Source organism: Scyliorhinus canicula, chromosome 1 (assembly GCF_902713615.1).
Source record: "Scyliorhinus canicula chromosome 1, sScyCan1.1, whole genome shotgun sequence".
Lineage (NCBI taxonomy): Eukaryota > Metazoa > Chordata > Chondrichthyes > Carcharhiniformes > Scyliorhinidae > Scyliorhinus > Scyliorhinus canicula.
In genome coordinates, this window is record NC_052146.1 from 93,523,689 (window position 1) to 93,595,777 (window position 72,089).

Below are 72,089 nucleotides of genomic sequence, written 5' to 3' on the forward strand. Positions count from 1 at the left end.
ATGAAAAGTAATCTAAATTGAGATTGATTTTTGCTAAGTGCAGTGATACTCAGCGGTTCATTAGGGGACATATGGGCAGGGAATAAATATGTATTTAACAGCTTTCAGTTCAAACAGCTTGGCTCACAAACAAGAGTGTAACGATTATTGCAATGATCAATTATTTATCAAACCTACTATTCAGTCAACTGGACTGTAAGACTCAACATTTCCTAACCTTAAATAATATAATATTGCCCAGCGGCATTTTAATTGACAATGTATAATTTAGGTTGCAAATTCACAACATTATGGTTAGATAGGAAGAGGCTTGCAACAATAATTATAATCATGCAAAGCAATATGTAATTGTGTTTTACACTTCCATTAATCATAGAAATTTTAATAATTGTATGACTTCTTAATCTCCTCCAATAAAACTGGAAACTCTAGTTTGGGAATAGAGCACATCATAACCTACGTGTGACTGAGAACATATCCATTTGCCTCTGTAGATCTTGGATAAAAATGATTTGGTCAAGGTTCCAGGAGCCTCTCTGTTGTTAGGGCAGCATGGTGGTGCAGTGGTTAGCACTGTTGCCTCATGGCAGAGAGGACTCGGATCCGATCCTGGCCCCGGGTCACTGTCCGTGTGGAGTTTGCACATTCTCCCCATGTATGCATGGGTCCCACCTCCACAACCCAAAGATGTGCAGGGTAGGTGGATTGGCCACGCTAAATTGCCCCTCAATTGGGAAAAAAAAGAATTGGGTACTCTAAATGTATTTTAAAAAAAGACTAGACCAGCTTGCAAGAAAACCGGAGGGCGCGATTCAGTGAAGCATTGCGCCCGGCGAAGATTGGGAAGCGCTGGGTGAATAGCGGGAATGGGGAAAATCGAGATTCACGGCAGGCACGAACCATTTTGAGATTCACCTGGCCCACTCCCAATGACATATTCTGGATCTTGCCCAGAATTGGCAGAATAACATTAACGTATATTTGCATTCATTTCAATCTCATTTATACTCAGTGTGCTAAGAATTACAATGACACAGTGTGGTGCATTTGTGTGGTCTGGAAGCTACATATAATAATACACAGGGCCCTGTTCTTTGCAGACAGAAAGAACATATACACACATTGCCCGTGTTTCAGCTAAACAAAATAAGTGACAGCCATTTGCTTTTAAATTCCTCAAGCCAATACATTGCCCAGAGTTAAGAGGCCTGGTTTAAATTTCAAACCATACTTATCAATCACCATCAACTGGTGCATTCTCCATGGCAATGCACTAAATAGAATTTAATTCTATTCAGCTAGTGGACATTAACTAGGGACACATTTATGTTCCTATGTATCAGAGTAGACCTTCCCCAACCTGTAGGAACCGCTGGGGTGGGGGTGCATTATCGCCCCTGGAAATAATATTTTAGTTTATTTAGTTAAGTTTCCTTTGATGTTTTGTTGTAATCACAGTGCCCACAACCCCCCGGACTGTTAATTTTGTTTAATTTATTGATCTTTCTGTTTTATTACAAGAGTTCAAAGGAGCAGACACATGAGAGAATATATTGGAGTAGATTGCAACTGTGGTTCAAAAGCAAAATATTGTGGATGCTGAAAATCAGAGATTTTAAAGAAGTGCGAGATAAACTCAGCAGTTCACACGGAAAGAAACAAAGTTAAATGGTCTGTGATAGAGTGGAGGGCAGTGGAGATTAAATGACAAAATACTTAATGATGTAACAACCAAACAGAGAGGCAATAGGTATGCGAAAGAAACTAAGGTTTTGTCCAAATGAGGAATGAATGTCTATATAAAAGCCACCTGAATGCAATATGAAGGGATAAAGAAAGAAACAAGGCAAAACAAATCCAGCATAACAACAAAAAAGCAAAAGAAAAGAATTGAACAAGATGGAGACAGGTTAGCATCTAAAGTTGTGGAGCACGGGTGGTCATAGGGTGCTGAGTTGAAAGATAATGCTGCTCCTCGCGCTTGCGTTAAGCTTCACTTCAAAACTGTACATGAAAAGGTCAACAAGGGAACAAGGAGGAGAATTAAAATGACAAGCAACCAGAAGCCCGGGATCATACTTGCTAACTGATTAGAGGTTTTCCACGAAGCAGTCATCCGCCCTGTGCTTGACTGAAACTGCAGTTGTTGGGTTTGGAGGTTGGTACCTCTGTGTGTCTCTGCAAATAAAAGTTTATAAGTGTGTAAACTTAGGCTCCAGTTCTATCTGGAATAAAACATGGGGCGGAATTCTCTGTTAATGGGGCTATGTCCCCCACACCCGCGTGAAAACGGACACCGATCACTCTGGACTTTCCTGGAGAAAGTCCAGAGTGATTCTCCATTTTGTAGGGGACTTGCAGGGCCCCAGAGTACTCCACGCTGCTCCAGCTGCTGATACTGGGCCCTGCACTTCCGTCCGCAGGTCCGCACATGCGCGCGGTGGCCGCCTGTGGCAGCGACCCCGAGCAACATGGCAGACCAACACAACGGGCCGCCCCCAACAAATAGAGCCACCCCCCCCCAGATTCGCTGCAGGGGCCTCTTTCAATGGCCCCTAACTGGCACTGTGTCGACCGCGTGCGTGCGATTGGTGGCGATTCTCCGGTCCGCGGAGGGGAAAATCAGCTGGTGATCCATGTCCTGCTGGTCTTCCATGGACCCCTGCTGGAAAGGCTGCTCATGTGAATGGCAGGTGATAAGAAGATCAGGCTCTCCTCAGTTAAGTAGCCACTGGCTGAGCTCACGCAGAAAGAATGTTCTTCACTGGAGCCATTTTCATTCATCTTTTCTGCACCCACCCTAAGGCCTTCACATCCTTTCTAAAGTGTGGCACCCAGAACTGGACTCAATACACCAGCTGAGGCCGAGCCAGTCCATCACACAACTTTAATGTAAATTGTTGAGTCATTTTTTTCAAAAGTTTTCTGTGTGATTAATATACCTGCATTTGAAAGGATAAAGGCCTATGGGGAGAGAGGGGGGCAGTGGAATTAATTTTGCATTGCATCAACAAAGAACCAGCGCTGGCCTAACTGATCAAATGGCCCCTGTCTCTGTTGTAAATGTACCTGGTATTAAAACTGAACAAATATTTCCAAGTTCAACAGCTGAATAAACATTTAATTTCACAATGTTGTGCAGTTTGTCGAAGTGAGGAAAAATAAGTTGTGTAAGGCACATTTGGGTTTTCTGAGTTCTCTTTTGGGGGTTATGTTGATGCCACGCCAGTGGAAACAGCACATTGAATGTTTAAGAGTCTCACCATCTTTATCATTGTCTTATCTCATGGTCGGTGATCTGCTTTCTAAATCTGTCCTTCAGGTTTCCTGTTGTGCTGTTTATTTCTGTGAAAGATGCCAGACGTTACAGGGAATGGTGTCACAGCAGAATAAACAACAGCATAAATAACATTAGGACAAGGAAAGGTTGGTGGAGTGTCTTGTTAACTGGGAGATTTTGCCATCTGCACATCTTCTGAAATTTAATACATTGAAAAAGTTAGAAGTGATAGCAATCCCTCCAATTTCCAGCCTCTAATTTGAGTAAATGTTTTTGATTAAGCTGAAAATTTTGATGGCCCACTGAAGCAAACTGGGTGCCACCTTGTCCAAGTGCAAGAGCCAACTGAATTAATATCTGGAGGTATAACCAGAGTCACCTGCCATTTCAGTTGTGTTCAACTTTGGTATCCTGTTGAACTACGTACCTCCTTCCCACCACACGCTAAGGTGTGAATGTTTTGTTCTCTTTGAAACAAATGATGACTCTCGCTGCAGCAAGTGCCAAGGGCAGAGGCAGCCCATCAGTCTCGTCTATCTAATCTAATCTTATCTAAGTGACTATTCTTCATGTGTGAGTGAACAGTGAGTGTTAGCAGAGTGAATGCTTGGAGTTCTATGTATAGTAGCACTATGCACACACACACATGTGTCTAGACATTTGACTCCTCAGTACTCCGTTCCTGGTTGAGAAATAGGCATTGAAAGAAACGAAAGGGAAAATGCTGGAAAATCTCAGCAAGTCTGGCAGCATCTGTAGGGAGAGAAAAGAGCTAACGTTTCGAGTCCAATGACTCTTTGTCAAAGCCAACAGACAGAGAGAGTGGGAAATATTTATACTGTGGAGTGAGAATGAAAGATGAGTCACAGCCACAGAAACCCAGGGAAACTTGGTGCTAATGGCCACAGAAACCAAGGGGAAAGAGTGTTAATGGCAGTCCCCAGAGAGGACAAAAGATGTGAAAGGTCAAACAGGCATTGAAAGATCCTGGGCTGGATTCTCTGATTTTGGGGCTATGTTCCAACGCCGGCGTGGGAACTGTGACATTTTATGCCAGAAACAATTAGCTCCCCGTTTTGCTGGGGGCTATCAGCAAGGTAGTGTATAGCACCCGGCTCTAGCTGACAATACGCCTCGGAGAATTGCCGGGTCCGTGGCCACGCATGCGCACGGCGGCGGCCTGCATCAACCATGCCATGCTACATGGCGGAGGCTGCTCGCGGACCCCGCCCGCAAAATAGTGTCCCCCTTTGCCCGGCTCGCCCACCCCGGAGCACCCCCCACACTGCCCCCAACCCCTAATAAAATCCCCCCCTGCCCGTGGATTGGCCCTACCCCGACTGCGGCGGCACTGGACTGAGTCGGCAGCCGCCACGCCGCGTTCCCAATGGATGAGACCATGAGAAACCCACGCTGTCGGGAACTCAGCCGGTTGTGGGAGGAGCATCGGGGGCAGGCCTCCAGCAATGTCCTGAGGCCACCGATATGGCATCCCCTGGAGGGGGCGGAGCATGGTGAAAGCAGCGCCGCCCCCGATTTGGTCGTGAACTCGAATTCTCCGGCCGGTCACCGAACATCATTTCGGCATTGCCGTCCGGAGAATCCAGCTCCCTGTATAATGTGCCCAACTTAACATTGGATCCTGCACAAGCACATACTGGTTTATACACCAGCATAGTCCTTGGGGGAATTGCTAGAAGAAATGCAAAAGTCATTTTTTAAATACAATTTCAATGTGAAGCTGGCATGAACTGGAGTAGGTCATTGCTGGTTTGTGGTCTTAATGATTGATGGACCTTCTCTTGGGGCAGAACACATGCCCATTGAGTAATGGTTATGTCTTGGTGACACAAGAGGGCCAACATCATGTGGTCCTCTAGCTCAGTGTTTTTCAAACTATTTCCTGGAACCAACTTTTGCCAAGTGGCCGAAGTTTGCGACTCACGCCGGGCGACTTTTGCGACCTACGCCAGCCAAACTTTAAGGCACACACCACATTTGTTTACCTTTCATGTGTACAGGCAGCCTGCTTTGTCCTCACAATCTCACTGCAATCAGGTGAACAGGAAGAGAGAACAATGCACATATCAGGTGCAGATTTCAGTCAGTTCCTTTTTGTTGTATTCATCTTTGTGAAAACAGAAAATCCAACCTCGCACTGTACGTCGTCGTGAAGGGCAATAGCAACAAAATGCTTGATTTACTTAGCACTAGGGCCTCACTAGGGGCTGGTTTAGCTCACTGGGCTAAATTGCTGGCTTTTAAAGCAGACCAAGCAGGCCAGCAGCACGGGTCGATTCCCGTACCAGCCTCCCCGGACAGGCGCCGGAATGTGGTGACTAGGGGCTTTTCACAGTAACTTCATTGAAGCCTACTCATAACAATAAGCGATTTTCATTTCAAGACCCACCCATCCAGACATAGGAACAGCTTCGTCCCCACAGATGCAAGAGTGCTCAACTATTCTCCCTCGGACTGATGTGTTCCCTGTATGAACACTATTCACGATGCTCTATGCTGCTCTTGCTCATATATTTGCTTTGTTTGGCCCTTGTTGTGCACTGTAACCAATCACTGTTTGTCGATGTACCATTTGTCAATGTACCCTGCCGATTATTCTTTTTGTGTCTACTATGTACGTACAGTGTATGTTCTCTTGGCCGCAGAAAAATACTTTTCATGGAACATGTGACAATAAAAAAAATCAATATCAAAAACAATAATCACTGGATACTCTTGGGAGATGTTACTCCAGTCTCACGGGCATATGGTATGTTTCTAATGTGCTATTACAAGTCAACAGGAGTCAGCTGTAATTTAATAACTGATTCTGGGGTCTCAACCTCAAAAGCAATTTTTCAACCACCACTTCTCTTTTAAAGTCTGAAGCTTCTCTCATTTTCTAGTACTTTCCTGCATATAACACACATGGGATTTGCATCCTTATTGGCATTGGCACAATTGACAAAACCATACCTCAAGAAATCATCCTTATATTGCTTTTTTTCCCCCGAATTAAGTTTCTTCTTTGGAGGCTGTTAACCAGAGGCCCTGGAGCTCTGTACAGAGCTAACACTTGCACTGCTCTGTCCTACCCTGGACTCTCCCAATCAACTCTCTCCAGGAGATTCAAATGTGAGATGCTCACCAGTAGGTACACTGTGTATTTGTGCCTCTGACCATCTTTTACATGTAAGAGATTCATTCATCTTCGCAGTCATCTTGTCTTGTGTGCTAGCAGTTTAAAAATGGGATGGCACAGTGGTTAGCACTGCTGCCTCACAGCTCTAGGGTCCCACGTTCAATTCGGGCCTCAGGTGGCTGTCTGTGTGGAGTTTGCACTTTTTTCTCCGTGTTTGCGTGGAATTCTTCCAGGTGCACCGGTTTCTTCCCACAGTCCAAAGATGTGCAGGTTAGGTGGATTGGCCATGCTAAATTGCCCCTTAGTGTCCATAAGGGTAGGTCAGGTTACGGGGATAGAGTGGAGACATGGGCCTAATTACAGTGTTCTTTTCAAGGGCTGGTACAGACATGATGGGCCAAATGACCTCCTTCTGCACTGTAAATACTGAGATTCTATGAATCTCCACTCTGTGATATGGCGCCAAAAACCCCAGACGTTTGATATTAAGTGTATGTGCATGGTGCATAACCTGCTCACTGCTGCCGCTTCTGGCTGGATGATTCCACACAGCCTCATTTCCTTCTCATTTAAAAAGCGGCCACCATTAAAAATCAAAAAAATAGGGCGGCACGGTGGCACAGTGGTTAGCATTGCTGCCTACGGTGCTGAGGACCCGGGTTCGAATCCCGGCTCTGGGTTACTGGCCATGAGGAGTTTGCACATTCTCCCCGTGTCTGCATGGGTTTCACCCCCACAACCCAAAAGATGTGCAGGATAGGTTGATTGGCCACGCTAAATTGCCCCTTAATTGGAAAAAATAATTGGGTACTCTAATTTTATTTTTAAAATAAAAATAAATTTTAAAATAGGCGCCATGACTGATGAGGGAGAGAAAAGAGGTAGGCCTCAGAGAGGGGCAAATATGGGCTGCCGATCCTGCCGCTGGCTGGGGTGGGAGATGGGGTGGGATAGGGGATAGGTGTCAGGCCAGGGTGACCCCCCCCCCCCCCATGGGACTGGAATGGTGTCCAGGCACAGACCGCCATTGCTGCAGCCTGCAAGGCAGCCGTCTTGTTGCGCACCACTGACCACCCATCTTGGCCCCTGGTGCTGCAGAGTGCCACTGGCCATTTGGGTGCTCCCACCCCTGCATCCCAGTCTCCACTCTCCCACCCCACCACTCCCACAGCCCAGCCCCCACCCTCCACCCACACGCTACACTTTACCATAATCGACCCCCAACTGTTCGCCACAACCCAGCAGGGCATCACGTGGCCCGACCATGGGCAACGCCTACAGTAGCCCCTGCAGGTCGGCCCCAGAGGGGAGGGCGCGGAGCATACCACTGGCATGGGCAGTGCCAGCTAGCGCTACCCCTGACAGCAGGTATGGGTGCAATGGGTGCGGGGATGGGGATATTCCGGGAGCAGAATCCGCAGTGCCAACTGAGGGCACCATGTAGCTAGGCACAGGGTTACGCACCATGCTAACATGTCGGCCTTTCACCACCTGCAGACAATGGATATTGGAATACAGCCAGCAATGGTGGCCTTTCTACTAGTCAACCCAGCCCTGGGGATACCCTGCGGCTGTACGAGCTGGAGCTGCTCGAGGAGGACCTTGCAGCAGTGGAGCTTGCCCCAGAGGAACAGGAGGCAGCCGCTGAGGATGGAGAGTTGGCCGACAACAGACCAAGGAGGAAGAGGTGCAAAGGCGGCTCCACTTGAGGCCTAGTGTGTACCAGCAGCGCCTGTGAGTTGAGGACCTGTTGGACTGGGCATGCCACGGAAGACTCCAGCTGAGCAGGGACACAGTACGGCATGTCAACCAGATCATGGCGCTCATGGTACCGCTGGGGAATGGAAGAGAATACCTGTTCCCGTCAAGTGCCCAGTGGGGACCTGGATGGGATCTTATCGACCTTGATGTACAAGTGTATCCGCGCTGTTCGAAGGCCCCATAGCCCCAATCAACACAATACATCTCTTTCAATCCTAGTGGGATTCGCCACCATTGCTGACATGCCCTGGGTCCAGGGGGTGATTGACAGGATGCATGTCACCCTACAAGCACTTACAGATGATAGGCCGCTTGAATTAATCTGAAAGGGGCTCCACTCGATGAACGTGCGGCTGGTGCATGACCAGCAGATACACATCATGCACGTATGCACCCGATACCAGAGCAATGTGCACACCGCCTTTATCTTGGCACACTCGATGATTCCCGGCCTCTTCGAGGGCACACCCCCGCCTCGCCTGCAACCCGTTCCGTGATACATATCTGCCACACAACGAGTTGCGGGCCCTGGGTTAGCAGTAACAGCAGGTCTGGCCCATGGATTGGAGGATGATGACAATCTGCTCTGCGATGAGCTCTGGTGCTGCATGTTATTTGACACCGTCTGACTCCTGCGCATGGTAGCACATTCCAGTGTCCACCTTGATGACCCCTGCATGCGAGCTGACCATTCCATCACATTGATTCCCCGGGGTGTCCGAGGTGGGGATGGTGGGGCATGGGGGTCGGCAGAGTGGACACCGGAGTGGTGAGTGCTGGCTGATCTCTGAGCCAAGCCCACCAACAACGTCTGCACAATCCCACCCGCCCCAACTCTGCACAGGTGTTTAAAGTGAAAACATACCTATGGATATGTACCCTAGTCCCTTTAACAAAACTGTGCCCTTCACCCGTGCCAACTTAACTGGTATCTACTTTTCTGGCATTACAGGCATTAATGCTACATCTAGGTGAATCCCCAGGGTCTACATTTTCGCGGCCATGGTGCACAGGGAATGGACCACCTCCGTTTGGGACTGCGCCACATCATGCTGTGGCAGTGCCACCATCTTCTGTGTCTGTGCCACATCAGCCAGTGACTGCGCTATCTCCCTCTGGGACTGAGCCAGCTCCCTCTGCGCCTGTGCCACATTGGCCAAAATCTGGGCAATGCCGCCGACGCTCTCAGGCATGGCCCACTGTGACTGGGCCATGCTCAGGAGCACTGCTGCAACGTCCAGGTGGCTCTGGCACATGGTTGCCTGTGAGAGGGCAACCCAATGCTGGGCCCCGGCCATCGTCTACACAGAGTGCCCCCAGGCCTTGGACATGCTGATCCATAGCCGCAACCCTCACCCCCAAGGCTTCCACTGCGGACGCCGCCCATGCGGTTTTGGCCTGGGTGGCATGCATGGGCAGCACCACCTCCCGCTGCTGCACGTGGTTGGACTCCTCCACCTGATGTACCAGAGCGTTTGTCTGGTAAGCACCAGATGGTGTCCAAGAGCCTCTTCATGAAAGTGCCCAATCAAGGTGAGTGTCGCTGGGATGGTGGAGGATGTTTGAGACAGCTGTGGCGGGAAGTCAGTGTCATCATCAGACTTGAGCTCCGGAGTGATCTCGGTCTCGGGTTGATGACTGTCCTCTGTATCGGTATCATCCTCTTAGCTGGTCGGCTCCCAGGCACTAGCCGACCACACCCAGGGACTTCTGCTCTACTGCAGTGAGGGGCGGTAGGTCCGACGGTCCCCCTCCAATCTTCTGCCGCTCCTGGTAGGAAGCTGAAAATGCAGTGTTAGACAGTCCGAAACGTGCAGCCTAGCGGGTGGGTAGCTGGTGCCTTCAGTGGCCAGGGCAGCAGGCCAAAGTGGCTGGTATGGGTGCCGGCATGTGGTGCAGGTTGAGGGTTCGGTTGCCCTCAGGGTGGGGGGTTATAGTTATGGATGTGTGGGATGGAGGTTGGTGCTGGGGCACAGTGCTGCCTCCTCACCCTGGCAGTCCTGAGGAGTTTGTGCAGTTATTTACGGCACTGCTGGCAGCTTTGGATGGTGTTGCTTGTGGTGCTGATGACCTCTGCCACCTGCGTCCAGGCACAGCGAACGGCAATGGCTGGCAGCCTTCTTCTCAGGCCAGGGTACAAGATCATCCGCCTCCCCTCCACAGCGTCCAAGAGGGTCTCAAGCTTGGCGTCCCTAAAATGGGGTGCCATTCTCCTTGTTGCCATCTTGTTGGCTGGGATGGTGTGTGTGGGGAGTGAAGTGTGTATATGCGGTTTCAGCTTGTCAGCCTCCTGAGAGTCAGTTGCGAATCTGGTGAATCCGGCACCGTTTCTCATGGGAATTCATTGTGTTCCACATGGCGCCCATGCTAGCCCCTCAACGGTCGCTGAATCGGTCCAGGTGTGGTGCCAGTTTTGCCTTCGTAGAAGTCCATGAATCCTGCCCAAGCGTCAACACTGAAGGCAGGATTCTCTAGAAAGATTTCAAAATGTGGTAACGAGCGGGAACTGTAGCGAGCTTCCCGCCGCTCGGCCCAGCGAGGTCAGCAACACAATTCAACATTAATCCGTCCACTTAACAAGGCCCCACGGTCTTAACGCTGCAAATGAAGGCTCACCAGCTAATTCGCCAGCACCATGCTCGCCAGCCCCCCACAAACAAGGTCAAGCTGCACTTGCTCAGCTAATCCCAGCCAGCTTGCAACAATGGCACCCAGGAGACCAGCCCCAAGGTTCAGGGATGCAGATCTGGCCAGGCTCCTAGATGCAGTGGAGGCCAGGAGGGATGTCCTGTTCACCCGAGGGTCCCGGATGGTCACGCATAGGGCAGCCACAACTGCCTGGGATGAGGTGGCGGCAGCTGTGAGCACCGAGAGTGTGACCAGGAGGACTGGCTTCCAGGGCTGGAAAAAGGTCAACAACCTACACCGGGCGGCACGAGTGAGTCAACATCAACGCACCCGCACCCCCCCAAGACCGTTCCTGACTGTTCCTCCCCCATACGAGCATCCATCCCCTAATTCTCCATGTGACCCCCAACCATCCCTCCACCCTCCGTCCTTTAAAACCCTCCTTCACACCTCCCTCCCCCACCACTGTGAACCACGCATATGGCTAACAATGTGGTTAACTATGTCCTCTCTGTCTCTCCTCAGGAAAAGCTCTCCCAAAACCGTCGGGAGAGGGCCCAGACTGGAGGTGTAGTGACAGGCATAAGAACCCTCATTCCTTCGAGGAGTATGCACTGGATGTGAGACTGGGGTGCCGAGGACATGGCGGTCACCAATACGGAGGCTGGTGGACATCGCAGAGCTGAGGAACTACCTGGCTCCACCCGGAGGATCTGTCAAACGTGAATAGTGATTGCCTTACTGGCTGAGCCATTGTTCCCACTGACCACACGTCCATCCTCCCGCAGGTCCTCCAGCCGATGGTGCCAGCCCATCCAGGGTGGCCCGGTCTCCAGCCTCCCTGTAACCACCTCGGAACGGAGCTCCGAGGAAAACATGATCGAGGCATTATTGTTGTCATCTCCACCCTCCACCAGCGCAGGTACACACATCTCCGTGGGACATGTTAGTGGACAGACTTCTGGGGCAAAATCTGGTGAACACCACAGAGCTGCTGATGTACAAGCAGTTTGTCGCCTGGCGCGGTTCTCATTTTTGGCCTCTCCCGCTATTCACCGGCCTCGTTTCGCTCGAGCGGGAGCGCAACACGCCGAAAGAATTGCTCCCTTAGTCTCTGGAATGGAGAATTCCACTGATGAACTTCAAGTGAGGCCGGGAATAGGCTCAACTGTGACTTCTTCCATAATAAAATAGTCATTATTAATTTATCCCAGGTGGGTTAGGGGGGTTCAACGCATTGAGAATTGTCACTCCAATAAGGTGCTGCTCGTGCACAATGGAAGCCAGTATAAGTCACCTCTATCAGGAAAGTAAATAAATTTGGTGGCAACCAGATCCCAAGCCTTAGCGCTGCACTAAATCGTCACCTGCTGTTCTCACATTTTCCCCTCGAACAACACTTTGGGTGCATCTGCATAACATGGACTTCAGCAGTTCAAGTAGGCAGCCCATCACCACCTTCTCAAGGGAAATTAGGGATGCTCAGCAAGTGCTGCCTGTGGTAGCGTGGCCCTCGCGATTCATACGACTAGCTGGGGGCGTATCATGTGGGAGCATGCAAATACCAATAAATGGGGGAAAAGCGCAGGGCCCTGGGAGCGGAGTCCTGGACAGAGTGAACCCTGAAGCCAGAGAGTGAATACCTGTTTAGTGACTGTGCCTGCGTGTAGTTTAAGTTTACTTGTTACCAATAAACCCTTGTTCGGCTATACTGGAAGTCTGCCTAGAATCGCCTTGAGCCACCTGTCATGGGAGTGTTGCTTTAAGAAATGTTTGTTTATCAAATGGCTTCAGTGATGTCACTGTGTGGGTGGAGCTGGGCTGTGGCTCTGGCTTTTACTTTCTTTTTGAGCTGGGAGTTGGCTGTGGCTCTGAGTTTTACTTTCAGGTTACACAATTGGAAGCTGGATTCAGACAAAAGACGGCTTTTCTTCTCTCTCTTTCTCTGCATGTTAAAAGATGTCCAGATCACTTGATAATTTAACAGTGATAACTGCTTTCTGGAAAGAATTCAAACCTACTGTTTTGGTAAAAGGGTTATTCTGGTTTTATTGGATGTTGTTGTCATGTTGAAACAGCAGAAAGGGAAGTTATTAAGGGTTATATATATAGAGAGAGAACTGTAGCTGTGTGGGGTATTTATGTTTGTAGTTGATAAAATGCTTACCATGTGTGTTTATAGAAATGTTAACTGAATTCATAGAATAAACTTTGTTTTTGATTAAAAGTGCTTGAGGCCTCTGTTGAATAACACCTGAAAGGTAGACCCTTATGCTCTTCATAACCAAAATCTATAAACAGTTGTAGGTCAGTGAACCCCATGATATACTTTGCAGTTTTCTAAACCCTTGGCCAATAACACACCACACTGCCCGACCCTGCGACGTCCAGATCCCTTGAAGGAATAAATGTGATTTTAAAAATTTGTTATGATCAGGCAATGGGGCAATTTGACTATTAACAATATCATCAATAAAAGTAAAATGGCAAAATCTTTAAAATGTTGAACATTTCACAGAGCTCTTGACAGTCATAGAGTCGGGAGTTTTACAACACATAAAGAGGCCCTTCGGCCCATCCTGTGTGCGGCAATCTTCAAGCGTCTTTCTTTTCTAATGCCATTTCCCAGCGCTTGGCCCGTAGACTTGTATGCCGTGTCTTTTCAAGTGCTTATCTAAATGCTTCTTAAATATTGTGAGGGTTCACCCTTCCAGGCAGTGATTTCAAAATTCCCACCACCCTCTGGGTGAAAAAACTTCTCCTCAAATCTTCTTTAAATATCCTGCCCTTACCTTAAATCTATGCCCCCTGGTTATTGACCCCTCTGTTAAGGGGTAAAGTTCCCTCCTACCCATCTGTGCCCCTCATAATTTTGTACCAGTGTGCCTGATGCTTTGTGAACTGTCTGCTTCGCCTTTTGATGACATTCTTGCTCCCTACCATGATAAAATGTTCAGATTCCTTGCAAGTACACACATCGCTGAATACTTTCCCATAATATTCATCGTACTAGTGACTAGCTGAGGGATTGATATCACGGACCAGGTGCTGTAAGGTAGCCAAACTGTAAAACATTGCAAGAGGGTTGGGTGATGTAGTCAAGAGTCTGGATCAAGAGATCCATTGTGTCTGCACTTCCTTCAGTTTGTTTTATTATTCCAATCGCACCACTGAGGAGCTAGCTAGATGTTTCTCGGTGGAACCTGCCCACACAAGCTCAGATCAGGAAACATGAGATTGATGAGTCCATTATGTTTCTAATTCCATTACATTCTTGGCTGCAATGAAAATAATTCATGTTTGCACCAAAATACTTGCTGGCTTCAGTTAAAAAAAACAATGGAAGTATTTCCCGCCCATTCTTTCCGGCCAACACACAATCCTTTGAGAGTACATTTACCTGTTGCCTGACCTTGGAAAAAACATATGCAAAGCTACTGTTGATACATCTATTGCAGAGAATGCCGACAAAATAATGCTTCCTCTGTTCTTAAACTAAGAAGCACAAAACCACATAGCTAATGTATAATTGACATTTGTAGGGTGCAATTTGGGCGGCACGGTGGCGCAGTGGGTTTCACTGCTGCCAGACTGCGCCGAGGACCTAGGTTCAATCCCGTCCCTGGGTCACTGTCTGTGTGGAGTTTGCACATTCTCCCCATGTCTGCATGGGTCTCACCCCCACAACCCAAAGGTGTGCAGGTTAGGCAGATTGGCCACGCTAAATTACCCCTTAATTGGAATAAAAATGAATTGCGTACTTTAAAAAAATTTTTTTTATTAGATTAGGGTGCTATTTTTAATATTAATTCTTTGTACATTTCAAACAAATCTTTATACCAATTTGATTTTAAGATTTGGAATTTAAATGCAGCTGGACCTGATAAATGAAAAAATGAAAACAGAAGAAAGACCAAAATGTGAAAGGTCATTCAGCCCATTTAATCCATTCAATTCAGCATCCACAGACATCTTCAAACTGCACCACACACCCTACCACCCCACACACCACTGTGTTTGTCCCCTACTTAAAGTATCTCTCCATCTCCTTGGGCAAAGAACACAAAAGCATCAACAAAACACCACAAAGCTAGAATCCACATGAGGAACATCCCTGAACATGAAACCCATCTAAAGCTTTATTAAAATGTATAGGAGGACAGACTACAGGAGGCTTCCTGATGGTTCAGTAGATCACTGTATCATCCACTGTCACAGTAAACCATTAGAGAGACAAAGGCCCTAAGTTTGCTGCGTTAGTTGATGTCAGGGTGTGAGATCGATTTGGGTTGAGATGAGGAATAGTAGGGAAGAGAAGTCAATAGTGGGAGTGGTCAACAGTCCCCCTAACAGTAACCACAATGTAGGGCAAAGTATGCAAGAAATATTGGGTGCTTGTGCGAAATGAACAGCAATAAGCATGGGTGACTTTAATCTATATATAATCTGGAAAAATCAGATTGGCAGTAGTAGCCTGGATGAAGAGTTGTTAGAATGTTTACAAGAGAGTTTCTTAGAGCAGCACATTCTGGAAACCAACCAGAAACAGTTAATAGTAAATAATAAGGATATTGCAGATGAAATGAACAGATATTTTGATTCTGTATTCACTACAGAGGATGCAAAAAACTCAGGGGGAAGGTGGTTTTGGATCCGGCGAGGATACATAGAACGTAGAGTGCAGAAGGAGGCCATTCGGCCCATCGAGTCAGCACCAACTCACTTAAGCCCTCACTTCCACCCTTTCTTGTAACCCAATAACCCCTCCTAACCTTTTTTTTCATCACTAAGGGCAATTTATCATGGCCAATCCACCTAACCTGCACATCCTTGGACTGTGGGAGGAAACCAGAGCACCCAAACGAAACCCACGCAGACACGGGGAGAACGTGCAGACTCCGCACAGACAGTGACCCAGCAGGGAATCGAACCTGGGACCTTGGCACTGTGAAGCCACAGTGCTATCGACTTATGCTACCGTGCTGACATGATGAATGATGTGATTCGGGATCTTTACAGTGGATTGTATAAATCGGAACCTCCAGCTGGGGAGGAAGGTATGAAGCGATTTCTGGGGGGGCTGGTGTTTCCGAGGATAGATTAGGAGTTGGTGGAGGGTTTGGGAGCCCCAATTGGACTGGGGAAGGTTATAGATGGATTGGGGGGCGACACAATCGGGTAAGGCACCGGGGCCTGATGAATACCCGGTTGGGGCCGCTCCTGGTAAAGGCTTTTAATGAGTCCAAGGAGCTGGGAGTGCTCCCCCCAACGTTATCGCAGGCATCGATTTCCCTTATTTTGAAGCGGGATAAGGATCGGGAGAGTTGTGGGATGTATAGCCCAATCTCCCTGTTGAATGTGGATGCGGAATTGCTGGCAAAGGTCTTGGCCATGCGCATAGAGGATTGCGTTCCGGGGGTTATAGGGGAGGATCAGACGGAATTTGTAAAGGGACGACACCTGACGTCCAACATTAGGTGGTTTCTAAATGTAATAATGATGCCTGCAGAAGGGCGCGAGGTCAAGGTTGTGGTGGACGCAGAAAAGGCCTTTGATCGAGTGGAGTGGAAGTACCTGTGGGATGTCTTGGGAAGGTTTGGGTTCGGGCAGGGATTTGTGGATTGGGACCGGTTGCTATATCAGGCACCGATGGCGAATGTAAGGACCAACCGGAATCGATCACAGTATTTTAGTCTGTGCAGGGGGACAAGGCAGGGGTGTCCACTCTCCCCACTACTATTTGCCCTGGCCATAGAGCCCTTGGCAATGGCGCTGAGGGCATCGAACATTTGGCGGGGGATAGTGAGGGGGGGGGGGGGGGGGGGGGGGGGGGGGGTGGAACATAGGGTTTCGCTTTATGCGGATGATTTAATCCTTTATATATTGGGGGTAATGGAAGGAATTATGGGAATACTGGAGGAATTTGGTCAGTTCTCAGGTTACAAACTGAATATGGGCAACAGTGAGGTTTTTGCGATCCAGGCAAGGAGGCATGCGAGGAGACTGGGGGAGATGCCATTCAAAGTGGTGGGAAGGAGTTTTAGGTACCTGGGGATTCAGGTGGCAAGGGACTGGGGTCAGCTACACAAACACACTTTGGGCAAGGTGATTGAGCAAATGAAAGGGGGCTTCCGTAGGTGGGACGTGTTCCTGCTGTCAATGGCTGGGAGGGTACAGACTGTGAAGATGACAGTCCTCCCGAGATTGCTGTTTGTGTTTCAGTGTCTCCCAATCTTCATCCCCAAGGCACTTTTTAGGGCGACGGACACGGCGATGGCAGGTTTTATATGGGCTGGGAAAGCCCCGAGGGTGAAGAAGGTACTTCTTGAGCGGGGGCGCGGTGAGGGGGGCTTGACCCTTCCGAACTTTATTAACTATTACTGGGCGGCCAATATTTCGATGATTAGGAAATGGGTGGGTGGAGGGGTCGGTGTGGGAGCGAGTGGAGGCGGCACCTTTCAATCGCCGGCTCGTTACTTCACAAGTCTAGTGGTAGTGGCAGCCTTGAGAGTGTGGGGGTAATGGAGGCAAGACTTGAGACTGGAGGGGGCATCGGTATGGTCACCGATCTGTGATAATCGCAGGTTTGCTCCGGGGGGGGGCTGAACGGGGGCTTTAGGAGGTGGCAGCGGCCAGGGATTGAGAGATTTGGTGTTCTCTTCATTGAGGAGGGTTTCCTCAGCCTGGAGGAGCTAGAGGGGGAGTTTGAGTTACCTGGTGGGAACGGATTCCGGTCCCAGCAGGTACTGGATTTTGTCCAGAGGCAAGTTCCAAGCTTCCCTCACCTCCCTCTAAGGGGACTACAGGATAAGGTGATATCTCAAACTGGGTTTGGGGGGAGTGGGTCTTGGAAATATATAAGGAACTGATGGAATGGGAAAGGGTCCCAATCAGGGAGGTGAAGAGGAAGTGGGAGGAAGAATTGGGAGGGGAGTTGGAAGTCGGTCTATGGGAGAAGGTCCTGAGAAGAGTTAATGCTTCCTAGTTGTGTGCCAAGCTCAGCCTGATCCAGTTCAAGGTGGTCCACAGTACTCGTATGACAGTGGCCCAGATGAGTAGGTATTTTGAGGAAGTGGAGGACAGATGTGGGCGGTGCGGGAGAAGTCTGGCGTATCATGTACATATGTTTTGGGCTTGTCCGAAGCTGAGGGGATTTTGGTAGGGATTTTCAGAAGTCATGTCAGAGGCCACTGTGGGCAGCACGGTAACACAAATGGCTAGCACTGTGGCTTCACAGAGCCAGGGTCCCAGGTTCGATTCCCCGCTGGGTCACTGGGTTTCTGCGCGGAGTCTGCACATTCTCCCCGTGTCTGCGTGGGTTTCCTCCGGGTGCTCCGGTTTCCTCCCACAGTCCAAAGACATGCAGGTTAGGTGGATTGGCCATACTAAATTGCCCTTAGTGACCAAGAAAAGGTTAGGAGGGGTTATTGGGTTACGGGGACAGGGTGGAAGTGAGGGCTTAAGTGAGTCGGTGCAGGCATGATGGGCTGAATGGCCTCCTTCTGCACTGTATGTTCTATGTCCTGGAAGGGAGGGTGACTCCGAGTCGGAGGTGGCAATATTTGTAGTGTCGGAAGATCCGGGGGCCCAGGGAGGAAGAGAGGCCAACATTTTGGCCTTTGCCTCCCTGGTGGCCCGGAGATGGATTTTGCTGGGATGGAGGGACTCTGCTTCCATTTTGTATGTGCATAATGGTGAATGCTGTACAGCAGCAGTATCCCTGATCACTCAGCAAAAAAAAATGTTTTAATTAAAAAATTAATTTACATCATATGGGCATTGTTGGCTAGGCCAGCATTTATTGTCTATCCCTAGTTGCCCTTGGGAAGATGCTAGTGAGCTGCATTCTTAAACTGCTACGGTCCCTGAGGTGTAGGTGCACTCAGTACTGTTAGGGAGGGAGTTCTAGGATTCTGGCCCAGCGACAGTGAAGGAATGCCGATATATTTCATAGGCCGGATGTTGAATGACTTGGAAGTGAGCCTTCAGGTTGTGGTGTTCCCAGGTATCTGCTGCCCTTGTCCTTCAGATGGTAGCGATGGTAGGTTTGGAAGGTGCTGCAAGGAGCCTTGGTGAATTTACATCTTGTAGATGGTATATACTGCTGCCACTGTGCATTGGTGGTGGAGGGATTGAAAGTTTGTGAAAGGGGTAACAATCAAGCAGGTTGCTTTGTCCTGATGGTGCTGACTTTCTGAGAGTTGTTGGAGATGCAGTCATCAGGTCTCCACATTGTCCCCAAATCTGCTCCAGTTTACTCCAACATGCTCTGAAAGACGTGCTGTTAGGAGAATTGGACATTCTGAATTCTCCCTCAGTGCACCCAAACAGACGCTAGAATGTGGCAACTAGAGGCTTTTCACAGTACCTTCATCACAGTGGTAATATAAGCCTACTTGTGACAATAAAGATTATTATTATCTCACTCCTGATTTGTGTCTTGTAGATGGTGGACAGGTTTTGGGGAGTCAGGAGATGAGTTATTCACCACAGGATTCCTAGTCTCTGACCTGCTCTTGTAGCCACAGTATTTTCTGGCTTGTCCGGTTAATTTTCTGGTCAACGATAAGCCCCCTGGACATTGGCAGTGAGAGATTCAGCGATGGTAATGCCATTGAATGACAAGGGGCAATGATTCAATCCTCTTTTGTTGGAGATGGTCATTACCTGACACTTGCGTGGCATGAATGTTACTTGTGTGTGCAAATATCAAGTGAGAACAGGATGAAGCTCAGCTGGGATGTCCAATTCTCAAATAGCTTCCTCGCACCCACTCTCTAGGCTCAGACCTGATGAATGGACAGTTTGGTTAGGTACAGCAAGGTTGCAGATGAGACTTAATGCCACTCAAGCATCTCCCCCTGGCAGGAATCAATGGCTTCAGGAAATGAGTGGGAAGAATAATTGAAAATGAAAACTAGAACAGTTTCTCTTTCTACATTACTCCTTCAGAAAATAGTTCCTCTAATCGTCTAGTGGATAAAGGGACTGCCTAATATATCACTAATCTATGTAAATCAGAGGTTCCATGTTCAACTCCTACACAATATAAATTTAGCTTGTTTCAATCAGAGAATCACACTGCTACTAATGCCAGTAACCCTAGGCTAGGGAGGATCTATTAGTTAAGGGGAATATGTGCAAACTCCACAAGGCTGGGATTAAACCTAGGTTCCTGGCGCTGTACGGCAGCAGTGTCGCTGTAATGCCCCTGATGTTGAGAAATTGATTCATTGCGTACAGGCCAGAAGGAGTACATGTGGCTAAGCATTCGATAATGTACTCAGTCAAAATATATTTTCAAATATACTTAATCGATGAATTCTGACTGCTGCATCAACTTAGAAGTGAAATCTGCACCTTTGTGGCTAGCTCTGAATGAGATAGAAATTCTGCAACCTATGTTGCAATTGAAAAACTTTTTTTAAAAATAAATTATGTAATTACCATTTACTATTTCTAGTCATGTGCCACATCCGTTACATGTAACTGTAACCACAGTTTGGAACGTTAAAACCAAGTGAATGCCTTGCCTTATTTTGAATAACATGTGATTAATAATGTTGAAGTTAACATGAATATGTTTCTATCTCGCTTAGTTTTTGACATCATATTACGCATAGAAACTGCATTGTCGGCTCATCCTTTACCATGTTGTGTGATTGTCACATTCACTCAATAGCTACAGTACACTCTTTAACTTGGATTCTAATGGATACATCCACCTGATTAGCTTTTACATTGGCATTCTTCCTAACAAAGATCTGAACCATCAATTGATCTAATTTCAAGGAGACCATATTAAGTTCTGCGAGGCACGCCATTAAAGCAGTTTGCCACTAACTCACAACTCCAGTTTCATGAAAGATGGACAGAGGAAAAAGCCTAGCCATTGCAGAGGACCTTATCAAACTTTTGCACATCTAAAAGTGCTTTACAAGCAGATTTTGAATTGCTTTTGAAGTACTATTGCTGTTGTTCAATAGGCAAATATTACAGCCAGTTGTCACATGATCAAGTCAGACAAAGAGCAAAATGAGGTGAAGAGTTGGTGAGTATGTTCTGGTGGCCTTGGTTAAGGGCAAAATAGTGACCAGGGCAAGAGGAGAAATCCCTGCTCTTATACAAACAGTGACGTACATAAATGGGGCTTTTGCTTAAGATCCCGGCCGAGATTCTCCCCTACCCGGCGGGGCGGGGGGTCTCAGCGTGTCGGAGTGGCATGAACCATTCCGGCGTCTGGCCGCCCCAAAGTTGCGGAATTCTCCGCACCTTTAGGGGACAAGCCCTCCCATTGAGGGGCTAGGCCAGCGCCGGAGTGGTTCCCACTCCGCCGGCAGGCATGAACGGCCTTTGGTGCCACGCCAGCCGGGGGCCGAAAGGACTTTGCCAGCCGGCGTAAGGGCGCACGTGCGCCGGAGCGTCAGCGGCTGCTGACATCATACCGGCGCATGCGCAGGGGAGGTGGTCTCTTCCGCCTCCACCATGGTGAAGGCCATGGTGGAGGAGGAATAAAAAGAGTGCTGCCACGGCACAGTTCCTGCCGCGGGAGAGGCCTGCTAGCGGCGGGACATCGGCCCATCGCGGGCCGGAGAATAGCCGTGGGGAGCCCGCCGATCAGTGTGGGGGGCCCGCCGACCGCCGCCCCCACCGAATCTCAGGGGGCGGAGAATTCGGGACACGGCGTGGGCGGGATTGACGCCGCTCCCCTTCTCTAATAGATGCCCTTTGCTGGCAGCAGAATGACGCAGTGGTTAGCACTGCTGCCTCACAGCACCAGGTGTGCTGCTGACTGTCTGGAGTTTGCACATTCTCCCGTGTCTGTGTGGGTTTCCTCCAGGTGCTCCGATTTCCAAAGGTCTACAGGTTAGGTGGATTTGCCATGATAAATTACCCCTTAGTGTTCAAAGGCTAGGTGGGATTGTGGGGATGAGGTGGAGGAGGGGGATGTGGGTCTGGATGGGGTGCTCTTTCGGAGGGTTGCTGAAGGCTGAATGGGCTGAAGGGCCTCCTTCTGCACTGTGGGCATTATATTTGTCTGCAATTCAATGTTCTAGGGTAAATAGGGTATAGTAAAGAACACAATGTTTTCCTCAGGGTCTGGTTTTGCAACTCACATTAACAATTGGAGCAAAAATATTCCCATCCGTATTGTTGTAAAACATTCTCAGCATAGTTTCACACATTACTTCCCAGCGTTATTACCGATAGCTCGTGCTTTGTGCAAAAACAGAATCAGCCAGCATTTGCTGCACCCGGGCAGCTGGATCATACGTTAGACTGTTGGAATTCTCCAAACACCAGTATCTCTAGCGCTTCTGTGGTCTGTGAAAGTTTCTGCCAGTAAAGTGATTAAAGTCATATGGGTTGGTCTACAAACATGCCATGCACGGTTGAGTAAAATGGTTTAGTGAACAATGTGCACAACATGTTTAACGTGGTTTTTTTTGAAACAGGAACAAATTCTGCACCTTTTATTTACTGTAATAACAGCTGATGATTAGAGTGAATACAGCCTTGGATAGGTTTACATCCTTATTTGGCCAGAATTAATGTTCCCAATGCGCCATTTTACATTTTGTTCTGTTTCCCTTATTTGTTCCTGCTGTTGTTTTTGCACTGTATGCAGAGGGATCTTTTATGGTTGTTCATTTTCAATTGGAAGACTTTGCTGTTGGCATGTTTGCAGTCTATTTCTGCCTTTCAAAGCCAGCACTTAAAAGGATTGTGCACATACAAAAGGTCCCAATTTATTCCAATCAATACAGATGCACGTATTCACTTCAAACTGCCACCATTCAGGAAAAAGCTACCCCGGAATTCTGCTGATTAGGGCAAAGAAATTTCGTAATTTTGCATTTGAAGCCATTCATAACTCAGGTAATTTCGACACTGCTTCTTTATCAAGAGAAAACAGAGACAAACCCAAAATTTACTACAGATAGAATCTATGCATGCCGAAGAGAATCAGGCCTCAACATCGAGGAAGGGGTTTGTCTTGGACAGTGAAGGTGAACTTACAGTTGTTAGGCAAGGAGTGTTGCCATTTGAAATTGCAGCATAAGCCATAAATAATCACAAACCTTACAACGCAGAAGGAAGCTATTTGGCCTTTCATGCTCCATTCGCTCACATCAGTGGGACTCTCCGTTACCGCTGCAGTGAATGGGGTTTTGGCTGAACTCTCCATTCACGTTGGCAGGAGTGGTGGGGCCATCTCGGATTGGAGAATTCCAGCCGTAGTTACAGAAAGCAATTGGAAAGCAAATGGTTTGTTAGCTTATTTGTTGCAAAAGAACTGGAGTGCAAGAGTAAAAAAGTCCTATTACAATTAAAGAGGCATTGTTGAGATCACACCTGGAGTACTGTGTACAGCTTTGGGGTGGAATCTCCATTGCCTGACGGCAATAGTGGGCTTCCCGATCGAGCTTGGAATGGAGCGTCAGCCAAAAAAACGGAATTGGTGCCACATGCCAAACCCACACACATGCTCCAATCCCCCTCTGGCAGTGGAGCGAGCTACACACCCTGTACCAGTAACACCATGCAAAACCACAATTTGCATGCATTTTAATATGATTTTTTTTTAATTTAGAGAGTACCGAATTCTTTTTTTCCAATTAAGGGGCAATTTAGCATGGTCAATCCACCTACCCTGCACATCTTTGGGTTGTGGGGGTGAGACCCGTGCAGACACTGGGAAAAGTGCTGAAGATCGACTTCCAATGCCTGGATCTCTCTGGTGGGGTGTTAAAATTTAGCCCGCAGAGGGTTTTCTGCATCGTGGTGGCCTGATGCGTCCTTCATAACATCGTGCAGCAGGGGGGTGGTGACATGCAGGAGGAGGAGGAAGAACGGCAGCCCATATCTGATGAGGAGGTTAAGGATGGTGTCCTGGAAGGCCCATGGAGCCTGAGCTGGCTGGACAGGCCACCCATTGTGTGTTCCAGGACCACTTCACATGGGACAACTTCATCACCTGTCGATTTATCAACTCCGGGCAGCTCCGCCGCCCTGTCCCACCTCTTCACCACCACCCCTCCCCCCACCCCCGCTACTGCAATACCCCCCTCCCTCCCCCCCCCCCTCCTCCCCCAACACATAATCTAACTTCCCCTGAGCCTCTCAACCTTTCCCTCTCCCTTAGTCCTTCACTCCACATTCCCCCCCTGGCCTCTCACTCCTTCCCACTACCACAGATCCTCCTCCTTTCTCTGAAAGACACACCAGCCTCACCACTGGTTGGCCCTGGGTTGGCAGTATCAGCTGGTCTTGTCCATGGGATGGAGGATGATGATGACTTGCTATGGGATGGGTTCTGCTGCTCCGCATTATCTGACAAAGTCTGACTCCAGTTTTTAAGATAACATACCACTGTGCAGCCGGATGACCCCTGCATGTGTGCTGGCAAATTGTTCTCACTGGCCCAAATATATTGGGGCGGATTGCAGGTCGAGCTCACTCACTGGGGATGCTGTCATACTAGGTGGGCACATACTGCTGTCCCTATGCCCTTCCACTTCTCAGTGAGGGTAAAACCATGTAGGGCTTTCATATGTCATGGGTGCCTTGCCCCTGTAGCCCACCCCTCCACCCAGCGCCGGCCCTAGGGTTGCTGGCGCCCCGGGCAAGCTGAACTTCGGCGCCCTTGGGGGGGGGGGGGCCGAGAGGGGGGCGGGGCCGAGGGGGGGGGGCCGAGGGGGGGGGGCCGAGCCGAGAGGGGGCGGGGCCGAGAGTGGGGGCGGACCCGGGGGGGAGCGGACCCGAGGGGGGGGGGGAGCGGACCCGAGGGGGGGGCGGGGCGGGGGGGAGCGGACCCGAGGGGGGGGCGGGGCGGGGGGGGTGGACCCTAGGGGGGGGCGGGGCGGGGGGGCGGACCCGAGGGGGGGGCGGGGGCGGACCCGAGGGGGGGGGGCGGGGGCGGACCCGGGGGGGGGGGGGCGGGGGGGCCCGAGGGGGGGGGGGGGCGGGCGGACCGAAGGGGGGGGGCGGGGCGGGCGGACCCGAGGGGGGGCGGGGCGGGCGGACCCGAGGGGGGGGCGGGGCGGGCGGACCCGAGGGGGGGGCGGACCCGAGGGGGGGTGCGGGGCGGGCGGACCCGAGGGGGGGCGGGGCGGGCGGACCCGAGGGGGGGGGCGGGGCGGGCGGACCTGAGGGGGGGGGGCGGGGCGGGCGGACCCGAGGGGGGGGGGCGGGGCGGGCGGACCGAGGGGGGGGGGCGGGGGGGGCGGGGGGGGGGCCCGAGGCGGGGGAGGCGGGGGGGCGGGGGGACGGACCCGAGGCGGGGGGGGACGGACCCGAGGTGGGGGGGACGGACCCGAGGCGGGGGGGGGGCGAGCGGACGGACCCGAGGCGGGGGGGGGGCGGAGCGGACGGACCCGAGGCGGGGGGGGGCAAGCGGACGGACCCGAGGCGGGGGGGGCGAGCGGACGGACCCGAGGCGGGGGGGGGGGCGAGCGGACCGGGGGGGGCGAGCGGACCGGGGGGGGCGAGCGGACCGAGCGGGCGAGCGGGCGAGCGGACCGAACCGGGGGGAGTGCGGCCACACTGGGGGAGTGCGGCCACCGCGCATGCGCTGGTTGGCGCCGGCCCAACTGCGCATGCGCGGGACCCGAGTCTGGCGCCCCCTAGCACATGGCGCCCCGGGCAACAGCCCGAGTTGCCGGTGCCTTGAGCCGGCCCTGCCTCCACCCCACCAGTCCACCTGGCCACTGTACAACACCCAGCCCCAGCCTATCCTTCACACCCATGAGACAGAGTTTAGAGGCAGATCAGACTAGTGGTGCTAAAGGTGAATATTTATAACATGTGCGCCCTTCCCCCTTACTACCTACTCTCTCCTACACTTAAGTTAACTTGCCCTCTGCCGATGGCATGCGTCCTCTGGAGGGCCTCAACCTGGCTGGACCTGGCCAACTTTCGGGTGTCATAGATGACCACATGTCAGCCTGTTCTGCCTGCTGACCATGAGATATGCAAGTGCCAGGTGGGGGGAAAGTGGAAGGGCTGAGGTGTTCCAGTGCCTACCCTCCGAGAGGCGCCGGCATGGAACCCATCCTGGGCCCCTAGTGGCGTGGTGTAACGACAACGATCTCTCCCTCAATATCAGCAAAACTAAGGAGTTGGTCATTGACTTCAGGAAGCAAAGTATCGTACCCACCCCTGTCTGCATAAACAGGGCCGAGGTAGAGATGGTTGACAGCTTCAAATTCCTAGCTGTGCACATCACCAACAATCTGTCCTGGTCCACCCACATCACGCTATGACCAAGAAAGCACAACAGCACCTATACTTTCTCAGGAAACTAAGGAAATTTGTCATGTCCAGATTGATTCTTAACAACTTTTACAAATGCACCAAAGAAAGCATCCTATCTGGCGGCATCACATCCTGGTATGGCAACTGCTTGGCCCAAGACCACAAGAAACTACAAAGAGGGCAGCACGGTGGCACTGTGGGTTAGCCCTGCTGCCTTACGGCGCTGAGGTCCCAGGTTCGATCCCAGCTCTGGGTCACTGCCCGTGTGGAGTTTACACATTCTCCCCGTGTTTGCGTGGGTTTCGCCCCCACAACCCAAAGATGTGCAGGCTTGTTGGATTGGCCACGCAAAATTGCCCCTTAATTGGAAAAAATGAATTGGTACCCTAAATTTAAAAAAAAAGAAACTATAAAGAGATGTGAACACTGCCCAGTCATCACGCGAACCCACCTCCCATCCACTAGCTCTATGTACACCTCCCGCTGTCTTGGAAAGGCGGGCAGCACAAGCAAAGACTATCCCACACGGCTTAATCACTCTTCCAACTTCTTCCATCGGGCATGAGATACAAACAGCACTAACAGATTCAAAACCAGCTTCTTCCCCGCTATTACCAGACTCCTAAATGACCCTCTTATGGACTGCTCTGATCACTTCACACATCTTCTTTATTGAGTAGTGTTGCACTCCTGTATGCTTCACCCGATGCATGTGTCTATGCATTTACATTGTGCATTTTTGTTAGCCGTATGTTTTTTATCAAGAATGGATCGATCTGACTGAATCATACGTGACAATAAACAAAATCCAAATCCAATCCAATCCAATCAGTTCCTCCCTCCTTGGAGTGATTGCTGGCCCCCAGGCTACTCCATGGGAGGGAGGGGAGGCCGGAGTGAGCTCTGGATATATCACCATTGCCTACTGCAGCCAGTCTTGGAGGCCTGGCCTCGTCTGCACCATGGTCTCAATACAGTCAGCCATGGCGCATTGAGACTAGGTCATGTCCCTCAGCGAGTGAGCCAAGTCCCTCACTGCCTTGATCATGTCCCTCTGAGACTATGTCAAGTCTCTCAGTGCTTGTGAAATGTCCCTCTGAACCTAGTTATAGTCCCTCAGCCTCCGGCCAATGCTCCCGGTGCTGTCAGCCATGCCCCTTTGTGAATGGGCCAGGCTCTGGAGCTTCACAGCAATGTCCATGTGGACCTGGGACTGGGACTGGGCTCTCTTGTTCTGTTCCTCAGCCATCGACCGCACAGTGTGTCCCAAGCCTTGGTTGTCCTGATACATGGCTCTGACACCTTGCCCAAGCTTTCCACTGCAAACACCACCCTTTCAATGTTTTATTTTTATTTCAGAGTACCCAAAACCTTTTTTTCAATTAAGGGACAATTTAACATGGCCATACCACCTACCCTGCACATCTTTAGGTTATGGGGGTGAGATCCATGCAGCCACGGGGAGAATGTGCAAACTCCACACAGCCAGTGACCCAGGGCTGGGATGGAACCCAGATCATCCGTGCCGTGAGGAAGCAGTGCTAACCACTGCACCACCGTGTCGCCCCATCTTTTCAGTATTGACTTATGTGCCATGCATTGTCAACACAATTTCCTTCTCCTGCGCGTGAAGGTGGCTGGACTCCTCCTATCGATTCTGGCTCTACATCCGCACCAGTGATGGGATCACCTTTTCTAGAAGCAGAACATCTGTCTCAGCAACAACTGTTTCCTGGGATCGGGCAGCCCTCCGACCGTCTGCTCCCTCAGGAGTCCCTGTCTCCACCTGATGTGCTGCAGCATGTGTGGTGCTCACTAGAGGGTGACCCATGAGCCTGATCTCTAATAGAATATCCCTCTGTTCCTCCACACTTCCAAGAATCCTGCCTTTAACCCTGTATTCTGCATTCAAATTCGACATTACAAAATGAATCACTTCACATTTATGAAGGCTGAACTCCATCTGCTACTTCTCAGCCCAGCTCTGCGTCCTGTCAATGTCCTGTTGTAACCTGCAACAACCCTTAACACTATCTACAACTCCCCCAACCTTTGTGTCATCGGCAAACTTACTAACCCACCCTTCCACTTCCTTATCCAAAAGTCATTTATAAAAATGACAAAGAGCAGAGGTCCCAGAACAGATCCTTGCAGGACCCTACTGGTCACCGACCTCCAGCGGAATACTTTCCATCCACTACCACTCGTTGTCTTCTTTTGGCCAGACAATTCTGTATCCAGACAGCCAAATGTCCCTGTGTCCCATGCCCCCTAACTTTCTGAATGAGCCTACAATGAGGAACCTTATCAAATGCCTTACTGAAATCCATTTACACCACTGAAACCTTCATCAATGTGTCTCGTCACATCCTCAAAGAATTCAATGAGGCTTGTGAGGCATGACAAAGCCATTCTGACTATCTTTAATCAAACTATGTTTTTCTAAATAATCATAAATCCTGGGCGCAATTCTCCCACCCCCCACGCCGGGTGGGTGTATCGTGGGGGCGCCGGGCGAGTCCCACCACGCCGCCCCGGCACCCGCACACGATTCTCCCACCCCCCCCTCCCAAACCGGCGCGGCAGGATTTAAGGCTGGCCGCAAGGAGAATCGCCGCTCGCCGTTTGTAACGGGTGAGCAGTGATTCTCCGGCCCAGATGGGCCAAGGGGCCTGCCCAATACGACGTGTTCCCGCCAGCGCCGACCACACCTGGTCGCTGCCGGCGTGAACAGCGCGGGAGCGCTGTGGGGGGCGGCCTGTGAGGGGGAGAGGGGGGGATCCAGCACCAGGGGGGCGCTCGAAAGGGATCTGGCCCGCGATCGGTGCCCACCGATCGGCGGACGGGCCTCTCTGAAGGAGGCACTCCTTTCCTCCACCGCCCTGCAAGATCACTCCGACATTTCTTGCGGGGCGCCCGCGGGGAGGGCAGCAACCGCGCATGCGTGGGTTGGCGCCGGCCAACCTGCGCATGCGCGGGTGACATCATTTACGCAGCGCCAGACATGTAATTTACTCGGCACCGCTTTCACGCGGCGCCATCGCCCGGCGCGCACAAATGACGTGGCGCCGCTCCTAGCCCCCTGGGGGTGGGAGAATAGGGGGCGAGGAGCAGCCTCCCACACCGGAGTGAAACACTCCGGTTTTCACTCCTGCATCGGCACTTAGTCTCCCGATGGGAGGGGGGGGGGGGGGGTGGGAGAATCGCATGCGGGTGCCGGGGCGGTGTGGCGTGACTCGCCCGGCGCCCCCGCGATTCTCCCACCCGGCGTGGGGGGGGGGGGAGAATTGGGCCCCATATCTCTCAGAATCCTTTCCAATATTTTGCTCACCACAGACGTAAGACTGATGGGTCTGTAATTCCCGGGGATTTCCCTACTCCCTTTCTCGAACGGGGAACAACATTCTATACCCTCCAATCATCCAGTACTACTCCAGTGGAAATTGAGGATGCAAAATTCATCGCTAACGGCGCAGAAATCTCCTCCCTCGCTTCCCGTAGTAACCTTTGGTATATCCCATCAGGCCCAGGGGACTTATCTATCCTGATGCTTTTCAAAATTTCCAGCACATCCTCCTTCTTAATATCAACCTGCTCAAGTCTATTAACCTGGTTCACACTGCTCTCATGAGCAACAAGGTCCCCTCTCTAGTGAATACTGAAGCAAAATATTCATTTAGGGCCTCCCCATCTCCTCAGACTCCAGGCACAAGTTCCCTCCACTATCCCTGATCAGCCCTACTCTCACTCTGATTATCCTCTTATTTCTGACATAAGTGTAGAACGCCTTGGGGTTTTCCCTAATCCTTCCCGCCAGGGCTTTTTCATGCCCCTTCTAGCTCTCCTCAGTCCATTTTTGAGTTCCTTCCTTTTGGGCAGCACGGTAGCATAGTGGTTAGCATAAATGCTTCACAGCTCCAGGGTCCCAGGTTCGATTCCCGGCTGGGTCACTGTCTGTGCGGAGTCTGCACGTCCTCCCCGTGTGTGCGTGGGTTTTCTCCGGGTGCTCCGGTTTCCTCCCACAGTCCAAAGATGTGCGGGTTAGGTGGATTGGCCATGCTAAATTGCCCGTAGTGTCCTAAAAAGTAAGGTTTGGGGGGGGGGGGGGTTGTTGGGTTGCGGGTATAGGGTGGATACGTGGGCTTGAGTAGGGTGATCATTGCTCGGCACAACATCGAGGGCCAAAGGGCCTGTTCTGTGCTGTACTGTTCTATGTTCTATGTTCCTGGCTACCTTGTAACCCTCTGGAGCCGAGTCAGATCCTTGCTTCCTCAACCTTACATGAGCTTCCTTCTTCCTCTTGACTAGAAGCTCCACTTCTCTTGTCATCCAAGGCTCCTTCACCTTACCATTCCTTCCTCGTCTCAGTGGGACAAAACTATCCAGCACTCGCAGCAAGTGCTCCTTAAACAACTCCACATTACTGTTTTGCATTTCCCCAAGAGCAATTCTTCCCACTTTATGCTCCTCAGATCCTGTCTAATAGCAGTATAATTTGCAATCCCCCAATTAAATACTTTCCCATACTGTCTGTTCCTATCCCTCTCCATGACTATGGTAAAGGTCAAGGAGTTGTGGTCACTGTCACCAAAATGCTTTCCCACCGAGACATCTGACACCTGGGCCGGGATTCTCCCCTACCCGGCGGGGCGGGGGGTCCTGGCGTGATGGAGTGGCGTGAACCACTCCGGCGTCGGGCCGCCCCAAAGGTGCGGACGTCTCCGCACCTTTAGGGGCCAAGCCCTAACATTGAGGGCCTAGGCCCGCGCCAGAGTGGTTGGCGCTCCGCTGGCTGGCGTGGACGGCCGAAGGGAGTTCGCTAGCCGACGGACGTCCGCGCATGCGCCGGAGCGTCAGCGGCTGCTGACGTCAACCCCGCGCATGCACAGGGGAGGGGGTCACTTCCGCCTCCGCCATGGTGAAGACTATGGCGAAGGCTGAAGGAAAAATGTGTCCCCACGGCACAGGCCCACCCGCCAATCGGTGGGCCCCGATCGCGGGCCAGGCCACCGTGGGGGCACCCCCCCGGGGCCAGATCGCCCCGCGCGCCCCCCCCCCCCCAGGACCTCGGAGCCCGCCCACGCCGCCTGCTCCCGCCAGTAAGGTAGGTGGTTTGATCCATGCCGGCGGGAGAGGCTTGACTGCGGCGGGACTTCGGCCCATCGCGGGCGAGAGAATCACTGGGGGGGGCCGCCGACAGGCGCGGAGCGATTCCCGCCCCCGCCTAATCCCCGGTGCCGGAGAATTCAGGACACGGCGGGGTGTGATTGACGCCGGCCCCCGGAAATTCTCCATCCCGGCGGGGGGGGTCGGAGAATCCCGGCCCTGGCCTGGTTTGTTGCCGAGCACCAAGTCCCATATGGCCTCCCCCCTAGTTGGCCTATCTACATATTGTGTCAGGAATCCTTCCTGTACACACCTGACAAATTCTGCTCCATCCAAACCATTTGCAGTAAGGAGGTTCCAGCCAATATTAGGGAAGTTGAAGTCACCCATGACAACAACTCGGTTACTTCTGCACTTTTCCAAGATCTGCCATGAACCCCGACCCCAGCAAATTTGACGTCAGCGGAGCTGGGAATCGAGCGGGCTGCATGTGGATCACGTGCAGGCCCATCTGCATGACATGAGTTTCTCCTGGCCATGCTCCAAACAGCAGCGTGAAGTTAGTGCAATATTCCCCCAGGGGCAGCACTTAATCTCCAGAACAGAGAATCCAGCCCTCGGTCTCCTACCTAAGAAAGGACATACTTGCCCCAGGGGTTGTGAATCTTTGGCATTATCTATCTGAGGGAGTGCACTGTAGATGCTCAGTCATTGAGTACAGTGAAGACTGAGGATGATAGGCTGTGGGCATTAATTGAGTTATGGGGATAATGCTGGGGATTGTGAATGTTGATCTTGTGTGATGGAGCAGTTTGAAGGGACCGTACTACTCCAGCCACTAAAGTATTTGGCACGTTTTAGTAAGTGGTGGACAGAGATTCCACAGTTTGCAAGTTCATTTAAAAGTTGAAATCCAGCACAGCTGGCTCCTACCATAGTTTGCAGACCTTTCAAAGAATTCCTACTGCGGTTATGATGGGAGACCACCAGAAGGATTTAATACTTCTGCCCCTGGAATAGGAGCAATTTACAACAAAACAAAATTACAGCTGTCAATAGAAAGGCTGTTATTGAAGAGGAACACCGTGGAGCACATATTCCTGTTTTTATTTGTTCTTTCATGGGATGTTGGCTTCACTGGCAAAACCAGCATTTTTTTGAAGTATTACGGGCGGGATTCTCCGTTTCCCCAACGCCGATTTCATAATTGGCGATCGGGTGGAGAATCTCTTCTACACCCAAATCGGGGGAGGCGGCGGTTTGACGTTGGTTTTCTATCCTCCCCGGCCCCAAACATGGCGTCATTGCGTCGCACGCCACTGGAATGGCATTGGCGCGTCACCTGAAAGCCCTCCCCCGATGCTCTGCCCCCAACTGGACATGTGTGGTCTCAGCGGCCGGGATGCCGGCATGGCGGCTGCGGACTGTCATGTTTTCTGATGCTGGAGAATCATTTTAAATTGGTTCTTTGAAGGTGAAAAGAAGAATTATGAGGCTGATCAGATAACATCGGTGGGAATACCATGTTCAGATTCATCAGGTAACAAATCAACCAAGTTATCATTTGCTTCCACATTGCACAGAAGCAGTCGTTTTAGTTTCTCATGGTTTGGAGTGACAAATAATCTAATGGAACAGACGTTGCCCTTGAAGACCAGTGAATGTTAAAGTTGGAGCTCATTGATGCTAACAATCTTGCAGAAAAATTACTGAATATGCGACTTTGCTCTTCAGCTTGGAGAATAAATGCGTGCATTGTCAAAATATAAATAACTGATTAATCACATAAAATGCCAGAAAATGACCATTTCGAACAAGAGAAAGCACAGGTATCAGAGATTTGAGTCCTCACCCCTATGAGGAACGGGCATGGAAATCACGGGCTTGACCAAGGAGAGAGCAGTCACCGACAGTGAGATTGGCCTGTGCTGCAGAGGTGAGGATCCTTCACCCATGACGTCCGTGACAGGAGTGGTGATGCCCAAGGCATGGCTCATTATGTGGTGACCAAGGCTGAGGGCCTCAATGACATGCCTCAGTCGCTGAGGGGCGTGTACCATACACAGGTGGACATTGCCAAGGCACCCCATAGCATATCCTAATCATTGAGGGACGTGTCCGAGATGCAGTTGGACACTGCTGAGGCACTGCAGAGCATAGCCCAGTCATTGAGGAGCATTGCTGAGGGCATCAACACCATGGTGCAAACAATGGGGAGCTACCAGGACTGGCAGAACCGGAAGCTTCAGAAGGCTCAAGGCCTCACTCCAGCTTTCCCTCCATCCCATGGAGACCCCCAGAGCCTTAGGAGCACCATCAGGGAGGAGGAAGCATTGGAGGCCAACCCCCAGGCCTACCACCAAGGAGACGACAGCGGTTTCCAGTTCTTCCAAATCCACCCCCCTCCTAACACCGATGCATCACAAGAACAGCAGGCAGGACAGGTTGGCACGGGAATGCCAGTGACACTGAAAAGTCGACCAACACCCCTTGGTTCGATCCCCTCCAGAGGATGTCCGCCAAGGGCACCAAAGGTCACAGGGCACAGAAAGCAGCAGGCTGCCTCCACCTCTGATGAGCATCCTGGGGACACACCTGGACGTAGTACTATACCACAGACGATCATGAAGAGAGAGGATCACTGATTGGGCCCTGGGTGGGGGGAGGGCACTATCTGTTGCTCGGGGGAATAGAAATATCAAATATTCACAATTAAAACATGTTACACCTGAGACATGTGAAGCCTCTGTCACTTTAATCTTCACAGCGGGCCTGCCTGCACCCCCATCCCCTGTTGCCTTTGGCTCCCCCCACGTCCTCTGGGCACAGTGGACCAAGATCAAATGCCCTGCTAAAGTTCCCATTCAGAGGTGAGCATGCTGTCAACAGAAAGACAGGAGTCAGACTTCGGCATAAACTGAGGAGCACCAGAGCTCACCTCATAATAAGTTATCATCCCTCTTCTGTCTCATATATTGAGCCGCTGACAGTGCCGACACAGGTCCATCACTATGAGGTGATATTACACAGACCCTTGGAGGGTGAAACAGGTGTAGTCGGGCGGAGGGGGGGGGGGGGGGGGGGGGGGGGGAGGTTCAGGGAATGAAGGTGGAGGAAGGAGGGACATGGGTGGGAAGGAGGGGAATGGGGAGAGGAAGGATTGAAGGTAGAGGGAAAGAGGGGAAGGGGGAAAGGAGGGATGGCGGGGGAGATGGTGAGCTGACAGACAAAGCATCATCCTATGAGAATTGGCGAGGATGGGGGCTCTCTGGATCTTCCGTGCCATCGCCTGTCCTCCATCCTGCGGCTCCTCCTGCGGCTCCTGCCCGAGCTCGTCCTCCACCCCCTTCTGATCCACCTCCTCTGCCTCAGATGAGGCCACATTTTCCTCCTCCCTCATCATGTTGCCCCACTACTGTGCCAGGTTGTGGAAGATACAGCAGACCACTACAAAGTGGGAGACCCTCTGGGGGGGGGGGGGGGGGGGGGTGTACTGCAGTGGACCACCAGAGCCGTCCGGGCATTGGAGCCGCATTTTGATTAGTCCAATGCACTGCTCAATTACAGCATGGGTGACAGCATGGGCTTCATTATATTAGGTCTTGGCTTCTGTCTCTGGCCTAGCGTCATCAACCAGGGCCTCAATGGCTACCCCTCAACCCCCAAGAGCCAACCCGTATCCTGGGGGGAATCCTCAAAGGTGCTGGGGATTTCCGAGAGACCCAGGGTGTAGCAGTCATGCACACTCTCTGGGAAACGTGCATGATCCGGAAGTGGTGATGGCACATGAGTTCAACATTCAGAGAGTGCAACCCCTTCCTGTTAATGAAGGGTACTCCCTGATGCCCCAGTGCACACACGGTGGCATGCATGCCATAAATTACCCCCGGGAGGAATGGCATGTGGCGCAGTGCACTAGGACTGCGGCGCTGAGGACCTGGGTTCGAATCCCGGCCCTGGGTCAATGTCCATGTGGAGTTTGCACATTCTCCCATGTATGCGCAGGTTTCACCCCCACAACACAAAGATGGATTGGCCACGCTAAATTGCTCTTTAATTGGAAAAAAATGAATTGGGTACTCTAAATTTTTTTTTTTAAGGTGATGGCATGTGGCGCGGTGGTTAGCACTGGGACTACGGTGCTGAGGACCCGGGTTTGAATCCCGGCCCTGGGTCACTGTCTGTGTGGAGTTTGCACATTCTCCCCATGTCTGTGTGGATTTCACCCACACAACCCAAAAATGTGCAGGTTAGGTGGATTGACCATGCTAAATTGCCCCTTAATTGGAAATGTAAAAAATATTTGGGTACTCTAAATTTTTTTAAAAGTTGCACCTGTACCTGGGGCATCCCAGGGATGGTGAAGAATGCTGCCGCCTAAGTAGCTTCATGGGCTTGGTCCAGCTCAACCTCCTTCCCCCTCCAGAGCACTGGGACAACAGCTCCGGCGTCTTTAGCTGCATGCCAGAGAATGGAAATAGCTACTCACCTGCTCAGTTCCCCTCAGCAGCCATTGCTCCAGCTTCACGTTTTTAAATAACGCCTGCGTGATTTCCCACAGGGGAGCCAGTTAATTCCTGGGAGGCTGTTACATTCACTTTATAGAATCATAGAATTTACAGTGCAGAAGGAGGCCATTCGGCCGATCGAGTCTACACCGACCCTTGGAAAGAGCACCCTACACAAGCCCACACCTCCACCCTATCCTCGTAACCCAGTAACCCCACCCAACCATTTTGCATACTAAGGGAAATTTAGCATGGCCAATCCACCTAACCTGCACATCTTTAGACTGTGGTAAGAAACCGGAGCACCCGGAGGAAACCCACGCAGACAAGAGGAGAACGTGCAGACTCCACACAGACAGTGACCCAAGCCGGGAATCGAACCTGGGACCTGTAGCTGTGAAACAATTGTGCTAACCACTATGCTACCGTACTTTAGTCTCGCTGATGAGGTGGAAATGAATGCAAGCGAGGGTTAATGATGTGCTCGCCATATATGGGCATGCTCCAGAACTCGGCATCGGGGGTGGACCGGTTAGATTCGCGATTGTGGCCTTTTACATTCTTTAACTGGCAGTGGTAAATCGCGCCCACTGTGTCTACAACATACACATATCTGCCGAAATGCATTGAGGCAAATGTGACATTGAGAGCATCTCCCTCACCATGACCTACACCTCCCTCACCTTGGGTGGGATTCTCCGACCCCCCCACCGGGGTTTTGGCGGGGGCGGGAATCGCAACGTGCCAGTCGGCAGCCGTTGGCAGCGGCCCCCCCTCGGCGATTCTCCGGACCACAATGGGCTGAGTGGCCGCCCGTGTTCGGCGGCTCCCGCCGGCGTAAATCACAGCAGGTCCTTACCAGCGGGACCTGACTCCACGGGCGGCCTGCAGAGTCCTCGGGGGGGCGCGGGGGCATCTGGCCCCGGGGGATGTTCCCATGGTAGCCTGGCCCGCGATCAGGGCCCACCGATCCACGGCTGGGCCTGTGCCATGGGGGCACTCTTTCCCTTCGCACCGGCTGCTTTCAACCTCCACCATGGCTGGTGCGGAGAAGAACCACCCAGCGCATGCGCTGGGATGATCCCAGCACACGCTGGCGCTCACGCACATGCTCCAACACGCGCCGGCCGGCGGAGGCCCTTCGACACCGGTTGGCGTGGCGCCAAGCCCTCCAGGGCCGGCCTAGCCCCTGAAGGTGCGGAAGTTTCCACACCTTCGGGACGGCCCAACGCTGGAGTGGTTCACTCCACTCCTCGGTGCCGGAGTGGCCCGCCCCGCCAGTTTGCGGAAAATCCTGCCCCTTGTCTTTCACCATGAGGAAGATCAGAAGAACTGGGCTTCGGGGGCAGCACAGCGGCGCAATGGGTTAGCCCTGCTGCCTCACGGCGCCGAGGTCCCAGGTTCGATCCCGGCTCTGGGTTACTGTCTATCTGGAGTTTGCACACTCTCCCTGTGTTTGCGTGGGTTTCACCCCCACAACCCAAAGATGTGCAGGCTAGGTGGATTGGCCATGCTAAATTGCCCCTTAATTGGAAAAAAAGAATTGTGTATTCTATGTTTTAAAAAAAAAGAATAACTGGGCTTCAAGGTAGCACAGTAGTTAGCATAGTTGCTTCACAGCTCCAGCGTTCCAAGTTCGATTCCTGGCTTGGGTCACTGTCTGTACGGAGTTTGCACGTTCTCCCCGTGTTTGTGTGGTTTCCTCCGGGTGCTCTGGTTTCCTCCCACAGTGCAAAGATGTGCAGGTTAGGTGGACTGGCCATGCTAAATTGCCCTCAGGTTAGGTGGGGTTACTGCATTACGGGGATAGGGTGGAGGTGTGGGCTTAAGTAGGGTGCTCTTTCCAAGAGCCGGTACAGACTCGATGGGCTGAATGGCCTCCTTCTGCAGTGTAAATTCAATATAGAAACAGCATTGCTGGAATGGTATTTGCAACAGAACGTGTCATTTGAAGAAGTATTATAGCTTTTTACTTGATAACGGCAAGTCTTTATGAACTATTTGTAACTGCACTAAGTAAAAGGTACAGGCATGGGTTATCTCCATCTCTCTGTCTTAAAACTTCTCTCGCCAGCACCATACTGACCCTAGGTCTAGGTCATGTGCCTTCTTACAGCACTGTGTGGGCAGCACTGTCCTCAGTCCCACACAACCATGACCTCTGGGTTTCGATATCTCCACACATTACTCTGACAGGGGTATATCACTGTTTCTTTATTGTTGCTGGGTCAATGTCCTGGAATTCTCTGTCGAACACCATGGTGAATGCACTATCAACATCAGCATTGTAGGAGTTCTGGGAGAAGACGCACCATCATTTCCTCAGGACAACTAGGAATGAAAAACAAATGCAGCCTTTCCAGTTTCACCCACATCCCAATGTCTGTGTTGAGCCATCTCTCCATTCAATCTCCAGTTTGAGTGACCGAGGACTCACCCCTACAGAATGCATTTATAAATGCTGGGTGCGGCAAGAGAACAGCCCGAAAGTTACCAACACCCCAATCACTTTCTAAAATCTACTATCTAGCTTCACACATGCCCACATGGCCAAGTTGACAGAAGGTTACCAGAGCCAGTGTCATGAAGAGAGGAATAAGTTGAAAAGGTAAATAAATAAAATTGACTTCACATAAAATACTTGTGAATTTGCTTTGTACAACAGCTGCTTTGGTAAATCCTATCAGAAACAAGATGTTATCGCACTCCAGAATGGAATAACATTTATCAACAGCATGTCAGTATGAATACTGAAAGTACATCTGTCAGCTCTGCTGTAAAATTACCCTGTTTGGATTCTTCACAATGTCTCTCTTTATGGAAATAAAGTGGCAACACCAGACTTGCTTTCCACTCGCAAATCATCATAAAATCATACAAGACAGGAGGCCATTCAGCCTTTCATGCCTGTGTCAGCTCTTTGATAAAGCTATCCGTTTAGTCGCATTTCCCTGCATTTTCCCCATTTCCCAACTGTTAACATGTTCTTTACAAAAAATATTTGTACCAGCTTCATTGTTCACACATAAAAGAAGCAACATTTGGGTGTACAGGACCAGACTCTGGTCTTGTGGCAATATTTTGACATAACAGACTTTTGAAGATGGCTTTACTAATGTCTGGAGAGAGACTAGGGCATGATAAAATGATGAACTTTGAAGCAATTGTCATAGTTGTAACCCTCATTAAAAACAATTTGAAGATATAATCTTCCAGCTTTTTGCATTGTGACAGGTTGGCAATGTCACAGCTGCTAGTGTAATTTTATGTACTATTTTATCTTTGATTTTCTAAAACCAAAATTAATTAATTTTCACAGTAACCATGATCGGCAATGCAACATCACATGCCAAATGCGGTGTGATAGTTCCTCCATGTCTTTTTTTCTCCATGCCTGAGTTTCTTCCTTCTCCTCTCTTGAATCGTTCTGGCATGGCTGCATCAACAACTCGCATTTGTATAATGCCTTTTACATATCAAATGTCCCATAATATTTCCCAAGAGCAATATCAATCAAAATTTAACAACAAAGATATTCTTTATCTGCCGGAACATGCGGTCACCAATATCACAAACCTTTTAGTACCAGTCACTGGATAGGGACATTTTCCTAAAACAGGGGTAACTACACCAAATGTAACATTCCTGTGTCTTGTTTTGATTACCTAACGTGGAAGGACTTAGATACCGAGGATAATCAGAGGATAATCGATACCAGGTTTAAAAGCTATCAGTTACCTGAACTAACAGAGCTGCATGCTTTTGAATTTTATTTATGGGTAAACTTTGTGAAGGTATGAATGAAAAATACTGGCTAGGTGTAAAATGGACAGGGTATATGAGCTAGGTGGGTTAGGGGGAGCCAAGGTGACAGAGGTATGAGGCTAGATTCTCTGGTCCCCCAGCCGGGTGTTTCATGGCAGGCATCATTCTCTAGCAGCAGGATTCTCTACTCCTGCTGCTTGTCAATGGGATTTCCCATTGAAACCAGGCCATGCCATCGGGAAACCCTTGGACAGGAGTGCGCTGCTGGCGGAAACAGAGAATCCCAACAGCCAGTGAATTCAAGCCATATTCGGTATAACTTAACAAAAACATAGAAGTAGAATAGCTGTTTAGGAGGTACTTGTTCCTCCTGAGTGTAAGGATCCTTCTGTTTTTTCACCTGGTTCCCCTGTAAGTTCCTTTATTTCCTGTTATTTTGGCTTTGAGAATGTTTGTATCTGGACAATTACTGGGACCTATACCTTTAAGATGAACTTTATTTTTTACTAAGGAAATCCCCAGCAAGATGTGCTGTTTGGTCTGGCCTCAGGAAACCTCCCAGTAAGATGTGCTTCTTGGACTAGCCTCAGCAATGACACATTTTGATGGACTTGGCTGGCAGCCAATAAGCTGTTTTTTTTTTTGTTTTTTTTTTTTCCTTTTTTTTTAAATTTTAGAGTACCCAATTATTTTTTTTCCAATTAAGGGGCAATTTAGCGTGACCAATCCACCTACTCTGCACATTTTTGGGTTGTGAGGGCGAAACCCACGCAGACACGGGGAGAATGTGCAAACTCCACACGGACAGTGACCCAGAGCCGGGATCGAACCTGGGACCTCAGCGCCGTGAGGCAGCTGTGCTAACCACTAGGCCACCGTGCTGCCCTTCCAATAAGCTGTTTTAAATTCCCGGGTCTTAACTATCATTCAATCCTAATTGGCGTTGATCATTCTGGAATGTTCCTCACTTTGTGGGACTAAGTGTTTGCTTTTAGTTTCTTTCTCATTCAAGAAGCAGTGGGCCACATCTCTGATATCTCTCTCTCTCTTACCTGATGGACTCTGACTAAAGACTTGAAGAAAATAATTTACTCTCTGTACAGTCTGCGAGACTGTTTCCAAGCTTTTATATTTTGGTTTGACCAGGAAGTTGGAGGGTAGAACCCTGATCTCCCTCTAAAGGTCTGAAGAAAAGGCTTTTTTCCCTCTGCACAGCCCGTTAGACCCACAGGAAAATCCAGTCCAGCATCAGCTGCTGGCAGGGTGGGTTGTTTGAAAACCCTTCTTAAACTCTCATATGGAGAACAATAGTCTCATCTGTGTCTGATAGTTAATCGAGTGGAGACGGAGGCAAGTCAGAATTATACAGACCCAAGGTGGATCTTCCGTGAAGGTCCAGGTTAATACAAGTTAATTATTAATTCGGGACACGGCGGGGGCTGGGATTGACGCGGCCCCGGGCGATTCTCCGACCCGGCGGGGGGTCAGTGAATCCCGCCCCTGGTGCCTGTAAGTCATTGGAGCAGTCAAGGGTCAAAGACCTCAGAAGCTATATGCGAATCATTGGTCAATTCACTTGTGTTGGGACTCCGGGGCCTGTGCGACTGGAATTGACCATGCACTAGCCTAAGGTGTCGCAGCATGAGGTAAAATGGAGGTATCGGCAAAGGTCACGAGTGCGGAGATGCTGCAAACATTGAAAAGGCAGCTGGGTAGTTTCCCAAGAATGATAAACATGTAGAAGATAGATGGTCCCATGTGGGCATTGTGTCATCCAGCAGCATCACTAGCATTTCACTTAATAACCTTTGTGGAACAGACAGCGTCATCTCAGGGACTTTTTTCTAAGTTTTCCTATTTTTCTTTTTTTCCATTTCTCAGAGGTGAATTGCATGGTTGTCCATTGTGGTTGGGGGTTGGATTGTGTGTGAGGGGGTGAGAGGGTGGGGCGAATGAGGTGTAATTTCCACCTTTTCAAGTTAATACAGGAGTTATGGACCAGCCATTTGTTTCTCTTGTGCTGCACTTTTATATTCCCACATTATCTAACTACCTCGAATAATACCAGGGAACAATGATAAATGTTTGGACCAGTATTGTGTCTATTTAGCTCAGAGTTATGAGGAGTAATCAATACGGAAGGTATATAAACATGGTTAAATGACCTGCAAATCTGGTTACCATGGTTATCACTCTTTAAATATGCAGGAAGGTGAGGTTGAGGAGAAAAATCATTCAAGATTTTACTGAATGGTGAAGCAGGTTCCGAAGACTGAATGGTCTGACTTCAGCTCCTATTTATGTTTTTATCACTTTAAACAATTATGGATGACTCAGACCAAATTTCCAACTTTGCTTATGCATTTTGACAATAATTTAGAGAAAGAGTTTGCCAACTTGACCAACTTGTTACGAGACTGACAGTTAATGATGCGGGGTATATCTTTTTCCTCAAGAAAATACTAGTTTTTGAAACAGGAGGAAATTGAAAAGTATGTTAATTAAACAGGTGCTTAGAAACGATTTAGACATATTTCTGTGTTTATTACCATTTTCAAGCCAAGGAAAAATTGAGTTAGCCAAAAAAGCTATTAGGATTAATAACTTTTCATCCTTATGCTGGAATAGGCCCTTTCAATTTATCACCGGCCCAACCAGTTTTTTTTTAAACTGTTGCCATTTGACAGTTTCATTTGGGCAATACAGTCGCCAGTCCTTTCGAAGACTGTAGATTGAAAATTGCAACAAGGAATATGAAAGAAACACCCACTCCATTGCCAAATGAAACTGTCAACCACAACCAATTTTATCCAGCTGGACCAGCGTTTAAAAAAAAATTGTCAAGTGAAAAGCCTCGTGTTGGGTCCAGCCTCTACTCTGTGAGCGGGGTGGAAGAGTATCAAAAAGTAAAGTCAGCCTACTCAGTACTGTATGCATAGTAGATATTTATGGAGTAGGATGTTGACATTTGGTACTACCATTGAAACGGGATTGATGCAACAGTAATTTTATACAGTAGCTCGTCTGCAAACAACTGAGCAGAGCAAAGAACCACTGCATGTGGATAGGTCGCTGCATTTCCCCCCCCCCCCCCCCCCCCCCCCCCCACACACACACCCAGTATGAGTCCTGTTTCTAGCAGTTTGGGATCCAAGGTATCTGGCATGTCCTTCTGAAACATTTACCATCTGTTCTGGAGAGGCAGTGCTGGCTGATGCTGTCCCAGCTCCCTCAAACAAAGAATGTGTCTCAGCTCGGTTTCCTCAGCCAGCTGTGAGCCTCGGATTTTTAAAAGGGGGGGAAAATCTGCTCATTGAAAAGGCCTGGCTATTGAAAAGAGCTAACATCTCAGACTAAAGGAGCTTTGAATAATTCAAGCATATGCTTTAAATATTAAATCAAACTTAAACCCTGGAGTTAGACTTTAAACGGTCTTTGACTGATTTGGTGATGCTTCCAATGAGTTGTCTAAGAAAACTATTGAGGCAACAAATATCGAAGGAATAAGAGGGGTTTATTTTTCAATGTTTTGGGAACAGATACACTTGAATAACGATTGTGTCCACATGTTGAACGCAGCTAATTGAAAGTTAAAAGATAGTTAGAGGTTTGGCAGGCCGAGGTTTTCATCCATAATTCAATTACTCCATGCTTCTCATGTTCCGGCAAAAAATATACTGCCATGGTACTGAAGGCTCCTCTTCAGATGAGCGCAGGTTCATCCAGTCAGTGCACAAGGGATAGGGAGTGGGAAGGTGTCAGCTTTGATCCCGAGTCTATAGCGAAGTTACCCGCCTGAGGCAAATCTTCGGCACACGACATCTTCTGCATCCCTCGATGATGGAGGGGGTGTTCCCCAACAGAAATCTAGCTGGAAGTATAGGTGAAACCAGGTGAGATCATCAGGACTAATCTCGGCCGAGATGCCCTTATAATCAAATCTCCTGCCAACAGACACATCACATGAATACTGGGCCCTTAGGTGAAGTAGTAAAAGCCAAAAAGTGTTTGTGGTTTTTTTATTCAAGGACACAATGGGCGCAATTCTCCCAATGGGAGACTAAGTGCCGACGCAGGAGTGAAAACTGGAGTGTTTCACTCTGGCGGCGGAGGCCGCTCCTCGCCCCCTATTCTCCCACCCCCAGGGGGCGAGGAGCGGCGCCGCGTCAATTACGCGCACCGGGCCTTGGCGCCGCGTCAAAGCAGCGGCCGATCCTCCCTCCCCCCCCCCACAGGCTGCACACTCAGCATTCGCGCACTGTTCACGCTGGCAGCGACCAGGTGTGGTTGGCGCCGGCGTGAACCCGTCGGATTGGGCAGGCCGCTCGGCCCATCCGGGCCGGAGAATCGCCGCTCGCCTGTTAGAAACGGCGAGCGGCGATTCTCCAAGCGGCCTATCGTGAAACGCGGCACGCCGTTTTGGGGGGGTGGGAGAATCGCATGCAGGTGCCAGGGCGGCGTGGCGGGAATCGCCCGGCACTCCCGCGATTCTCCCACCCGGCGTGGGGATCGGAGAATCGCGCCCAATGTCTTTAACAGTGGAGGGATATTTCTGAAATTGAGGTAATTTTGATTTTGTGAAAAAATGATAAAATGGGTTAGAACCATGGAAACCCCGACAGTGAAAAAGGGGGTCATTTGGCCCATCGGGCTGCACCGACCTTCTGAAAGATCACCCTACCTAGGCCCACTCCTCCGTCCTATCGCCGTTATCCCATAATCCCACCTAACCTGCACATCTTTGGATTGTGGGAGGAAACCAGTGAACCTGGAGGAAACCCACGCAGACACGGGGAGACCATGCAAACTCCACACGGACAGTCACCCAAGGCCAGAATTGAACCCGGGTCCCTGGTGCTGTGAGGCAACAATGCTAACCATTGTGCCACTATGCTGCCTTAACACCTCTCTGAATTTTTTATTTCTTTAGCTTCTCACAGGATGGTAGAAATTCAATGGGAATGAAAATTGGTAGATTTATAATGGGTGTCTGATTCACTAATGCCCATTTTTTTATTACTGTGTCATGGGACGTGGGCTTTGCTGACTGGGCCAACATTTGTTGCCCATCTGAACCAGATGGGTTTTGATGACAATCGACAATGTTTTCAGGATCTGGACTTCTAATTCCAGGTTTTTTTCATTGAATTCAAATTTCACCACCTGCCATGGTGGGATTTGAACCAAGGTCCCCAGAGCATTTCTCTGTGTCCCTGGATTACTAGTCCTGTGACAATACTGCTATACCACTGCCTCCCCTATTATCCAGTGTCAAAGTTATTCCTAATACATGACGATGTTAAGTTAAGGCTTTATTCACATGGATTTTAAGAAAACTTAATAATATTCATCTTTTGGGATGCCTACACTGTACAATGTAAATGTGAACAAGTGCCTGGTGTGAAGATATGGCAAAAAGCTTACAAATGGCAGTGTTATGCAAGAAACTGTCACTCTTGCATGACCACATATGCAATTATCTTTGAAATATGTTTTTCATTTCATAACCATATCTTTGTTCCTGCAAGAAATTACATAACATGTCCACATAAAATATTGCTCCAACAGCCATTACAGATAGGGTAGTGCCATCTCAAAGTAATCATCCAGATTGTTCCTGTGGCACAACTTAACTGTCCTTTCGGTCCCAATGTAGGTCCTTTGTAACTGTTGACTCTAATCTTTAAAGCAAACTAGCCAGTATTTTATTGATAAGAAAAACTGTCAGAACAGTAACAATCTCATTGTTATTATTAAATTCTCTCGGTATTGGGGGATTAAGTCTACAAGTGTAACTTTGCAATGTCACAACTTATATCATGCTCTTAAACTATGTTCCCATTTGTTATCACTTGTGTGCAATTTTGCATCATTAAAACAGACATAAATGATGTATATATTGCCCTTGATAAGGAGTTCTATTGTGCTAAAAATATAATTCAACAATTGATTCACAATATGAAAAGGATACGTCAGTATGATATTCTCATCACTGCATTAGTCAGCCTGGCTCATTTGGTTACCCACTCACCTCTGGCACCCTCACTTCTGTGTTAGAGGTTTGTGGGTGCAAGCTTTATTCCAGAGTTTTGAGTACATCATCTAGACTGGCACCACAATGCAACACTGTGCAAGTGAGTACTGCACCATTGTAGAGCTGGGCTGGATTCTCCATTTGGGAGACTATGTGCTGGCGCTGGTGTGGGAACAGAGGCATTTTACGCCGGAAAAAACAGCGCAAAAGCTGCATTGATCCTCTGTCTGGTGGGGAGCTAGCAGGCACACAGTCCAGCTGCAGATATGGGCGGAGAATTGCCGGGTCCATGGCCACACATGCGCACGGCAGCGGCCTGCAGCGGCCGCACTGTGCAACATGGCGCCGGCTGCACCCAGACCCAGCTTGCGAAATAGTGCCTCCCTTTGGCCAGGCTCGCCACGCCCGGACCACCCCCCACCAGTGCCCCCAGCAATGCCCCCCCGGCCATGAATAGGTTTCCCCCCCCCCCCCCCCCGATTGTGGCGCCCCTGGACTCAGTCCGCAGCCGCCACGCCGGGTTACCGAAAAGAAAATAGCACACACGCCCCACGGCTATCGGGGGAGGGCCTCAGGTGACTTCCTGAGGTCATCCTGACAGCATGCGCCATACTCTGCGAGTACACCGTTTTGGAGGGGCGGAGTATCGCAAAAGCACCGCTGCCCCTGGCCGGTCACAGAACGCGATTTTGGCGTCGGAGATCAGAGAATCCCGCCTGCTATCTTTTGGATTCTTTACGTTAGGCCAAGGCCCTATTTTTCCTTTCAAAAAAGAGGCATTTTCCCAGGTGTCCTGGTTAATATTTAGGCTGGGGACAGGCAGGAGAGTGAAGTCGAGGCCACAATCCATTTTTTAATGTGGGTGTCACTGGCATTTATTTCCCTTCACCATTCCAAGGATGTTTAAAAATCAACCACATTGCTGTGTATCTGGAGTCACATGTAGACCAGACCAGATAAAAAGGCAGATTTCCTTCCCCAAAGGGCACCAGATAGGTTTTTACAACAGTCCACAATGGTTTCATGAGACCTTTTATTCCAGATTCTTTTTAAAATTCACATTTCACCATCTGCCATGGGGATGATTCAAACCCTAGTACCTGGATCATTACCCTGGGTCTCTGGTTTACTAGTTAAATGACAATACCACTATGCCATTGCCTCCTCTATTGAATGGAAAAGCCTGACCGGCCAATTCAAACTCCTGCTCCTATTTCTTACAATCTTAAGTCTCGTTTCTGTTTGTCGGAGCTTGCTGTGTGGAATTTGCTGCAGTGTTTCCATCATTGCTGTACACTTCATTCGCTATAAAGTACTTTGGGATGCCCTAAGGACTTTTAAGTAAATAGAATTTACGAGGTTAGCCTAGAATACTTGCTTTAAACTGTGGGAGTAAAGCAAGGAAACACAAGGTTTAATCTGGTAAAAGGTAACTTTAGCATCATATTAGGAAGCTCTTCATACAGAATGCTCTCCACTTGGAATGATCTCCCATACAGAATTATGGAGTTAAAAGTATCTTCTGAACTTGTCATCTTGTGACAAATAAAATCCTTTGCCATGGCGCTGTTCTTTGTGTTTCGCAGAACTGCAATCTTGTATTGTTACATTCCTCATCACTGGAAAATGCCAGAGATTCTCTGCTGCTTGTTGTACTCTGGGTAAGCTGATATCACTGTATAACTATGCTACAGAATATTATTTCCGCCTCCTTATTTTTTTTGTTTTGTAAGATGATAAAGGTCTACGGCATTTCTGTCATCATTGTCGTTTAACCTGCACAATTGTCATTCTAAACTTGTTTTGTTAAAAAAAACTATGCATAGTAACGTACACACAAACACACACAAAGAGGACAGAGTATGATTTAGGTCTAACTTGAAAAATGTACACACATTAATAGTTCGTCACGCGTTTACTATAAAATGATGTGGGGCGGCATGATGGCACAATGGTTAGCACTGCTGCCTGAGAGCGCCATAGACCCGGGTTCAAACCCGGCCCTGAGGTGGCTGTGTGGAGTTTGCAGTGTTCCCACTTTCCCCCCGTGTCTGGGTGGGTTTCCTCCAGGTGGTCCGGTTTCCTCCCACAGTCCAAAGATGTACAGGTTCATGGAATCACAGAATCATAGAACTTACAGTGCAGAAGTAGGCCATTCGGCCCATCGAGTCTGCACCGAACCTTGGAAAGAGCACGCTAACCCAAACCCACACTTTCACCCTATGCCCGTAACCCAGTAACCCTACTTAACCTTTTTTTTGGACACTAAGGCCATTTTAGCATGGCAGATCCAAATAACTTGCACATCGTTGGACTGTGGGAGGAAACTGGAGCACCTAGGGGAAACCCACGCAGACACGGGGAGAACATGCAGACTCTGCACAGACAGTGACCCAAGCTGGGTATCGAACCTGGGACCCAGCTTAGGTGGATTGGCCATCATAAAATTGCCCTTTAGTGTTCAATTTTGTACAGTTTAGCCAGGGTCACAGGGATAGGGTGAGGGAGTGGGCCTAGGGTTGGTGCCGACTCGATGGCCCGAATGGTTTCCTGCACTGTAAGAATTCTGTGGTTCTATATGATTGGGACATAGAGGTGATGATATACATAGATATTGCTGTGGTTTAAAAATAATTATCTGTATATTAAATAGCCACCGTATCATTTTTATAGATTACTATGTGTTTCTGACAGTACAAAATACTTCAATTTGTTTTTTGCACTTGCTGCTTTTATTAACATTTATTGATAATGTCAGGGTGACTGAACACTCTGTTCTGCACTATGCTGTCCTTCTGGTTGGTTGAGAGATGCACTGACGGTTGACATTAGAACAGCCCAGCTAGCTTCCAATACTGAGGGTGAAATTGGCCTTCAGTGGCAGCAAAAACTGAATGATGGCATTGGTAGTCTGTTTTCTAAAAAATAATTTAAAGTTCCCAATTCTTTTTTTACCATTCATGGGACAATTTAACATGGCCAATCCACCGACCAGGAGCATCTTTGAGTTATGGGGGTGAGACCCAGGCAGATATGGGGAGAATGTGCAAACTCCACACGGACAGTGAACCAGGGCCAGGATTGAACTCGGATCCTCGGCGCTGTGAGGCAGCAGTGCTAACCATTGCACTATGGTAGTCTGTTTAATACTGCATCCAAATCTCAGCTTTTGTTTAGTTGGTAGCACTTTCAACTCTAAAGTCATAGGTTCAAGTCCCACTCTCGGACTTGAGTGCAAAAATAAAAGCAGATGCTCATTGAGAAAGCACCCGATTTCCTAAAGCTGACTTTTTGATGAAATGTTAAGTCAAGGCACTGTGTATGCTCTGAAGTGGCTGTAAAGAATCCCATGGTAGTAATTTGAAGAATGGCAGGGGACATGTCCCGGTGCCTTGGCCAATATTTATCCCTCAAACAACATCAAAAACAGATTTGTTTTGCTTTGACAAAGAGTCATTGGACTCGAAATGTTAGCTCTTTTCTCTCCCTACAGATGCTGCCAGACTTGCTGAGATTTTCCAGCTTTTTCCCTTTCGTATCAAAAACAGATTACTCTGGTCATTTTCGCATTTTCAATTGTGTGCAAATTGGCTATTATGGTTCCTACATTACAACAGTGCCAAAACTTTGGAAGGACATCATTGGCTGTAAAGCACTTTGAGGAGTCCTGGAGTCACAAGATGTGCTATGAAAATGCAAATCTTTCTTTCCTACGGAAATCAATCAAAAATTGGGCAGGTGTATAACAGCATGGTGGCACAGTGGTTAGCACTGGGGACTACAGCGCTGAGGACCCGGGTTCGAATTCCGGCCCTGGGTCACTGTCCGTGTGGAGTTTGCACATTCTCCCCGTGTCTGCGTGGGTTTTACCTCCACAACGCAAAAAAGACGTGCAGGTTAGGTGGATTGGCTGTGCCAAATTGCCCCTTAATTGGAACAAAAATACTTGAGTATTTTAAATCTTTTTTTTAAAAAGGCACCCCGATCTCAGAATTCCTGGCCTTGCCAGCATCTTTAGGCCCTACCCCTCCAGCTGGCGGTGTGAATCCCGCTTCCCCTTTTAAAATGGACAGAGTGTTGCTGAATACGGCGAGAAGTGCTATCTGTGAAGCCTGCAAGCTTCACAAGATTTTTTAACCTTATCCATCAATCGGTGCATTCTTGACAAGATTCCATCCCTTATGTCCTTTTCACATCCTATTCCCCCACATGTCTTTTGTGTCACCAGCAGTTTAGCAATCATACATCCTCCCCTTCATCCATGTTACTGATATTTATTCCAAATAGTTGAGCCCTTGCACTGATCCTTGTGGAACTCCACTAGTTACAGCTTGTAAGCCTGAAAATGATCCATTCATCCCTACTTTCTGCTTCCTTTTAGCTAAACAATCCTCTATTCATGCTTATATGTCACGCCCTACACTATCAGCTCTTATTTTGTGCCGTAACCTTTGATACGTTGCCTTATCACATGATTTCTGGAAGTTGAAATACAACAGTTTCCCCTTTACCCACTTGCTTGTTTCTTTCTTAAAATAGTTAAGTAATAAAGCAACCAAATAGAATTTTCACAAAATCCCGTTGACTTTGCCTGATTGCATTAAGATTATCCAGGTGCACTGTTCCAACCTCCTTGAGAATAGATTCTAGCATTTTCCCAATGTTAAGATGTTAGGCTAGCTGGTCTGTTGTCCGATCTGGGTAAAACAAACATGGTGGCTTTGATTTTTGGCAACAGCATCGTAACCTTTGCTACTCAACAGCATTCTTCACAGGTCAATCTTACAACTTGCATTCAATTTGAAACTACAACTATAGCAGACATTTCAGTTTGAACCACAATGTGACAGGGTATTCTAAATTAAAATTGGGTCTTTCCCGTGAGGTTAGAAATCTTGTAAATTACTCTAAGTGATATATTGTGCCATGTAATTCTGCTACAAAACTTCATATGAGATCCTCACATCATATTGTTTTCTCACACATCAAGTTGTTTTTTTTCATCAAGGAGAAGCCTACTAGGGGTAACGTGGGGGAGGGGATTCAAGTCTCAAGTATTGGAGAGGCAAAACATTTTCATAAGATATTAGCAAAGAGAATTGTTCATCATCTCTACATTTGATAAAAGAGAATGACAAATAGCAAACTGTCATAGATTGGCTGATTTTGTAAATAATAAGTCGTTTGTGTCCCACATATCTTGCTGCAGCAAAGATAAACAATGTATTAATGCTTTTATATTTCCTTTTGAATGGGGAAGTAAAGAATGAAACACATTGAAGGGTATGTTGTGTCAGATGTACTGCATCTGTGGCAGTTTTGAAACAAATAAATCCTGCACTGCCAAACACAAAGGGATACTGCCAAGGGTATTATTTAAAATACAGCAACATACATGGTGTTCTGTTCTTGGATTTGCAGAGTCATGCCTCAATGGCAGACCGCACTGTTCAGTACTGATATTCTAACTTTCCTTCAGGCAGAGAGGTGGAGACAGTTTAAAGATTCACTATCAGTGAGCTGACTGTTTTGCAGCGCTTTGCTGATTCATTGTCTGTAACCTATATAAGCTTAAACTGACAACTGCAGTCTTAGCTTCATTTCCTGAGGCACTTCTCTATTCACTCAGGGATCAATTCACACATCCTTCCCTCTGAAGTATTGCAGGTGCTACTGACCAGCCTTGCTAGGGTGGACAGCTGCCACTCCTTTAAGGTTCAAAGGAAGGTAGGATTTGAGGGAAATAATCACATTTCACGTATTTTCTCGAGTTACAGAGAACAGTACAGCACAGAACAGGTCCTTCGGCCCTCGATGTTGTGCCGAGCAATGATCACCCTACTCAAACCCACGTATCCACCCTATACCCGTAACCCAACAACCCCCCCCCCCCCCTTAACCTTACATTTTAGGACACTACGGGCAATTTAGCATGGCCAATCCACCTAACCCGCACATCTTTGGACTGTGGGAGGAAACCGGAGCACCCGGAGGAAACCCACGCACACACGGGGAGGATGTGCAGACTCCACACAGACAGTGACCCAGCCGGGAATCGAACCTGGGACCCTGGAGCTGTGAAGCATTTATGCAGAAAGAAAAGATGGAAAAAGAAAGAAGGGAGTGACGGATTGAGGGAGAGAGGACGGAACTTGCATTCATTTAGCACCTTATGCAATATTTTATATACAAAGATTGCTTTTATAACCTTTTATTGTCACAAGTATGAAGTTACTGTGAAAAGTCCCCAGTCGCCACATTCCGGCACCTGCTCAGGTAAGCTGGTATGGGAATTGAACCCACGCTGCCTGCTTGCATCACAAACCAGCTGTCTAGCCCACTGAGCTAAACCAGCCCTCAGGACATCCCAAAGTGTTTTACAGCCAATGAAGTACTGGAAGCGCAGTCACCGTTGTAGGAGACATGACATCTATTTTGCAAGTTCCCACAAACAGAAACAAAAACAACTGTACCCTTACATTGTTGCATCTATTTCTCTGAAGTGACACCATGCACATCCTCTGAAATAATATTCCCGCATATTCTAGTTTAAACAGGAGATGTCAAATCTGGAAAACATTTAATGGGATTTCTCCACACCGTAGTCAATTCGTTTATATTTTGAATTGCAGTCCAAGGTACAAGGCACTGTGGCACAGTGGTTAGCACTGCTGCCCCACAGCTCCAGGGTCCCACGTTTAATTCCGGCCTCGGGTGACTGTGTCGAGTTTGCACTTTCTTCCCATGCCTGCGTGGGTTTCCTCCGGGTGCTCCGGTTTCCTCTCACAGTCCATAGATGTGCTGGTTAGGTGGATTGGCCATGATAAATTGCCCCTTAGTGTCCAAAAGGTTAGGTGCAGTTACTGGGTTACGAGGATAGGGTGCAGGCATGGGCTTAAGTCGGGTGCCCTTTCCAAGGGCTGGTGCAGACTCGATGGGCTGAATGCCTCCTTCTGCACTGTAAATTCTGTAATAGTGCATTTACCATATTTGGAAAATCAGCTAACAAATCTCAACAAAAGATGCAATAAAAGACTTGCATTTATATAGCTCTTCAGTACATGTCACAGAACATCTGATTCACTTTCCAAGTTCACGTAAAACATGCCAGCCATTTTGAACATAATAAGATTTCACAAACAAGAATAAAAGTGGTAACCTGCCTTTTTTTTGGATGTGTTGATTTGGAGAAGTAATATTGATCAGGACGCAAGGTGGCCTTCGAATATTGTGAAGGAACCTTAAACACCTACCTGAATATGCTAATTTAAATGATGGCACCACCAACAATGTTCAGAATTGCACTTGATTTCAGCCTAAATGAGATGTGAATATCGTACAGGGTAGGGGAAATATACAGTACACAGGATTACTTAGGATATGTGGCACAGGAACAAGATCATTCTGTCCAACTAGCCTATGCGGGTTCCATTTGAGCCTCATCTCATCTTTCCTCATCTTACTCAATCAATATTATCATCTATTTGCTTCTCCTTCATTTGCCTGTCTAGCTTCCAATTAAATACATCTCTATTGTTCACTTTAACTATCCCCTGTTCCACTTTCTGAACACTCTTTGGTAAAGAAGGTTTCTTCCGACTTCTCTATTTGACCTCTGGGTGACTATCTAACCCCCGAAGAGGCTCAGGAATCCCTAACATAAAGTTTCTTCTTATTTACCTTTCTTTTCCCATTCCTTTTGCTGAAGACAATAATTTCTTTCCATGACAGTTGGTATTTGACCAGGTGGCCATTCCTTAGGTGTCAATGAGCATCAAAAGTCTATTCTGAGATCCATCACAGTTAGTCTTATCCCACTCCTCTTATTGGAACCCATATACCTACTTTTCAATGGGGTTGATGAGAGCACGGAGAAATTATCATCTCAGGTGATCATTCTGCCTCCTCATTCTAAGGCATTCCGGTTAATTGTACAACTTATCACGACCCCAGTTAGTTCAGCACAAGCTGGAGTTTAAGATTGAGATCTCTTTCGTGTTATGATATTTCAATCTGGTGAAGAGTGTTGAGAAAGACCCTTTCAGGTTTTAGGCTTCACAAGAAGCATTCTCAGCGTGGTCATAATTACTATCGCGGCAAGTGATCACCGGCACAATGGAAAAATTAGATGTTGTGGCAAATTCTGTCAACAGCCTTGTCTCATCTACTTTCTTTTCTTTCTCTTGCCACTTTGCTTCCTGACTCTGCTGATATATAAGGCTACACAGATACCAGTCATTCTTCAGTCTCTCATACAAGTGTCCGTTGTCATTTTTAAAAAATTGTTACTGGGACGTGGTCATCGCAGGATGTGTGCCAGCATCTATTGTCCATCCCTAATTGCCCTTGAGGGGGACAGTTAAGAGTCAACCACATTGCTGTGGGGTCTGGAGTCACATGTAGGCCAGACCAGGTAAAGATGGCAGATTTCCTTCCCTAAAGGACATTAGTGAACTAGATGGGTTTTTATGACAATCAACAATGGTCATCATTAGACTTTTAAGTCCAGATTTTTATTGAATTCAAATTTCACCATCTACATTGGCAGGATTTGAACTTGCGTCCCCAGAGCATTATTCTGGGTCTCTGGTTTGCTAGTCCAGTGCCAATACCACTACGCCACCACTTCCCCATTGTTATTCAACTATGAAAGCCATCGCTGCAGCTCAGTACATGCTGTCCCAATACAACATCCACATGCATGTACCTCGAGCAGGTGTTGCTGGAAAACCATCAGCAACAGAAGGAGGACTGAAGTTAATTGTCATGTGCTCATTGTCACTGGAGCTGAGATCAATTGACACAGCACAGACTGGGGATCAAACCAGAAACTTATCTGCCTGGATTTTTCTTTTGAACCTTGTGCGGAAGCACAGTGGGCAAAGGTCTCTTGAGACTTTGCAGACTATAACAGAAGGCATACTCAGCATGGCCCTATTCACCAGCTCTGAAAATCATCTCTAACACAACAGAATGAATCATTGTTGTTGCAAAACCCATGAAAGGGCTCTTGTGTCATCCATTTTGGTCTGCCAAATTGAGAGACAGACCATAGTATAATGAAACCATTGCTGAGCATCAGTGTCATCGTGTTGGCTTCAATGAGACCCCCCCCCCCCCCACATACCCCCAACGGATGCAATCATAGTACAAGGAATATATCTTGGAAATATCCCAAGCTTTTACAGGGTGCCCCAGACATCAAGTCTGTTGGAGGACAACGTCAGGCATTCAAAAACATAAATTTTGAGCCTGTCAAAACACATTGTACTTGCTGATAATGAAAGATTTAATCCTAGTGCTGCCTCCCACCCCACCCCCATCCCCCCTCCCTTTCATTTATGTGCTTGCTGAAGTTATGCCTGGACAGGACATGCATGCAGAAGTGAATTCAAAACAGCTTTGTCATTTCAAAGATGCGGTACTGGGGACTCCAGAGACCGCACGTGCAGAATAAAAACTTTACACAAAGCCCTTTCCACATGTGCTTGGGCTCCAACTGTCCTCACAAGCATTATTATGTAGATTTATTGGAGGTTTATTTGTAAAGAGATAATGCAGACTCGAGTGAGTCTTGTTTCCACAGATATTGTCTCTCGAGTTCCAGCTGCTTAACTCAACTAAGAAAAGTGTGCCCTACAAAAACTTAATTATGATAATGTTGCTTCATAACGATTTGCCACAGTTAGTAACTAACCTACAGAACCAATTTTCATACCTTTAGGTTTTGTCTTTTCAAATATTTATGAGGTACATCAGCACATTCCATTTTTACTTCATATCAATCTCCAACTAACATCTTCATCTCTTTGAGAAGCAATGATACTTATCGTGGTGTAATGTTGTTTAATGAGCAACAATAAATATCTCCCATCTGTGTATTTCTAGAATAGATGCACACAGCTCATTATTCTACATGGGGTTTATTGGTCATTTCACTGCCCACTGGATCATTAGCTGAAACGTTTGAAAGCCAAAAAAAGGCAATTGTCAAGTGTGGGACGATGCTTAAAGGGGCTTCATCTGTAGCTGAAAATACTGAAGCAGGCCTTTCTCAACAACAACTTGGATTTATATAGCACTTTCAATGTAATAAAAGATCCCAAACTGCTTCACAGGAACATTGCAAAGCAAAATTTGACAATGTCACATAAGGTGATATTAGGGCAGATGATCAAAATTCAGTCAATTGGAAAAATGAATTGAGCACACTAAAATTATTTTTTTTTAAAAAGGACGGATGTAGAGGGATACAGCACTAGGAAGTGCTGAGGGTTTTTGCCAAGGGTGGTATCATGACCGGTACAGACTTGGAGGGTCGAAGGGCCTTTCCGGGTGCTGTATTATTCTTTGTTCAATGTAATTGGCACCCCATCCACCACCTCAAATATTCACTTCCTTCACCACTGATGCACATTGGCATCAACGTGTACCATCTGTAAAATGCACTGCAGCAACTCACCAAGGTTCCTTCGACAGCATCTTCCAAATCCGTGACCTCCACCAGCACGAAGGATAAAAGCAGCAGATGCATGGGAACATCGCCACTTGCAACTTTCTCTGAAAGCCACTCACCATCCTGACGTGGAACGTTATTGCCGTTGCTTCATTGTCACTTGGTCAAAATCTTGAAACTTCCTTCTTAACAGGTGTGTGTGTACGTACACCACGGCCGTGATTCTCCAACACCCCCCACCCCCTCCCCACCCCTGCCGGGTTGGTGAATCCCCAGGGGAGGCACGAATCCCGCCCTGACACCGGCTGCCCAATTCTCCGGCGCTGTTTTTCAGGCGGAGGCAGGATTCCCGCCACACCGGTCGGGGTCCATTGACAGCCGCCCCCCAGCGATTCTCCGGGCCCCGATGGGCCGAGTGGCCGTCCAGTTTTGGCCAGTCCCTCCGGCATGAATTACTCACCTCACGCACAGCAGGACCTGGCAGGTGAGAATGCGGGGGGGGGGGGGGGGCACGATCGGGGCCCACCGATCTGCAGGCGTGCTTGTTCGATCGGGGGACTTCTTTCCTCTGTGCCGGGCCACTGTAGCGCTCTGCCATATTGCCTGAGGGCCGGCGCGGAGAAGAGAAGCCCCGCACATGCGCAGAAATATTCCGGCCGATCCGCGCATGCGCGAGATCATGCTGGCCATTCCGTGCATGCGCAAACTCGTGCCATCCCTTCGCTGCCAGCTGGAGCTGCGCCAACCTCTCCGCCGTCCACCTACATCCCGAAAGTTCGGAAAATTCCTTATTTTCGGGGGCTGTTGACGCCAGAGTGGTTGGCACCGGTTTTACCGCTGGCGTGGGGACTTAGTCCCCAGAAGGGAGAATCCAGGCCAACATGTCTGTAGCGGTTAAAGGTGACAGTGACTCACTACCACCTTCTCAAGGACCATTAGAGATGGGCAATAAATGTTGGCTGAGACAGTGACGCCCACGTTCCCGTGAAATCATTTTAAAAAATTGATGTTATGTTCTTGGGTGGTGTCGCCAAAGGATAGGATGTGGATGTGAAGTACGAGTGTACCAAGACCTTGAGGAACAAAGGTAAGGGTGAAGGAATGGGGAGAGAAGCCATTACAGGTAATTCTCTGACTATGTGAACAATGTAAGTAAATTCTCATTGCTGCATCACTTATCAGTGATGTTAGCATCAGCGCATATGTTGCATCGTTCGTCTGGGCTCCAAGCCTCCCAGATAACAGAGCGTTATAAATGTGTTCCTTCCGTCATTCAAATTGCTGGAGAGTGATGCCTGTTGTAGCTCAGTTGGTAGCATTCCTGTCTCTGAGTTAGAATGTTCTGAGTTAAGTCCCACTCCAGAAAAAATCTCGGCTGACACTTCAATGTGGTACTGAGGGAAAACTATACAGTCAGGGGTGCCATCTTTCAGATGAGTTGTTACACTGTGTTCCCGTCTACTCTCTCAGGTGGATATAAGAGAACAGCAGTTATCCCTGGTGTTCCACCAATATTTATCTATCAATCAGCGTCACGAACAAAAAATCAATTATCTCGATTGGTCATTTATACATTGCGGTTTGTAGAAACCTGCTCTGCACAAATTGGCTGCTGTATTTCATATATTATAACTGTTCTTTATTGTGAATGTCATATATTGAATAAACAAGGTGCAATTTCTATCAATCAAGGTTGAAGGTGAATCAAAGCACTGATAACTTCACCTACATTGCCCATGTCTGTGTGGGTCTCACCCCCACAACCCAAAGATGTGCAGGGTAGGTGAATTGCTACGCTAAATTGCCCCTTAATTGGAAAAACTTAATTTAAATTTTTTAAAAACTTTACCCACACCTAATTTCAGGATTGTTGGAAAGATATTCTGCTTTATTAGGTTACAAAATGGTGATGGTAGAGGAAGACTGACTTGATGGTAACACTCCTTGAGTTATTGAGAAGAAAACTGAGCCCAGATTTCCACTCCTGACTGCTGTCTGGTACTTCTGCTCCAAGAAATTTGTGTGTGACAGTCACATGAGAAAAGGATATGGGTTGTCTGTGAAGCCACTGTGGTAAAAGACTCTGACAATACTCCAGCAAGACCATCAGTGCTAATCAGCTCCAGATTTAATTTGTTTCAACGAAAGACTTACACTCACAATTATAGTATTTGTGAGGTGTTAGCATTTCACGCTAATTTCTGGCAAGTTTTCATTTCTCACAATGGAATACAGGATTTTGCGATGCTCGACAAGGTGGCCTTCATTAATATGATTCATCTCTCAATTTTATTTTCTCATACCAATTTTCAGCTGTTCCCTGCTTTTCTAAAGGTAGTTTTTTATTCTGGGCTATAGTCCTCCAAAGCCTTACACAAGCCACAATTATTAATGTGTGAGCAGGACACTGAGGGAGCCAACTGACCAGATTGGGTGAAGTCAACAGTGACTAGGGCTGGGAATCTCCAGCCTCCCACTCGGGTGTTTCTCAGCGGTGGGAGGCATGATGTGGAGATGCCGGCGTTGGATTGGGGTGAGCATCTTCCTTCACCTGAGGAAGGAGCAGTGCTCCGAAATCTCGTGTTTGAAACAAACCTGTTGGACTTTAACCTGGTGTTGTAAGACTTCTTACCGTTCTCAGCAGTGGGCTGTTCGCTGACGGCGGGATTCTCTGCACCCATTGAAGCCACCGTATACGCCAGGAAACCCGCAGGTGGGGATGCGCTGCCAGGTGCCAGAGAATCCCGCCGCCTGTGAACGCCCATAGAATTCCAACCTAGGTTGCAAAATGGGTCTTCCATCTGATGCTGTGGTTTGTGTGAGTTAGGTTGAAATGTTGACTGGAATATTCAGTCATAACCAAGAAGGCAACCATTCACTACCTTATACACCCACTTCCTCCAGCACCATCGCACTGTGGCAGCAGTGTGTACCATTGATATGTTGTACTGCAACAACTCCCAAAGCTTCCTTCAAAGCACCTCCCTAATCCGTGACTTTGGCCACTTAGAAGAACAAGGGGTACGGGTTCATGGGAACACCACTCCTCCAAGCACATACCATCCTGACTTGGAACTACCTGTATATCGCCTTTTCTTCACTGTTTGCTGGGTCAAAATCGTGGAACTTCCTCCCCACCAGCAGCTAGCGTCTACCTGACTGCAATGGTTCAAGAGGGCAGCTCACCACCACCTTCTCAAGGGTAATTAGCAACTGTGAATGAGTAAACAAAAACTGAGTGTTGACTGGATATTCAAACTGAGTGTTCACACCCAATGGCTGCAAACACCCACAGACAGGACAACTCTCTGAGTATCCAACTGCCATTGCAGCAGAAATCTGCTGCTTCTCACAGCCCAAGAATTGGTATCTTCCTGGCCTGTGTGCAGCAGCCCCTCGCTGAATCACATCACTGAGTTATTGAACAAACCATTTACTGAGTTTTAAATACCAATTACATTGTGTGGAGAGTTAGCAGAGATTTCTTTTTAAAATTGCTTTTCTTTTCAAGATACTCTTAATCATTGAGCGCAAACTAATTCTGCAAGTTTTTACATTAAAAACCAATATACAGGTCTGAGAAGGCAGTTCTTCACTTCACCCCAGGAGAGATCATCCAGGAAACTGGATCTCTGCCAAATCTTCTTGAATTTTCATGCTTGAATCATTTTTCCCATGTGAGGGGGACTTTTCATATTCTTCCTTCCGAATAAAACATTTGCATTCCATTTCATGTGTTTTGAATGCAAGATAATCGAGGGAGGTCAATGGAAAAATGTATTGCAGGGGTTGACTTAACTCTGTTCACTTTGTGCAGTCAAATTGTAAACATGTTTCTTGTAAAAGTGTTTACAATGTTGAAGCACCCAACACACAACAGAAATCTTCCCCAAATGGTTCTGCTCTATTTGTGCCAGGATCAGAATGATGCCATATCTGAGTAGATGTGGAATGATTTTGCCTGCTCTCATCATTCTTTAATAAGGAAAAGCAAATTTCTTTGAAAGTATTAAGTACAGGCGCAGAGCTCTACCACTAGCCTTCAAATGTATTAAAAATAGCACTTTACCTTCATGTTACTAAGAACTGTGATTTTCTATCATACATTCATTTTGGTTATACTATTTATCAGGCAACAATATAAAACCATCCTCACCATCGTTATGAACAAAAGGTGTAATGACTCCTAAAAAATTAAGCTTCCTTTGAAGGTTTGTACTAAGTCTCAGTCGAGGTGACAGGACATCACTTCAATAGCTTCTCACAACCCTATAACCCAGGGGTGGGCAAACTACGGCCCGCGGGCCGCATGCGGCCCGCCAAAGGTCTTTATGCGGCCCACCAAGTCATTAAAAAAAAAGAATTTTAAAAATTTTTTTTTTTTTTTAATTTTAAATTATTCTTTTTTAAGGTTAATGGGGGGGCTGTTGGGTTACGGGTATAGGGTGGATACGTTGACTTGAGTAGGGTGATCATTGCTCGGCACAACATCGAGGGCCGAAGGGCCTGTTCTGTGCTGTACTGTTCTATGTTCTATATGAGGCGCTCAGAATCATAACCGGGTGAAGTAATTATTTTACTTAATATACTATGCGGCCCTTTAAAATTGTGAATTTCTGAATGTGCCCTTGCACGGAAAAGTTTGCCCACCCCTGCTATAACCGTTGCCACATTGCAGGAAAAGAGCACATGTTGCATAGGAGCAGCACCTTCTCCAAGTTCCTCTCCAAGTCACGCACCATCCTGAGTTGGAAATATATTGTGGTTTCTTCACTGTCACTGATTCAAAACCTTGGATCACCCTCTCTGGCAGCTCGGTGGATGTATCTTCTCCACATGCATTACAGCTGTTCTAAAAGGGGCTGGTTTAGCACAGGGCTAAATCGCCTGCTTTGAAAGCAGACCAAGGCAGGCCAGCAGCACGGTTCAATTCCCGTACAAGCCTCCCCGAACAGGCGCTGGGATGTGGTGACTAGGGGTTTTTCACAGTAACTTCATTTGAAGCCTACTTGTGACAATAAGCGATTTTCATTTTCATTTTCATTTCAAAGGTGGCTCACCACCATCTTCTCAAGGGCAACTAAGAAGGGACAATAGATTTTAGGCTTGCCAGTGACAGCCGCACCCAGGAAAAAAACAATAATGAAAAAAAACATTAGCCTCAGCATGCCTGGGCTAGTGATGGGGCAATTAACCAGTCCCTGTGAATGCTGTTGGAATGTGCGAAGTTCAAACATTGGTAAAGATAGGGGTCTAACTCAGCCAGGATGGCCTGTACCATTAATTGGCGTGCCTGAATTCAGAAACACTGCTGGGTGGGATCCTTAAAGGATACGGATGCCTGAATAATTAAATATCAGTGTCTTCGGGAAGGAAAAGAGAGAAACAAGTAATTTGAATCTGGGTCATGGGCACAAAGAAAATTTAAGGCAAAGTATTCACACCTGTTTACGTGGCTGTGCACAAGCCAATTGCCTTTAAGAATGGAAGGATGAAACCTGTGGAAAAATGCATGATTAACCCTTGGTGTGGGTTAAAGTCACAATCTAATTTGAAGGGAGAATTGAGGAGAGCTCTTTTCACCCAGAGGGTGGTGGGAGTCTGGAATTAATTGGCTGAAAGGGTGGTAGAGGCAGAAACCCTCCTCACATTTGAAAAAAATGCATGGAGATGCTTCAAGCACCATAACCTACAATGCTACGTATCAAGCGCTGAACAGAGAGAATAGAATGGATAACTTTATTATAGACCTTGCAGATATGCTGAACTCAATCTTGTTTGTGTTGCAAATTTCCATGAATCTACCTGAATCCACACCCCAGCACTTTTAAGAGTGCAGTGGGTCACCCCATCATCCTCCACACATGATCCCCCCTCCCCCTGCTCCCCCCTCCCCACACACACACACACACCCCGACCAGGTCATTGAACAAGTCCCTGGAGTGGGAGTCTCTCAAATCCATAAATTATCATGTCAGTTATAGACCTTAAGCCCTCACCCACCCCACAACCTCCCCTCCCCCCACCACATCCCTTGCCTGAATCCTAGCTCAGAATTTTCAACTAAATACTAATCAGGGATTAAACATGAACATCCTATGCCTGTCTGGTTCAGCTGTTTATTGAACAAATTTGCTGAGCCATTTTATGATGATGCTCGCTCTGGCAATGTTTTATTTTCAATTAGCTCACAGCTACTTGGTTTAATTGCCTGTCGCAATATTCCTTTCATTACTGTTGATTGAGTTAATGGTGTCCAAGCGTAATATGATGCACAATGCTGTTTTTTAACTGGTTGCTGGATTATAGAATTATTGAGAGGGAACAAGAAAATCAGAAACAAGAAAATGAAGAAAAAGGGGCTGGTAAATGGGATTTCCCATTGTGGGGCAGTCCCACGCCGTCGGGAAACCCCCGGGCTGCCCACGGCGGAGAATCCAGCCCCTGGTATTTGTTAATGTGCTGTTTGTGTCCGCACTTGGTCGCTGTGTTTTCCTACATTACAACAGTGACTGCACTTCAAAAGTACTTCATTGGATGGAAAGCACTTCAGGGCATCATGAAAGGTGCTATATAAATGCAAGTCTTGCTTTTACGTAAGGAAAGGATTAGAATTATCTGCAAACTATCTTAGGCTGGAAAGGCTTGCCAGCTCTCACGGTGAAGACAGTGATTTAGGCAAGGTCACACTCATATCACAGGGAGGAGCAAAGAGAAGCTGGACAAAACTGATGAGAAATAATTTATCCCTTATACTTAGCATACTCAAATATTCTATAATCCTTCGTATGAATGCTGGTAACGATGCCTGTCAAGTGACTTACTTTTATAGGACTGACTAGTGACACACAATCTTCCACTTGTCAAAGACACTCTCAACTGTAAATTACCTGGCCTATTTCATTCCATCAGTGATGACCCACTTTTTCATTGGTTTTCCAATCTCCCGTGGAACTATAAATTTTGTACAGCGGCACAGCCTCCAATGGGCCTGCAGGAAACTGGCAATGAAATTCAAACATGCATGCAGGAAGATTGTTACATCTTGGCTCCGGTAGGACATGAACTGCACCGTAATGTCAAAGTGATATTCCAGACAAACAACAGCTTCTGGTTTGCTCTCATAGCATTCTGGCCACTTTATTTACTTCAACTCAATACAATGCCTAAGGAGATAAGTGACTGAATGCTAGATATCAGGTTTTAAAACAGGTTTTATTTAGCTGTAAGCTGAATTTTATTTCAAACAAAATAGAGAACCTCATTGTGTTGTGTGCTGAGTAACAAAATGTACTGAACTTGCTATGTTTACAGGGCATCTTTTTGTGTATTCAACAGTTTATTGATTTTCCAATAAATTTCAAAGAGAAATTGAGCAAAATGTATAATTTTAAAATTGTTATTCTTCCTCTTTGTTCCGAGCACTGCCCTTCCACTCTTCCTCTTCAGAAGGTGCCAACATCTCACTGGAGTTTGGTTTCTCAGATTCTTACTCAAGGGACAAACCACCTCGAGAGTATATGTCATCAGGCTGTTTGCCATGAGGGACCTCACAACCAAAATCCTTCATGCACCCACACATTGTCAATGCACATACTTCCAGTCAGGATCACTGAATAGCCAACAGGAGTGACAGCCCACTTTGGTGTTCCATTCCCTTAACCCAGCAATGTTAAGCCCAATTGAATGACTGGAGCCCATTATATGGCTGAGATGGATTACCTTGCCAAAGGGCACTGACCAAATCTGAGACCTGTCTGGGCTGGACAATTCAACAACTCAATACCTTCGCCAGCTGAGCAACACGTGAACCAATGTAAATTTCTTAAATGTGGACCAATTTTGTACTATTTACAATTAGGATAATCTGTAACGGTTGCTACTGGATACAGTATTTGTGACACTAGCACTTTAAAGAAAATCTGTATAGACCAGAACAAAGAATTAAAAAGTCACACAGGGTTGGAGAGAAAGAGAATGTTTGAGTTCATTCAGTATATTTTATCAGGATTTTAAAAGGGAACATTGCCAAACAGAAGCAGAGGAGATTCACTTATTACCATTAAGAAGCACATCACACTCTGGTGTGAAGACACAAGCTTCAAATAGCAGGACCTATGTCTGAATCAACAGTTGCAACAAAAGAAACACACAGCCTCCATGGTACTGAGCATGTGGTTTGTTGCCTAGTTACTTATAGACTCTGTTCCAGTGTGTGCAAGATCAAACCGGAGGACACTGTTTTGTTTTTCTCTGCAGGTTGGTTGTCACATTGGCAGGCTGATTGAGCTTTACAGTTCAGCAGGGAGCTGGGAAAGTAAAAGTGTACAACATTCTTTTAAAAATTGTCACTGAACGATAGGAAGTTTAGCACTTCAGATTGGAAGGAGTCATCTGAGATTTTTTTGAAAACTGACCCTGAGTTCCACTACAGGCCGCTCAGATCAAAGGATGTAATTTTATAATCATATGAGGGAGTCACAATTATATTCTGTCTCCTGACCGACTGCCTGCAAGGGATCTCCTCCAATTGTAAAACAGGACATTAGCTTCTCAAAAGTATCACAGGTTTTGCAATGTCTGCAAATCTCGGATCAAGCAAAGAAACAGTTCTGATAGCCTCTTCATGCAGAATAGTAACTCCTTCTCATACATATAACTGGGGTAGATTCTAGATCAGTCGTGAATCTCTGATATCTCATTTGCTGTTGTTTAATTTGCAATGTCAATTCCAAAGTAGTGATAGGCGTGAAAGAACAGATTGGAAGGAGTCATCTGAGATTTTTTTTTAAAACTGACCCTGAGTTCCACTACAGGCCGCTTAGATCAAAGGATGTAATTTTATAATCATATGAGGGAGTTACACGATTGCTTCAATATCTCAGCTGCGTCTTCAATTTTCTGGTAGCCAGCCGTCCTTAGTGTCCGGGAAGGATTAATTTTGCCACTGAATCAAAATCTACTGGGGACAGATACAGGACAGCCTGTGGTGATTTGTTTGACCAGACATGATTGTTAACATCTGAAATCTAAAACTCTCACTTATGTAGCAATCTCCAGAAACATCTCCCCAACGAATTACAATTGAAGGGCATTGGTTCCCAGTGCCTCAATTTTAAAATTCACATTCTTATTTTCAAAGCCTTCCCTGGCCTCACCTCTCCCTGGGGTATATTTTCCTGCACCACCCACTGCAGGAATCATTGTGGATGGGACGGACAATTTGACGGGACATTGAAAAGTCCATTGAACCCTGGTGTCGGGGTGCAGGGGTTGGAAAATCCCGCCTCCATCTCTTTTCAATGCTATGATTCCCAATGTCTCGGTGCTCCTCCAATTCTGACCTCTTGCGCATCCCTGATTATTACTGCTCAGTGATTAAGGGCTGCGCCTCCAACTGCCAAAGCTCCAAACTCTGGAATTCTCCTCTTAAACCTCCCCTGCCTGTCTACCCCTCTCTCCTCCATTGTCGCCCCCTAAGACCTGCCTCTATGACCGAGCTTTAGGCCACCTGTCCTAACATCTGCTTACGAGGATCAGTGTGAAACTTTGCTCAGAATGAGGAAGGTTGGCTGCAACACTTGGGAGAGCTCTGCGCTTCTTCAAAATGCTTTATGAAGTATTTAATAATCATCTGACCTTGTCGAAAGGTCCAATCTGAAGAATTGCACCTCGGACGGTTAATACAGCACTTCCTCAGTGTTTCAAAAAATAAAAGAATGATTTGTATTCACATAGGAATGTTCTGGACATTTCTGCCGGTGGGATCTTCCTGTCCCACCTATAGCGAACCCCCACTCCTCCTCCACGGGTTACCTGCTGGCAGAGGATACGAACAACGGGAAACCCTGTCAACAGCAGCGGGATCTTGACGGCCGCCTCTGCCAGCCAAAACACACCATGGGGGGAACGGAAAATCTTGCCCATATCATCTTACACAATCTGAGGATGACTCAAAATGCTTTGCAAAGAAAAAAAAGAGATAGTAATGTAGAAAAAGCTAGGGCAGCACGGTGGCACAGTGGTTAGCACTGCTGCTTCATGGCGCCAAGGACCCGGGTTAGATCCCGGCCCCAGGCCACCAATCGTGTGGAGTTTGCACATTCTCCCTATGTCTGTGTGGGTCTCACCCCCACAACCCAAAAATGTGCAAGGTAGGTGGATTGGCCACGTTAAATTGCCCCTTAATTGGAAAAAAAAGAATTGGGCACATTAAATTTATAAGAAAAAAAAGAAAAACATTTACAAAGGACTAGTATGCACATGACAGGACCCCACAAGCAGAAAGGCGATAATAACAACATAATTTTGGTTGAGGGATAAATGTTGGCCAGAGCACCAAGGGGAATTCTCCTGCTCTCCTTCACTGCAGTATCCGTCCCGATTATACGCTCCAGCTGTGGTGTGGAGCTGTCAAGTTTCCGATTTGTTATCAGTGGAACGGAGCTGATGTTCTCAGAACAGCTGTACCTCAAATAGTACCAGAGCAAATCATTTCTCGAGGCTGTTTATTTTATCACCAGAGACAATAAAACAATCTTATTTATATAATATAGCATTGCAGTCAAAGTTGTGCTGCCACTGTTAATAGCCATGCAATATAAAAGCACTTTTCAGTACTTAAATTTCTGTCAATAAAATATGATATTTCCCCTTCTGCTACCTAACCCCGATCTAACGATTTTAAAATTTGTGTTTACTTGTTAAAATTTAAACATATCTAAAGTGTGGTCTTTAAAAATAATTATTCCATGATCATTGGGCAGCACGGTAGCATTGTGGATAGCACAATTGCTTCACAGCTCCAGGGTCCCAGGTTCGATTCCCGGCTAAGGTCACTGTCTGTGCGGAGTCTGCACATCCTCCCCGTGTGTGCGTGGGTTTCCTCCGGGTGCTCCGGTTTCCTCCCACAGTCCAAAGATGTGCAGGTTAGGTGGATTGGCCATGATAAGTTGCCCTTAGTGTCCAAAATTGCCTTTAGTGTTGGGTGGGGTTACTGGGTTATGGGGATAGGGTGGAGGTGTTGACCTTGGGTAGGGTGCTCTTTCCAAGAGCCGGTGCAGACTCGATGGGCCGAGTGGCCTCCTTCTGCACTGTAAATTCTATGAATTATTAATAATATGTTGTGAGTTATTCTGGTGCCTTCTACAAACAAGGAAGGAGCGAATTGGTGCCTTGATCATTAATTGTGGCAGAAGCAGCTGCTGCCAATGCCAGGCATGTTTAGAATGAACACAATGGCCGAATGAATTGAGTCAAGTTTAAAAATTTGAATGGAAAACAGTGAGAAAATCAACAAAGCAAATGTGCCTGAAAGGTGACCAAAGCAGAGAGATTTGGAAAACCGAGTTGAAAAGTTGATGTATAATTGTAGTATTGGCGCCTCACACTGCCATTTGCCTTCTTCACTCGCCACCTTTGCTGTGACTTTCAGTAATGACTTTACTGCTGGCCACTCAGTTCATTGGCTGCTGTTAAACTGACTCTGCACCCTTCAGGAGCCAATGAACATTGCCTTCAATTGGACAAGCTGAAAGGACAGCTTTTTTCAAATTAAAAATTGCCAGACCTACCGTGGAATCACTGGATGACTCCCATGGAACAGCTTGGGAAACGCTAGCTTATAGTATGATCCGGAAGGTTGTGTAATCAACAACATCAACTTGTTTTTATATAACACCTTTCATGTGGTAAGTGGGTCTTGTGGCACAGTGAGTCATAGATATCATAGAATTTACAGTGCATATAGAACATAGAACAGTACAGCACAGAACAGGCCCTTCGGCCCTCAATGTTGTGCCGAGCCATGATCACACTACTCAAACCTACGTATCCACCCTATACCCGTAACCCAACAATCCCCCCCTTAACCTTACTTTTTATTAGGACACTACGGGCAATTTAGCATGGCCAATCCACCTAACCCGCACATCTTTGGACTGTGGGAGGAAACCGGAGCACCCGGAGGAAACCCACGCACACAGGGGGAGGACGTGCAGACTCCACCTGCAGAAGGAGGCCATTCGGCCCATTGAGTCTGCACCAGCTCTTGGAAAGAGCACCCTACCCAAGGTCAACACCTCCACCTTATCCCCATAACCCAGTAACCCCACCCAACACTAAGGGCAATTTTGAACACTAAGGGCAATTTATCATGGCCAATCCACCTAACCTGCACATCTTTGGACTGTGGGAGGAAACCGAAGCACCCGGAGGAAACCCACGCACACACGGGGAGGATGTGCAGACTCCACACAGACAGTGACCCAGCCGGGAATCGAACCTGGGACCCTGGAGCTGTGAAGCATTTATGCTAACCACAATGCTACCGTGCTGCCCTTAATGACTGAGCTGCCCTTAAGGGCAGCTACCATGCTGCCCTTAAATACTGAGTCGCGCCCCAGTTCCAAACCAGAAGCTCTGGGTTCGAGTCCCGCTCCTGGGCTTGATGGCCACGAAAGGTGGGTTCATAAAGTAGTCAATCAGTTTGATTTTCAACCCGCAAATCTTTCCAACATGCCTACAGCTGGAGAGTTGCCTGGTTAGCCACTGTAGTAATCCACGGGAGGAAGGAGTTCCGTCCCCACACCAATATTTATTTACAATAACGATATTACAGGAGCAGCTATAAACAGTGCTGCTAGTAGTCCAGTCAACTCAAGACTGGCTCACAAAGCCTACACAGGTGATTATATGGCCCCCCTCAATGAGCTATCATTGAGGGAGCTCATACTCCAATTGGCCAACCAATAAAGCCAATTGGAGTTCATTACACCCCTCCCCCCCCAAGGTCCGAGGAATTCCTGCCAGCTGGCATTCCTCTGAGCTTCTTCCTGCTCCTCATGTCTGGGTCTGTCACCTCTGTGTCGTCCGCTGGGTCGTTCTCCAAAGTGGGCGGGGTGTACCTTATAGGTGCTCGTCTTTTCCTGGATGACCTCCTTGGAAGTTGTTCGTCCCCCTCCTCGGGGAGAGGTGTCGTGGCGGCCTCGTCGAGTGTGTCGATCTCTGACTCTGATGACTGGATGACGGGGTCTGGAGAAATTGCTCGGGGCTGGGGTGTGGGTATCCTTTCCGTCTGGGCTATCCCAGCTTGAGGCGGTCCTGCTTCACCTGCCTCCAGGTGTGGTTCCGCTGCCCTTATTTGGTCTAGGTGTTTCTTCAGCACCTTACCTCCTATTGAAACCTGATAGGATATGGGCCCTGTTTGGGACTCTACCGTGCCTTTGACCCATGTTGGTCCATTCCCATAATTCTTGACCCAAACCGGTGCCCCCACCTGGAAATGTCTCTGCTGCCGACTATTATCATGCCCCCTGCGTTGGGCCTCCTGTTGTTTCTCCACTTTCCCCGTTAAATTTGGGAAAAGGAGACTCAGCCTCGTTCGCAGCCGCCTTCCCATTAAGAGTTCAGCTGGCGGTATGCCCGTTGTGGAATGCGGTGTGGTCCTGTAATCAAACAGCCAGCGGGAGAGCTTTGTGTCTATTGACGCTGCCGGCTGCTTCTTGAGTCCCGCTTCGCTGTGTAGAATCTGTACCTACGCAAAATGAGGGGTGGTTTTGGGTCGTAGTGCTCTTTCACCAATTCCGTTACTTCTTGGAAAGTTTTCATGTCCGGCGCAGCAGGATAAGTCAGACTACGTATGATTGCGATGGCGGAGGGTCCGCACGCCGACAGCAGGATTAGCCGTCTCTTTTCGTCCGTCAGTATATCATTTGCCCAGAAGAAGTAACACATTCTCTCCACATACTGGGACCAGTCCTCAATAGCCGGGTCGAATGCCTCTAACCTCCCAAAAAACGGCATTTTTAAAATGGCAAGGCTTATCCTCTGAGTGCGGCAGCTGGCCTCCGCAAAATTCGTAGTTTACCTCGTCGCCACTGCAGTAATCCACGGGAGGCAGGAGTTCCGTCACCACACCAATATTTATTTACAATAACGATATTACAGGAGCAGCTACAAACAGTGCTGCTAGTAGTCCAGTCAACTCAAGACTGGCTCACAAAGCCTACACAGGTGATTATATGGGCCCCCTCAATGAGCTATCATTGAGGGAGCTCATACTCCAATTGGCCAACCAATAAAGCCAATTGGAGTTCATTACAGCCATGCTTGTTGGGGAGAGGCATCTCTCAAACTACAGCCTCTGGCTTCAGGTTAGCAACTTGTTCCAGGATATTTGAACTATGTGTTTTGTCTGCCTCATGTGCCTCTAGATATGGGAAACCTTCTCGAAGTAGCACCCTTTTCAAACTCCACTCAAAATAATTCAGGCTGGCATTTCAGTGCAGTCTTCAGAGGGATCAGTGTTATTGGTACCTGCTCCCTCTCCCATGCTCAGGCAAAATATTCTAGTGCATTATTTGCTGAACAGCAGGAACTTTGCCCAGTATTCCGGCTAACATTCCTCCCTTCACTAACACCATCAAAACAAACTGATTAACTGGATTCTAGTCTTATTTTCAGAGCAAGGGGGACCAACTGACTACTCAGTTGAGTCGTACAGCAACAGTATCGTCACTTCACAAATAATTGATTGGTTGCGAAGCACCTTGAGATGCCCTGTGATAACAATGAGGAGACGATTTAAATAATGTATTATCAGTAGGAGATTTTACACTTCAGTGATTCAATGAAAATCACATTCTGACCTCTCCACCTAAATTCTCAATACATACAACAAAACTCTACACTGGTGAACCAATATGTAAAATGTACCCCTCTCCCAATTAAAAACAACTGCTTTCTGTCTTTTAAATATAACATGCAACTTTAGGTTCCATCTATAATATTGAGCATACATTAGTATACAAAGCATGAAAGATAGCAGAAAGTGGGTTAAAAGCTGTTAACTGGGGCGGGATTCTCCCCTACCCGGCGGGGCGGGGGGGTCCCGGCTTAGCGGAGTGGCGCCAACCACTCCGGCGTGGGGCCTCCCCAAAGGTGCGGAATTCTCCGCACCTTTGGGGGCTAGGCCCGCGCCGGAGCGGTTGGCACCACGCCGACTGGCGCCAAAACCAGCACCAACGGCCTTTGACGCCCGCCGCCCAGCGCCAGGGCTGGCCGAAAGGCCTTTGCCGGTTCGCACATGCGCCGGTGGTGACGTCAGCGGCAGCTGCCACTGATGCCACCACCGGCGCAAGCGCGCTGGGGGATTCTCTTCCGCCTCCGCCATTGTGTAGGCCGTCGTGGCGGCGGAAGAGAAAGAGTGCCCCCACGGCACTGGCCCCCCGCCGATTGGTGGGCCACGATCGCGGGCCTGGCCACCGTGGGGGCAGCTCCGGGGTCCGATCGCCCTGCGTCCCCCCCCCCCCCAGAACCCCGGGGGCCCGCTTGCGCCGCCGATCCCGCCGCCACCAAAGGTGGTTCAAACCTCGGCAGCGGGAGTGGCCTCCCAGCGGCAGGACTTCAGCCCATTGCGGGCCGGAGAATCGCCGCAGGGGGCTCGCCGCTTGACAAAAATCCCGCCCCCGCCGTGGCAGAAATTCTCCGCCACCCGGGAATTGGTGGGGGCGGGATTTTCGGCGGCCCCGGGCAATTCTCCGACCCTGCATGGGGTCGGAGAATTTCGCCCCACTGATGTGTGGTAATTGTACAGTAATTAAAGTAAGTTTACAGCCCGGCATTTCCAAATTCAAGTCAGTGGTCATGAACCTGGATTGACAGAAGAACAGGTCAGAGAATAGGTGCAGAGATTTGCTCATCTGTTCGGTGTCACTCCTGAGTTTTAAAGTATAATGTATCCAGTTTTTGTGGTAGCGTCACCCGTTTAAGGGGTGATACTTTACAGGCCACATGACAGTTCCTGAGCCATGGGGAAGTAGCGTGCAAACATTAGCCTATCAGGTGTTTAGGCGCGGATCTGGTTGTTGGGGTTTGGTCAGAATTAAACCGGGAGTCGTGGGAAGGAAAACTCTGTAATAGTTGTAGCTGTTCTGTGTATATAGTTCTTCTTAGTTAAATAAATCACTGTTGCGATCAAATACAGCCTCGCCGTTTGCCTCGCAATGTAGCAGTTTTTTTCCCTGCTCTACGTTGAGTTTGCAAGCCTCACCTGGGATAAATTTGTGAATGCTGTAATTTGCCTCGATATTTCAAGGTTTACTGTGGGGCAAGTAATCAGGTCTGGATCACAGTCTATGTTAGGATGTGCC